Below are 72,089 nucleotides of genomic sequence, written 5' to 3' on the forward strand. Positions count from 1 at the left end.
AGGATTTTGAAGCTCTCCGTGTTCTATCTCAGTCTGTGTTCTTGGTGTTCCTGTTCTTCCCTTCGCCAAGAATTCTTCTCAATGTGTTCTGGGTTTTCTTCTCTGGGTGTGTTCGTGTGTTTTGTTTTTTGAAATTAAAAGACATAAAACGGAAGACGGTTCTCCGTTTAAGTTATATTTTCTTAAATAAATAAAATAAAAAGGTAGACAAACTTCCGTTTTATTATATAATAAAAACGATACATTATATTCCGTTATAAAACGACAATTTGGGCGTTAATTGCCGATAGCGACAATTTGGGCATTATTCACCAACATTTCTAAGGGGGGTGTATTCAATTGGGATTTTGAATGATTTTTAAGGATTTTAGAAATCATGGGGTATTCAATTTGGATTTTAAATAATCCTTTAAAATCTGAAGGTATTCAACAAGGATTGGAAAAAGTCTTTTAAAATCTGAGTATATTCAATTTAGATTTTAAAAAGTCAATCAAAATTTGGTGGTATTCAATTTGGATTTTAAAAAATCCATCAAAATTTGATGGTATTCAAGAGTCCATGATTTTTTTTTTTATTTAAAAGTGTTGTGGATTTTGATGGATTTGCTAGTCTATTTTTAATATCTTGAAATCTCTTCAAAATACATGAGATTTTGATGAATTTCTAAAAAACTCCACAAAATCTGCAAGACTCTACAAGATTTTGGATCTAACTACATCAAAATCGACGAAGAATTGAAATTAACAAAAAAATCAATCGGAGTGATTTGGGTCCATTATTCAGAGAACAGTGCATACCGAAACCGGACTTAAATTTTGAAAACCAAACCCTGGGTTGTTCAGTCGTTTAGAGTTCTCAAAATTCAATCGTACGTGTAAAACTATATAATCTCCTGCTCCTCCACCGACTGCTAAATATTATTTACGATGGATGATAAACACCAGGAGGAAGAATTAGATATAGAGAGTAGTGATTCTTTTATAGACGACGGTGATGATGATGATTATGATGATGACAACGATGACAATGAGAATGATGATTCTAAGGTATGTCACTCCTCACTGTAATCAAATCTGTTTTTATAAAATAGTTTGGGTTAATATTATTATAACAATAATAATACCCAATTCAGGAACCTTTGACCGAAGAAGAAATAGAAGAATTGATAGGCGAGCTTTTGGAAGTTGAGAGCAAGGTATTTATTAATCAAGTCCACTATTCCTTTGTTTTTCTCTTTTCTTGTCTTGTCTCACTTTCTTAGCCTTTAGGCTGCAGAGGCCCAAGAATCATTAGAAGACGAGTCCCTTGCAAAAGTTGAGGCTCAAGTTAGGGACGAACTCGCACTATCATTTCAAGGGGAACAAGTGAGTTTTTCTTAATTCAATACTTTTTCCGCATTGTTCATTGCTAAACAGATGGATTCTCTTTATAGCTGGACAAGGCTGTTAATGATGAGATGGAAGCTCTTAAACAAGAGTGGGAAACTCTTCTTGACCATCTTGAAACCGATTCTGCTCATTTATTGGTATGCTCACTGCCTATTCACTTTCCTTTCTTATATTTGTTTTCATTTTCACACAACACTAGGTGCCCAAAGTTCTTTGAATCTCAAGACAAGCTGTGTTGTCATTTTTAATAGATAATTTTTCCCTTAATGAAAAATACTTTTGCACGCTATTATGCTTATTTCCTGTCGGACTAGTAATAAATCATTTTAGTGTAGGACTTTGGCTGCGTCAGTCCTGATAACTCACATGGAACATATACTGTTTTCTTTATGTTAGGTCATTTCAAAATTTAAACTAGTATCTTCATGTTAGCCTTGATATGACCTCCGAATTAATGTCATGTCTGGATGACCAACACTGTACAAAGGGACATCTCGCAAATGCCAGATTGTTCTTGAATGTATAATTATTCATACGGGATTATGTTTCCTCTCCCAATATATATTTTATATTTTTGAGATTTTTTCTTCTATGTATGTTTTATTTTTATTTTTTTGATTGATAAGCAGATCATGTCCTCCCTACTAATTACGAATTCCCCCCAGCCTCAGTTTTTGTGTGCAATTTACCTCTTTTTTACCCTGTAAGGCCATGGGTCAAATCTGTTCAGCGTGCAAATGAAGGACTACAAGTTTATCTTTTCTGTAAAATTTGGGTCCCATGCATTAATAATTTCTAGACAATCTATCTGATATATATATATATATATATATACACGTCCTTTTGTGGATGGTCAAGGCTTTATTGCTACCTATTATATAAATGTTTCTTTGAACAGGAACAACTTGAGGGTGCTGGGATTGAACTCCCAAGCCTTTACAAATGGATTGAAAGTCAAGCTCCAAACGGTTGCAGTACAGAAACCTGGAAAAAAAGGACTCACTGGGTCGGTTCTCGAGTGACTGATGATGTTACTAAAATAGTAACTGAGGCCGAGAAGTATCTCCAAACCCATAGGCCTGTAAGAAAGTAAGATAATTTGCGTTGGGAATAGAGTTACCTGTGAATATAAAGGATATTTGCGAACCCATATGTTTTTTGTTTTATGTTGGCTATATGCAGAAAGCTAGGCAAAGTTCTGGAGGAGGGTGCCAGCGGTTTCTTAGAAAAGAAAATTTCAAGCCATGATGGAAGAGAAGGTTTGGAAAAACCTTCAGATGTGGATTGGTCCTCTTTTAACAAAATCTTTTCCTCATCAGCAAAAAGTACATTTGGGACAAGCCAATGGGCTTCTGTTTACCTGGCCAGTACTCCACAGCAAGCTTCCGAATTGGGATTAAATTTTCCTGGGGTGGATGAGGTGAAGTAATTTGTTTGCCATCATAAAATTTATGAAACTATAATTCAAGTATTTAATTGATCAATACTCATTTATATGCAGCGAACTTTCTGATTCATACCATGAACATCATTTTTATTTGATAACTGTATGCTGTCATACTCTAGGTCACCCGGTCATGTTTGTAGTAGTAGGAGTCACACTCTTAAGTATCCAGATTCCCCAATTTTATAAAGTAGTTTAAGATATGGATCCAGTATATTTACCCGTGTTTGGACCTTTAGGGAGTCATGGATGTTTGAACCCTATGATCTTTTAAAGCCCAGTTTTTGTACACTCTTTTAAAAAAATATTGGATTCTTAGTTACCCAGATGAACCTACTATTATAGCAACTTGTAATAAATAAATCATGATCAAGAATAATATAGAGAAGTGGCTCAAACTCCTTTCTTAGTACATACTAGTCCTTGAGCGGGCATATATATCAATATGTACTGGATTGGCTGAGGTGAATTTTCCAAGCTCAAGATAAATTGTCAAACTCACCCACACCTGCCTCTATTTAGCGTCGTTTTGTCAGGGGTGTGATGCCAACTTAAATAGTCCCTGGTAAATAGGTCACAATCTTACACATACTAACAAAATATTTTTTGCTTACAGGTGGAGGAAATTGATGATATTGAAGGTAGTTATGATTTTCTCGTATCTGATGCTATAGATAATGAAGATAAAAATTTTACTGCAGAACAGAGGAAAAAATATAGAAAGGTCTGTACTAACCCAATTGTCTGTTTTGTTCTTTACATGATGCCTAGGTATTAAGTGTTTTTTTATTGGAAATTTTAAAAATGATCGGATTTGTACTGCATACAATTGCCACGAGTAATAGAAGACATGTCGTAAATTTTTTTGTGACAGCTCACTGGGAAATTTATCAATCATTTAATGATGATTAATTTTTTTTTTGTGACTGCTCACTGGTCTATCTCAGTCATTTATTGATGATTACTTGGTGGGGCTAAAATAATGCTAATTGAGCATTCCGCTGACTATGTAGCCTGCCTTCTTAATCTTGTCTGATTAGGAGTAGTTTTTTTTTTGGAGGGATGTAGGTTCATTGTACTTTTGCACATCTTGTTGCTTGTTTTTGGAATATTTAGTTTCTGTGCATCACAGAAGTGGAAGTTTTTATTTATTAGAGGTTCCAGAATGACAAATATTGAGATCTTTTAGATGAGTACATTGATTGCTTTGACATACAAAGTTCTTACAATGCTGCATTGTCTAGATTTCGCTCCTTCCTTTTTTTTTTTATACAAGATATGTTTTTTTGAAGTGTTTTTCATAATTTCCTCTTGTCATTTAGAAGGCGGTTTTGTAGCTATATGTGTGTGTGTGTGTTTCTAAAGCCAATGCTTTTTTGTTAAAAAATACCCATCTTTTGCTGTTTTGGTAAGAACCAATTCTGTACCTTTGCCTAGTTACAATGTTAGGTATGTTGTTCTTTAGAGTTTAGCATCAAGGTAAAAGGAAAGTAGTTGAGTTGGCCTAGTGGTTAGGTGCCCAAGTCAAAACTAGAGGTAAGATGTGTTCCTCACACTTCCTCTGAGCCTGCTCTGAGCGGGATAACTGGATATCTCCCTTTCCCTATTTCCTTTTTCATCAAGGTAAAAGGGTCTCAGAGTATCATCTATGAAGGGGAATCAGTTTTTTTTTTAATGTGGACATTCTTCACTAATTTATTATAAAAATATCATTTCAATATTGTCGTTCCTATTACTATTTACAACCCATACGAAGAAACAAAAACACTTCCCCTACTTCCCGAATCCCCATATTTTCTTCCAATAATTCATTCATTTTACAAACATTAAATGCTGTTTTTCTTGTTCCTATTATAATTAGAATATATTTGAATCTTCTAGCCTTCCGTTGCCTATGATGGTCTTGTATAACTACTCATATTTCAGCAACTATTTGGATAAACTGTAGCTGTGTCATTGACATTGACTTTATCAGAACTATTCTGTCATTAAACTAGAAGTCTAGAACTACAGTGAATAACTCCTGGATATGTGGTATGATCTATTTATAATGCTGGGATATATGATAAGGAGATGACTTTAATTATTTAACGAGCAGAGAATTATATTCACAAAAGTTGACAATTTTTTTTAGTTTTAGCTGGTACTTATTTGATTTGTGCGATTTTTTTTTCCGTTTAATTTGTGTGGTATGTATATAATTCCTGGAAGGACGCATTATATACTCTTTGCATTGGCAGGTTAAAGAGGAAGATGATGTTGATGTAGATCGGAAGCTACAGTTGCGTCTAAAACGAAGGAGACAGAAAAACAGATGCAAACAGGTAATGTATTGAGCGCAGAGTTTTGAAATTTTTAATCATTGTTTTTCTGAACTGTCCACTATAAAGCTTACAAGTTTCTTAACTTCTTCAAAAAGATTGTATTCTATTTATTTTCCTAAAGTTTGGATGCAGTTGGTTGGTAGTGGTGTGGTGTTGAATAACTACAGCCTCCCAACTTAAAAGATATAACTGTTCCTGATTCTATAGTAGGTACTGTTGCTGTCAGAAATTTAATTAGCCGGAATTTCAACACAATAGTCTCCAATCTTAAACAAATTCCATCTTAGAACCAATATATTCTAAAATTATAGTACTCTCAAATCTTTCCAGTTTAGTGATCAGATTAAGGGGCTCATTTATTAATCCAAAAGCTTATCACCTTGTGAAAAATGAAAGTACTGATATGGATTGTAAAAAATGAAGTATAGCATCACATGCCATGCTAGCGATTGCCATACTTGTCAAGGTGTAAAGACAAACAAAGACGATAGTGAACCGCCTCGACGCCTAGCGGTAATGCTGAAATAGGCATTCTACTAATAGGCATATATATTAGATATTACTTACATATGTTTTGGTTGGTTTTAGTAATAATTACATTAATGTGAAGATTAGTTTATTTGATTGAAACCAATAGATTCATTAACTTTTGTTTGTTCAATTTTGGGACTTTTGTTATAAGTATGATGGTTCGATGCCCAATTGCAAAACTTTATAAATTTAATCACTTTAAGATGAAAATATGCAACCTATTAAAATCAAGACGGTTGGGCCGCCTTTTCATTTCTTACCGCCTTCCCACCTAGGCGATGACTAGGTGAAGCCTAGGCGACATCTTAACATTGACTACAATGGAAGTGCAATTATATATATATGTGTATATATATATATATATAGAGGGCTGTTCAAATAAAAATGCCCTTAAAATAAAAACTAGAAACAAGCTCGGCCCAATAAAACTTACATACCCACTCATGACTGCCATGCACCTGTTACACACACACCACTAATTCCCTCCATTTTTAAATTAATTTTTTCTCTTATTCAACGAGTTTTTTTTTTAAATTTGACTTCACTGTATTTTTGTACATCCTTTAATGATCAGTATGAATACCATACGTGTTATATTTCGGCGATAAATCACTAATATACTTACGAGAATCACTAAAATTTAGCTAATTTAACTAATAATATAAAAGGAACAAATAGGGATATTGAACTTTGTTGGACCTGGTCCAATTATGTGGGCTATAATTTTATTAAGCCCAAATAAATAAATGAAAAAAAACACAGAGAAGGTCCGAGAGCAGAAAAAGAAATGAAAAAGGGAGAGACAAAATGTTGTGAGTATGATATTCATACTGATATACTCTTCAATCACTAAATCGTATGACGTCAATCACTAAATTGCACATAATAATCACCAAATTATACATAGTAATCAATATATTGTACATAGAAATCACTATTTACATGGTCTGGTTTCTAGGGCCCTAAACCCTAGACTAAGTTAGGGTTTAGGCTCTAGGGTTTAGGGACCCTACACCCTAAACCCTAAATAAATGGAATGTTTATCAACTAATTTCCTATTATTAGAAATAGCTAAATATTTTTAAAACCTATTTAAGGAATTGGTGAACCCTAAAAACTCAACAATTACTAAATTAAGTTCCAATTTAAATTTTAGATAGTAATACATAGATCTTGAATCACTAATTATGCTTTCGAAAATCACTAAATTTAAGAAAGTTCTAAAATTATAGTAATTTCGGTTTAGTGATTCTGTTAAATATAAATAGTGATTATCGTCGGAATATAGCAAATATGGTATGCAAATTGATCGTTGAGAGATGGAGAAAAATATAGTGAAGTCAGAATTTAAAAAAGGTTTGTCGATTAATGAAAAAATTAAATTAAAAACAGGAATAAAATTATTTACGCCATGGTACTGGATACACAGGGAGTCACGGAAAATTGGAGGAGAGAGAATGAGTGTATAAAATTTGTGTGGTGGAGATTCAATTCAAGTTATAAAATTTGTGGTTGTCATTGGTTTCTAGTTTTTAGAATAAGGCTGGTTTCTATTTGACCATCTCCATATATATATATAATGAATTTTGTTTCGATTGTAATTGTTTTGCAAAGTAATTACTTATGAATTGTTTATTATATTATTTCTCTATAGTTTTTACCCCTCTTTCATTTTCATAACCCCAATTATATGAGTTATCTATCCTGCTGCTTGTCAATGACTTTGGACTTTCTGCTTTAGCAGATATTCCTTGTTATTTAGTTACATATTGATTACAACCGGATAGATTTACGACCAAAAGTGGTGGACTTTTTTGAAAAGAAACAGAGGCCTTACATTACATTATCTCAAAATTATTGAGAGCCCTTGTTTACGAATTTTCCAAAATGGACAAATTGTTATTGGATGCATACATGGTTGCACTTCGATATGTCGAGTCGAGTCGGTGGAGGTCCAGCTTGTCGAATAGTTGTAGACTAGTCGACAAATTAATAACAATTAATTAAATAATATATATCTTATATACGTGTTTTTGCACAACGAAATTAGAACGTTCTCATACTAATATGTATATCAATCACAAAATAGATATGTTAAAGACAAATATATATTTTTTCCCTTTTACATACTCCCATAGATAAGTTGACTGTACATATATATAAACAGATTATACTACATGTAGTCATATATATTCAATTTTAATCAATTTATACATACATGAACACACCCACGTAAAGATATATAATCTGAAATTAACATGTTGATTGTTGTTGATGTTAAGAAGGTATTTAGAATTTCTTAAAGTTTTGTTCATATTAAATTTTGATTGGATTTTGCACTAGTCGACCAAGTCGACTGACTAGTCGATAAGTCCCCTGACTAGTCGACCAAGTCAACCGTCTAGTCAACAATTCGCAAGTCGAGCTCTCCAGTCAAATTCTCAAACCGACTAGTCGAAAACTTCATATTTTATCAACCGATATATATTTAAGCAAGTGACAAAAGGGGAGAGGGAGTAAAGACGTTGCGTTTTATCTTTTAACATCTCCATTTGACCTGAATGTCCTTTTTGTCATTGTTCTACCTGCGTGAATCCAATCTCTGAAGACTAGACCTGCAGAAGCTTAAGATAAAAAGTATTTTATAAGGAGTGTAACTAGTAGTGCATCAATAGTTCTGTCTTCTAGTGTGAATCTATTTTGTCCCATGGCATGCACAGGAATCCCTTGCGTATGACAAGGATGTTTCGTGTATACTCTCATGCAATAACTGTGGTACTTTAGCTGGCCATCCTAGTTCTCCTTTTCATTGATTTTCTTTATTGATTATTTTAGGATGCTCTTCCAGAAGGAGTTCCCTCTAGTAATGGACTGCTGGAGAGTATTGTTGATGATTTCGAGACCCTTAAGCCTACTACGTTGGAAAATTTTATCAAGGTTGATGTTACTACGGAAAATTTAGAAAGTTCTTGTAGAACAGCTTTGCTTAATGTGAATGCAGCCAGAGCCTCTAAGCGTTCAGGAGAAAGTGACGAACTGTGCTCTAATTTACTCAAGCTTGATGGTGTAAGTAATATGTTCAATGAACAAAAGCTGCAGGGAGATGAATGTAGTAGTGGTCATGGCATGCAGAGTTCAAAAGGGGACTTTCAGTGCACTGCTTGCCATAAAGGAGCTACTGAAGTGCACCCACATCCTCTTTTTGACGTAATCATTTGTAGGGATTGCAGATTACTACTTGAAGCAAAGAATTGTGTGAAGGTATGAATCTAATATTTTATTGAGTATTTTGATTTTGGAAAAAAAATTAAAATAGTGTATTGAATAAGTTTCAGAAATAGAGGTATAACAAAGTTCAATTGAAAAAATGCCATAAAGTTGCTATGTATTATATGATTTAGTATTCTTGCTTATCTACACACATCTCGGTCATGTCCAGATTTATGGATGCATGTAATTTTATGAAATGATCGGTTTCTTGTGCCAAAACCCCTGTGAACGCCGACTCTTTTTCTTCCTCTTAGAAGGTATAATTGTTAATTAAAGTTGGTTCAATTTGTTCACAATGAGACTACTGAGTTTGAACTTCGGGCAAGTCTCACAAGCCATTTCACGGGCACTATTCTACGTGAATATAATATTTAAGTATTAATGTGAAAGACATTATGAAAGTAGCATGACAAACCTACCTATTATGTAGATTTAAGAATATTATGCTGTTACATACCAATTATCTGCTATTTAAAAAAGTTGTCTGAGTATTCATCCAATAAATCAAAAATAAATTGCTCATCTTGTTCTGAAGCTGTTGTTTATCTAAAAATAATCTTTTGTTTTAATTTATAGTCTTAAACCATTATGCATTCAAGTATTAGTGCTAAATTAAATAAATGAGAAGATTTAATTTAATTTTCCATTTCGCTGAGGTTTTAGGGTTTCCTTTTATTCCTTGCAATAAGTTTGTTGTCTATGATAGGATCCCGAGTGCTCAGAGTGCTATTGTGAATGGTGTGGACAAAAGAATAACCTAATAGGTTGCAACTCATGCAAATCATTAATCTGTTCCACATGTATCAAGAGAAACCTTGGGGAGAAGTGCTTGTTTGAAGCCAAGGAATTTGGATGGACTTGTTGTTGTTGCTCACCAAGTATCTTGCAGGATCTGACTTCACAATTTGAAAAAGCGATTATATCTAGTGATCTGATGGTTTCTAGCTCGGATAGTGATGAAGATGGAAATGCTGTAATCAGGTGCAGTAGTTTATTCTGCCAATTTTGAAACTAACATATCAACTTTTACATACGATAAACTGATTATCAAGGTAGTCTACTACAGTACCTTAAATTTTCATGATTTCATCTCTGGCTAAATAATTATGTCGTGATGTGACAAATAAAACTTCTTAATTTTCATAAGAGGTTACATCCTTTCATTCGGGAAGCTGTTAAAGTACGTTTTTCTCTTACCTTTTTCTAAGTAGAAAGTATTAATCTTAAAATAATTTAATTTAATGAGAAAGCAACTGTTTTTATTGAATGGGGATTATACAATTCAAATTTTAAGAGTTTTCCTATATTCAAAGCATGCTTTGTTTCCAATATCAATATAACCAAAATTGACTCTGCTTTGTCTTTTGAGTAAGCGTGCAATCACGCGCTTTTTGCTATAGTGATGTCAAGAGCTCCTTGTGATCTCACATTGGGGTAGCAGTTGTCAAACCTTAACCTTTACCCTTCTTCTTTTGTTGGGACACATGGAAGTAAGGGTTTGGATACTTAACCTTTTTCCCGTCTTCGTCTTCTGTAGTTGGGACACATAAAATAGAGGGATGGGACACATGGAATATCCAGTGAACTCTAATGAAACTATTACTCTACTACTACTCTGTAGTACTCTGCAGCCATCCCCTACAAAGTGTTTTCTGATTTGTTTCATATAAGGCTACTCCAACTTTTTTGGTGACATGACAATTAGACCGACACATTCCGTCTCGGACCTTTGATGATGGGACCAAAGTCTTAAAAGGAGCAACATTTTAATGAGGTGCGAGGCACAAAATTGATTTTATGAGTTTATAATTCCTTTAAAGAAATATTTTAAAACTATTAGAGTTTCTAGTGAAATAACAAAATTATTTTTGCTTAAGAAACACTGAAATTTTGCCTTCACAGAAACAGAAAGAATTGGGTAAATAGAACCTAGTTTTGAAGGTACCAAGGTATAGTCATGCTTTTAGTAAAGCTAAAAACCAGTCATGATTTGATTAAGAAATGACAACATTAGCACCATGTTTAAAAAAAATTAGAATAAAAAATTAGAATATGATTGAATTTTTGCTTTTGCCTGTAAATATCACGAGGAGAATCATAAGCAATCACAAGCATGTGTAAAACCCATTGAAAAATTAAAATATATTGTTTAAAAAATTTATTAAAAAATTTAGTATCAAATATTATTGCTGAGTACTTCATATATGCAGCTAAATGGGTGTAAATAGTGGTTGTATATAGTTATGTGTATGCATGAGTATGTGGCTTATATATAATTTAAATATTAATATTTTCCTGTCTAAAGTTTATGTTTTATTTGGCCCAAATTACATATTACACAGATCTTGGTAGGGAAACAATTATATTTTATATCATAAATTTATTAATAAAATATCAGATTTTATGATATCCAACTTGCACTTGAATTTAAAGATGAGCGTGCTTCGCTTCTAGGTTCTTCATTGCTACACCTCCGCCTTCACCTTCACCTTAAGTACACCAGATTTGTTACTTTAATTAACCAAAAAGACCTTTGATGAGGTAAACTTGGAATGAAAAAGAGGAAGAGGAAGAAGGGAGAAAAGATCTCAATGGTGTTTATACTACACCCCCTTTTATGTATTATGTTGAAGTTTTGTTAAGATGTGTTGTGTGGTAAACTTGTTTATTAACAATTGGACGTGCAAATAAGCATAGTGTTATTAATTTTTGTAATAGAATCGAGTCCATTGTGTCGTGTCTTACACTCCGTATTTGAGAGATATTATTATATGTGTAAATCTCCAATGTTATGTGAACTATTTTCTAACTTGTACTCCATCTGTATACTACTCGATTGGGTACTTCTCATAATTGGAATTTGGAGTCGAGGTGTCTAACTGTTCACGCAAAGTAATACCTAGAAGTAGACTGCATTCTTGTAATTTCAGTGACTAGAAAACAATTGGTGGACCAAAATCTAGCCCTTTTGTGTCCTACGTGCACAACTATTTGTTCGGGTATTGATTTCTTGGAAATCTTTGAATGCGCTTTAGTAAATTTCCATTAGTGAGTAACTTTATAATTTTATTTCTCGATTTTTTGTCAAAATCATCTAGAAAAGGATTATTTCTTATCTTAATTTTCTGGTGCCAAAGAATAATTTTCAATTTTTTGGGTAATCTTACTTAGGTTCCCCATTAAATAGTCGGTAAATGTTTTACACGGTTGACAAACTCTCAGTGTGGCCTATGTATAGCTACTATATTTTAAGTATGCTTAGCTAGGTGAATATTGTTAGCTTGGAGTATTAGGCTTAGCTAGGTGAATATTGTTGGCTTGGAGTATTAGTAAGGGGGGATGGTACGAGATTTATTCTATTCTTATGATTCCGTTTATACTACGAGACTAGCTCCAAGCAAATGCTGATTTTTTTTGAAATTGCAACACCATATTAGGTTATAAGCTTACAAGTTCTTATGGGGTTTGTGATCCATCACATAATAGGGGTTTAAGCTTGCTTAAGGAATGGAAATCAATAGGATTGTTAGCTTTTTGTTAACTGTTAAGTAACCAGTCACTCTAAAACCTTAAGCTGGTCGGCGAAGCGAAATTAACGGGATCATATATTCTTTGACACTCCCCCTCATTCGTACAATACGTTTCGTAACGATTGACTAGACAACATACGTAACGAAACAAATACCAATTCCAACAAGATATTTAAATTAAAGAAATAGGGGTTGGAGGTCTCGAATCTGAGACCCTCTTTAAACCGAGCTCTGATTCCATGTTAAGTAACCGGTCACTCTAAAACCTTAAGATGTTAGGTGAAGGCCCCAGGCCCTAACATGATCTTATACCTCTCAACAACGCTTATAACCCCTGTGATGCATGTCTATGCAAGAAATATATATTAATATTTTATATTAATTTGTGTTATATTATTTTAAATTTGAAAATATATATGTAAAAGTATAATTTTTTTTGGTTACGTATCTCACATGTTTTCTTTTTCATGGTACTGAAACTTTGCGCACCATTATATGTTACCTTAGTTTCTTTGATATCAATTTTGCACCATTAGACCACATGAAATCTTACAAACTGATCATCAAATTACTGTGACGCTAATTTATAATGCTGTGTTATTATTTCTTTCCTTGTCAATTTTGCACATCAAACTATAGTAGTACAAACGATATACCCAATTTCTTTGAAAGTATCCTTTCTTACTCTTTTTTATTCGGTCTTTATCTTCTATATGAATTTCCTGTAAAATTTATGTGTTTGAAGTATAAAATTGTCGTATATTTATTACAATATAAAGCTCATTGAGTAATTAATCTATGTAGTTGACTCAGTCATTTTAAGGATTACAATTTTTAACAATTCCTAAAATATGTATTATTGTTATTGTTATTGTTATTATTATTATTATTATTATTATTTATATTAATATTATTAATATTATTATTAGTATTATTATTATGTTGCATATTTACTTTTTTTTTTGTCTTGAATTTTCTATCAAAATCTGAATGATTTGATATTTCATAAAGCAATTAAGAAACATAGGATTTTTAAATATAAATCTAGCTAAAACATTAAAAGTTTGGTAGTCGGTCGGTTGGTTGCTACGGTATTTCTTTTTTGGTACTAGGGGCTTTATTTTATAAAAAAATAAGATCCACCCTACATCGTACACACCCGTCGGTGACGAGCCGTCACAGCCAAACCCTACATCTGATCTGACGTACTTGATAGGCCTGGTGGTTTGTTTAACTGTGAAGGCCTACCTTTACTTCGATAGGATTAGCAGCAGTAGGACAATTTTCCAGACCCTGGCTTGCATCCGCTTAATATTTCGTTACATTCCTTTTTTTTTTTGAAAAGATAGAAGTAAATAGTTTTGAGATAATAAAGGTGCAGTTTTTGTTGTTTATTTGTTGTAATCAACCCGAGTCGAGTTTTATTTAATCACATCATGCAACTTAATCACATTGCAGACCCAGTTTCACTATTACTAATAACTAACTTAAATCCCGTGCGATGCACGGGTTCCCTTAATATTTTAAATTTTTATTTATCTTGTCATATTATAGTTTTAAAATATTTCTATAAATATATAATAATTATAAATTTATAATTAAAATTATAGGATAACCTGTGATTTTAGTAGTTTAGTATGATAAGTAGAATATGTCTAGTAGTTTAACAATTTAGTAGTTTAGCGGATCTATAACACTATTTATTTATTTTTTAATAATAGGATAAATCGTGGTCGTAGTTTAGTAGGATAAGTAGACTATGTTCCCGTTTGGGAAATCTTAAAATAAGTAATTTATGACTTAAAATTAATAAGTGGTTTAAAAGTGATAAGTAGATAATACTTATAAGTTAGTTAAATGTTTGGTTAATTTTTACTTATAAGTCAGAAGTTTTTTTTAAATTTAAATGAACTAAAATAAATAATTTTTAAATATAATTATCTTAATTTATGATTTTTAAATTAACTTAATCTTTAAAAACATAAATTTAGAAACTAAAATTAATAAAAAAAATAAGTTGAGAAAAAGTACGTCGTTACTAACATTCAACTTATCAGCTTATAAGTTATAAATTCAATTTATAAGTTGGGTCGACAAACACTTATCAATAAGTACTTACCCGCTTATAAGCCAATAAGCCACTAATTTAGTAGTTTAACAATTTAGTAGTTTAACAATTTAGTAGTTTAACGGATATGTAACACTATTTATCTATTATTTTAATAACCAAAATTAGAGGATAACCGTTGAACCAAATTATACCCCATTCCGGTTATTATAGTATAGATAGTATAGATATAGATTTTTATTTAGCACGGAGGAAAGGGAGATTTTGAAGAGAAAGATATAATATAAGAGCAAGTGTGACAAATATACATAGATGTATTTGGCACCCTTTAACTGAAATAAGAAATTTGGCAGTGCACGTTCTTATCCCATTTTCACACATCACCACGCAAAACATAAAACAAACAAAGCAATATTAGACTTCAAAATATACGGAAGATGAAGTATTTGAAAATATATAAACTGCGTGCAATTTGTCAGTGTCATGCATTCAGGTCTGCCATCAGAAGATTTTTGCTCGACTCCGTTTTGTTGTATTTCTGATTATATTCCTTGTTTTATTGGCCCCAGGAAAAGACGAAAGAAGAGAATACGCAGGATCATCGATGACACTGAATTAGGAGAAGAGACCAAAAGGAAAATAGCAATTGAAAAGGTATATTTTGTTAATTAATATCAATCATTTTTTCATGTGACAGTTTTTTTTACAGTTTTGTTGAAAGTGCAGGAACGTCAAGATCGTCTTAATTCTTTAAAAGCTCAGTTCTCTTCAAAATCCAAAATAGCAAGTTCTGTGGGTTTAAGTGTAGATGTATCCGAAAGTTGTGCTGCCGATGTTCTTGGAGATGCTTTATCAGGTTATGTAGTGAATGTTGCAAGGGAGGAAGGGGAAGAGGCAGTGCGGATTCCCCCAAGTATTTCAAGCAAGCTAAAAGTGCATCAGGTTATGTGTGCGTGCGTGTGATAGTGCACTGTAGCTGAATCAGATCACAGGGCTTAATCTTAATAAATTTAGACTAAATGAGTTGGTCCCTGTAGCTCTTATTTGTGTGTTTGGAGTTATTAAGCATTTTGTAGCCCTAAAGGTGAGAGCTACTGAGTTCTAGTTATCTTATTGTTTTTAAAAAAAATGTAAGTAAAATATGTCTGTCCTGATCGCTTTTGGTTAGGCTTGGTGGGAATTTGTGCACCCAAAGTCCCAGAGGATCTCCTAGATTATAGTGATACTTAAATGTTTTTTTTCTACCAAGCATACTAGAATAGACCAGAATCAAATTGGAAACTTTTATATATTAATTGCGGTAGAAGAGAATCATAGAATATTGTGAGGAGAAACATACCCTTCCTTTTCAAATTACTAGTGAAAAAACTATGAAAATGCCAAAAAGGGTGCATATCAATTTAATGCCTTGGTTTGCAATATTTTAAACACACGATATGCAAATAGTATAACACGAATAGAAGTGAACACACAAACTTTCCGTAGTTAGACCTGGCAGTCTTAGTTCACAATTAGATGCAACTTTTATGGCTGTATTTTTTCACAGGCAATGAACAAACTTTGATGAAGGTAGAGTGCAAATATTATAATATCTTCCGTCATTCTTAATCCCTCAGAATTCGCATACCCTTTGACACATGTAATACACTCTCACCACCTATAATTTTTCAAGGAGAACCTGAAGCCCGTAGAAATAGCGCATCATATAATTAACGATCCTTTGTGCTCATAGAAAAACATCAATAGTGGATGCAAGTAAGATGCTAACAAATAAAATTCCTATATTGTGAATTGTATTTAAGTTGACACCAGAAAGATTTATACTCACTTTTTCAGGATGTTGAATAGGAATTGAATTTCTTCCGTGTCAAATACAACAGCTAAAATAATTTCTTTCTCTGTTTGCAAGAAAGTAGCTTCGCTTTGCAAACCCAATAATTAAAGATTCGTGTGAATTGTCAGAGGTAATTCTAATTGTCCTTTTGGTTGGACGGGGTGGAAGGGAGAAAGAGGAATGATTACCGTGATAGAAATTTAAGGTAAAACACAAAGAATGGAGGGGATGTGAAGAAAATGATTGAGTGCGAGTTTGTATAGATAATAAGTAGGTTTAGGTTTTTTAGGTATCAATATATATTTAATAACTCTAAACTGATTGTTAATATACACTTGTTGAATGGAGTGGAGGAATATTTATATCACAAACCTTTTTAAAAAAACTACACATGTTTTGCGTTCTTTTATCCATCCATTTTCACGCCCATTTTTTCTTCTCACTTTCAATTTTACTCTTACTTTCCCCATACCATTCTCGCCAACCAAATGATTCCAAAAGTTTAAAATTTTGAAGTCACTAGATAAGTGCAAGTTATCAGATGTCAAACGTGTTATAGTTGCACCTTCTAGCACTTTTTTTTTTTTTTACTACCTGTCAAATTATAGGGCTTACTGTCCTTTTTATTCTTTTACATTTTTCATTGAAATCTATTACTGCAGGTATCTGGAATAAGGTTTATGTGGGAAAATATCATTCAGTCAATTAGGAAAGCAAGGTCCGGGGATACAGGTCTTGGCTGCATACTTGCACATACCATGGGCCTTGGTAAAACTTTTCAGGTAGTCAAATAAATAAGTATCCTAATGTCTACAAAGTTTAGTAATTGTGTTTTATACTTTCTTCTATGCCCATTTGTCTTGTCTGCTTACTTGCGGTGATTACATAGATCGTGAGTAAGCATTTAGCGGTACAAATTATAGTCGAGTCTTATTTCAAGAAAAAATGAAGCAGCAAACAACAGATGTTGCAGAGCAGTACATAATTATCCAGCTTTTTTCGATGTCCCCCCATCTTGCAAGAAGATGTGCAGCTTAATAGAAAGTGTATTATACTTTTTAGGTTTGTACAGTGTAGATATTACTATTTCTGTTTTTCTAAAAACCTTATAATCTTAGTTTAAATGTTCTGAAATTCTTTTAATATTTAAGTGCTTATAAAATTTAATAATATAAATGATTTAACTAATTTAGAGCAAACACGGGGTTTTGCACAAAAGAGTAGTTGTTCCATATTTCATTTCACTTCATGTTGTTATAATCAAAATGAGTTACTCTAAAAGATGATTAATCAGTGTACGTATCAGGCTTAGTATCCTAGTAAATTGATGCGGTAAAAGATCAGTTGGATCATTGTCATCTCTACCTGAAGTTTTTTTTTGTGAGGTAAAAGATCAGTTGGATCATTGTCATCTTTACCTAAAGTTTTTTTTTTGTCATTTTCAGTTGAAGATAGCTATTATAAAAAAAAAGGGTTTGGAAATTATCACCTGGACATTTAAGTAAAAAATTTTGAAATGAGTCTTATATAGAAACAGGCAAGATATCTGTGAATTAGTTGTATAGATGCCCTCTCAGTTTGAATTTTGCTGTCAATGCAATTTTTTATACATCTTACATACACTGAATTGGCTGCAAGTACTGGATTGGTCATACAGACCACGGGTGATAGTTTGTCTGCAGAATGTATGCATAAAACTTGTGTGCTAACAATATTTTAGCATTAAATAAAAAAGTAGTTATAATGTCCGAAACCACTGCAATCTATTTTCCAAGCTCAGTTTCTTTGACAGTCGGGTACATCTTTCTGCTTGAATGTAAAGGTGCCATTTCTTTAATTCAACTTTCTAGCTTGCATCTTTTGGTCTTTCCTGTAGTCATTTATTGACCCCATTCATTTTTATATCACCATGCCTTTCCTGGCTTGATGCATATGTATCATATTATTCACGTGTCAACAATTTGAGTACCTAAATATTTACACATCATTGTTTAACAATTTAGGAATAATTTGTGCCATCTGTGTGACCTGATATGCCACTTGGCCATTAATAATTAATGAGTACTTCTCAGGTCATAACATTTCTATACTCTGCTATGAGAAGTGTGGATTTAGGATTAAAAACAGCACTTATTGTCACACCTGTGAATGTTCTACATAACTGGAGGCATGAGTTTGTGAAATGGAGACCTTCAGAATTAAAGCCATTACGTGTATTTATGTTGGAAGATGTCACAAGGTTTCATATCTCTATCTTTCTGTTTTTTATTTTTTTTAATTAGAAATGATCCATATGCATGTCATTAATATCTATACTCTATTATATTTTTGATGCATCTAATTGCTCTCTCTTCTTCTGATATGCCCGCATAGAATATGCTAAATCTATAAATACCTAGTATGTTGGAATATATTGAATATAGTGAGTTATACGAAGCTTATAATACATTGATAGATATAACTGTTTTGTATGCGTAAAGAAGTCGAGGCACGCAAGCTCAAGAAACTTTTCATGTTTAAAAATTATATAAGAAACAGCGGACCGAAATATGATTCCAATGGCTAAGCACTGCAAAGTCATTTGGGATAATAAATGATTTATATTAGTATTCTTAATGGTAGGTCATTATTATTACCATTTTGGATGATCAGTTATGTTATATCTTATATATTGATCTTTAAACAATTTTGGATAAGTTAACAAAGGATTGATATAAGTTTGACCGCATAAAATCTACTAGCCCTATTGCGAGTCAACCACAGAAAGACCAATATCGATAGAATTTCTCAACCGGAGAAGAGAGGTATCTGTATGGAAGACAACCCATAACAAGAAAGAACCTTCACTTACCTAATTAATAAAGTTTTAACTCCTTTCTCCGCAACAACCATAATTTCTTTAACTCACGAGTCATGACAATAGAGCTGTAATTTGGGTCGGGCAACTCGCGAGCTCGCCCAGATCGAACTCGTTTAAATGGGTTTGATTCGGTTCGACTAAACGAGCCGAGTTCGGGTAGAGGTTTCACCTCGTTTAATTAAACGAGTCAACTCTGTTAGAATAATATAAGATCCTAGAAAATGCCATTCTCTAACACCTTAAGGTTTTAGATGAGTTGGTTACTTAACATGGTATTAGAGCTCAGGCTGGCAGAGGACTCAGGTTCAATCCCTGCCACCCCCAACATTTCTCACAAATATTTATGAGGGACACGAAAGGCAAATTTATGCCCCAAAGATGGGCGCCCGTGATCCACTCTTTGACCCATAAATGGGTTTTCGAGTGAGGGGGAGTGTTAGAATAATATAAGATCCTGGAAAGGGCCATTCTCTAACACCTTAAGGTTTTAGATGAGTTGGTTACTTAACAAACTCGACTTTGACTCGTGAAATTAAACATGCCGAGTTCGGGTAAAGGTTTAGGCTCGATTAAGTATAAAATTAAACGAGTCGGCTCGCCCGAATCATTATAACCGGCTCATTTAGCTAAACGAGCCGGCTCGACTCGACTCGAATTACTGCCCTACATGACAGTAAAAGTACTCAGGACTGTGCAGTCTATTTAGGTATTATACATAATTTGTTATTTCTTCAAATTTATGACCTGTCCTAAAATTTGAGATATATGGTGTTGTCATCTTTAGTCTATTCTTTTGTGCTGGTGTTCTGTAGAAGATGATTTTGATAGGAATTTGAAATTATCTTTACATGGTCCTTGTGATTTAGGGAGAAGAGGGCAAAATTGCTTGTGAAATGGAAACGTAAAGGTGGTGTCTTTTTAATTGGCTATACTTCTTTTCGCAATTTATCTCTTGGCAAGCATATCAAGGATCGTGACATGGCTAGGGACATTTTACATGCTTTGCAGGTGATAAGAATATGTTATGTAATTGTTTTGTTGCATATTTCACCTTTATTACTAAATTTACTAGTCTCTATATGCTTTTAAACATTTAGTTATTGGTTAGTAAAAAATATCAGAACTTAGATCTATTTACCTTATGTACTTGTTGTAATGCACATGTTATTTCTATGGAAGAAACTATTCTAATTCTTGGTTGTTGGTGACCATTTAGTGCCTTTAAATGGCTTTATAGATTTTTTTTTTAAAATTTTCTTCCATAAAAATGTTGGAATAATCTTGTTTGCACAAATTTATCCCATCTCGACTCATAGCACGTGCATCGTTAGATGGTTTTGGTGAATAATTATGCGCTTCGACCGACTGATAAAGACATATAAATAATAAATATAAAGAATGGAAACTGTTCTAGTTACAGTACAGTATATTATTCTAATTACTTTTAAATACATTATGTTTAATCTTGGTTTAATATAAGATATCATTAAAAGTTCTAAAGTTTAAAGTTACTTCCTTCTTCCCACTCAAATCCGCATACTTGACTATTCTAAGATAATTTGACCAGCATTTTTACAAATTCAAAAGCTAAATCTAATGATTAACTAAATTATAATTTCTTATGATTTATATTTTAACCTATTATTATTTTTAAATAATTTATATCTGTGCTTAACTCAAGTTCTGTTCATATTGACCATTAATAGTTAGCTACTTTAGTTTTTGTGGGATAGGATGAGTAGTTTTGTCTTGAATACAAAACTAATCGGCTAGTACTGTGGTACATATATTGAAGAATTAGGAGAGACCATCAGTTATACGTAGTTTGTCACAAATTGACCATCTGATAATTTCTTTCAACGGACTTGTTCAACAAAGTATTGAACATTTCCCGTGGATCACCAATATAGAAAGATCGAGTCTGACGTTTAGATCCATGTTGTGACACTTAGTACCACCTGTGTAGGCACTACCTGTGTTGGACCAACGTGCTGGATCCCTTGGTTATAATGTAAACACTCTTAGCAACTCAAATCCTACTTATAGGATAACCTGCTATCTGAAAAGAAATTTTTGAGAAGAAAGATAGTGCCTAGTTCACTACAAAATCATGATTAGTTTCAATTTATTATTAGATTATTCTATTAGAGTTTGTCTAATATACTTTTCTGACAAGAACTTATGATTTTTCCTCATCGGAATAGTTAAAAGCGCGAAAGCACACTGCGGAGCAGAGGATCCCCCGTGCTTAAACGCAGTGCGAAGCTCAAATTAGTGCTTTAGACAAACAAAATTAGTATATATTGACTCATTAATAGGCCTTGGCATTAATTTTTGTGTTTTTCAATGTAAATAGTTAGAATTCATATAAAAACACACATCCTGTTTAGATGGTTGTTCTCAAATCCTTTATCCTGTCCTCATTCTTCCTATTTTACGTCATTCGTTCGGGGTTATGTACACACCCATTTTCCACTTCATATTGTTTTAAGATGGAAGGCAATAGGTACCGCCACATTAAACAATACCATATCTAAATTTAACTGTGTCGTGCTTTCATTTTGTAAAGAAAAGGTTTTTATATCTCTTTGCTAAACCCTGTTATGTTTATCTCCAAAATTAAGGTTTTTTTCACTCTTTTTAGTCTTTTTCTTTGTGGACTGTTTGTGCGAAAGCATCGCTTCTTTATATGTGCGGGGCCTATTAGAAAGAGATTAGTTTAGCTTTGTGCTTCAGCAATAGCTTAAGCATATTTTTCACAACTATGGTCCATGTACATGTATTCAACAACAGGATGGGGTCTGCTGACCCCCAATTTTAAGAATTCAAAGTCTTGTGTCACACTCTCTGTATTAGAGTCAGATTAATGTATATGTAGGTATTATGTCCTGATGTAAATGAGTCTGGGCAACACTATTATTTACTATTTACAGATAAGAAGTCCACTAGACCGGTGGCTACTAATGTATTCAAGGCATGTATTTCAGAGAAATGTATTAACTTTTAAAATCAAGATTGTTTATGGATGTTTATCCGCTTTTGCGGGCTGTGCACTAGGTACCCTATGTATTTTCGTGTGCGTTTGATTGTGCTTTATCTATGGTGGCTACTTGTCATGCTTATTTGTTTAACTTGTGGACTTTGAGATTATGATTATGTGGCCCAGGATGGACCTGATATACTTGTTTGTGATGAGGCCCATATGATAAAGAATACTAGGGCTGATGTAACCCAGACCCTTAAGCAAGTGAAATGTCAGAGAAGGATAGCATTAACTGGATCTCCTCTTCAGAATAACCTCATGGAGTATTACTGTGTAAGATTTTGTCCAAGTTCTGATGTGTTGTATTTTACAAATCATCGAAGTTTTGAACTTGTGTTTTTTTGTAACGGAAGTTCCTGAACATTCTTATGTTTATTAAATTTTACAATGGACAGATGGTTGATTTTGTGCGGGAAGGATTTCTTGGAAGTAGCCATGAGTTTAGGAATCGGTATGGCATTTCATACATTGATGATGACTATTCTGTGCATGACATTCCATAATTCCATTAATAAGTAACACAGTCCAAGGCCTTAACAGAATAGGACAGCCCCTAGTGGCTTAATTTTGAATATTAATGTCCCAGATGACAGAATCCGGGAAATGGCCCTTATTGTCACCACAAAATGCTACTTTAACGTTTCCTACAAACGTCAGGGCATCTGGCGTTTCTGTATACAACTTCCAGGACAACATTTTTTTTGCAAAATAAATAAATAATAAAAACCAAAAAAGCTACATGAAGTTTCATTCAGGAGAAGAAAACGCCAAATTAGGTTTCTTTCCAATGTAAACACACGATCGCCTAGCGTTTACCTTATCTTTTCCAAAATATAATATTAAAAGGTTAAAATGCTACTACAAGCCTCGTTTTGTGTAATTCCAAACGCAGGATTATGTTATGCTTAACTCCAAACCGAACATTTGTAAGACATCAGAGAAGTAGAAAATATGTATGTTGTTAGATTTGACGCTTGAGCAATTTGAGCAAAGTGTTGATGTAGTTGACATAAAACGAAGCTGTGGTTGTGAGGAAATAAGAAAGGTATGTTGAAAGGTATTCCTGGATAGAAATATTGAATAGAAAAAATGCTGTAGCTTTAGAATGTGCATTCAGATTACCCATTTTTCCCTTTCCACTGGTGAGGTGGCTGATGATATATAAAATCAATGGTAGAAGGGAAACAATAATTTGGAAAACAATAGGAAGATGACCAATACGATAGTATGAGCTTCCTCACTTAATTCTGTAAAGATAAATTCTTTTCCTTGCCCACTCCAACCAGAAAATAGTCTTCCATTTAGAACTAATTTCCACCTTGGTTTGCATCATATTGGTATCAAAGCTTAGTATTCTACATTATTTTGTGTTTCTTGGGAGATTTTGTAATTCTAGGTAAAATTGTTACTTTAAGGTTAAGGAAAGTGATTATGCTTCTACTGCTGATTTTAATGGCATATCCCGGCTTGTTCATAGAAAAATAGTAAATAGGAGTAGTCAGGAAAGCAAATCCATGGAGTCGTGAATTCTCCAAGCCTATATTCGTACTATTTACCTTATTTTTTGCTAAATTTCTGAATTAGGCATGAATCCAAATGTCAACTGGTTCAACTCTGACATGTCTTAAAGGATGGTTCAAGTGGCCTAGTTATTTCTACATTATAATTATTTATGTATGTTATGTTGTAAAAGGGGTCATGTGATTCTGAACATGCATATGTAGAACTGCATACTGTAAAAACCTCAAGTATATGCCCACTCCTGATGGCTAACTGTGCTAAATCAATTAGTCTATCTACTACGCAGCTACCAAAATCCTATAGTAAATGGTCAGCATACTAATTCTACGGCTGAAGATGTAAAAATAATGAATCAAAGATCCCATGTCCTGTATGAGCAGCTGAAAGGGTTTGTGCAGAGAATGGACATGAATGTGGTGAAGAAGGACTTGCCTCCAAAAACTGTTTTAGTGATAGCTGTAAAGCTTTCTCCATTGCAGCGCAAGTTATACAAAAGATTTCTCGATGTACATGGATTCACAAAGGGCAAGGTTTCTGCCGAGAAGACAAGAAAGAGTTTCTTTGCTGGATACCAGGCTTTAGCGCAGGTATATTTTCGGTCTTTGTGTTTATTAGCGTGCATCATGTTTTTTATGCACATCTTACAGTAATTATATTGGTGCTGTTTATACAGTTTTTTGTAAGTTCTCCAGGGATATGTGGATCATATAGTCAGAAACTCTACGTTTTTTAAGTTTTTTATTTGAATATAAGTTTTTTATTTGAATATTTTTGTGATTTTATGTGTTATGTGACCACAGATACAAAAACAGAATCCGAGAGAGATATCAGAGATTTCTGGGGAGAGGGAGAGGTAGAGAGATTTCTAGGGAGAGAGAGAGGGGTAGAAAAAATATCTATTTCCATACTATAAAACATAATTTTCCAAAATACAATCATTTCCACTATATATAAACTCGGAGAACTAAGCAATCCTGAAAAGACTTATTAACCCGTCTACTAAGGTGCTATCTCATTCTTATTCTTACTTCTACTCAGCTTATTACTGCCATTGTGACACATGTGAGTAATGAACCTGATTGACATATTCTCTACTTCAGGACTGTAGTGTTACCAGATGTCATTAGCTGTCCATATCAGTCAATAGCTGTCCATATCACTATTGTATATATGGTATATCTAAGTATATCCTAAGGCTGATCTTGTGGCTGTAATTAGGGAGTTTATTTTGGCTGTAATCATGGGATACACGTAGCTGTTAGAATCTGTATATGACTGTGTTGTACCTATAAATACAGCAGCTCGGCTGGATCAAATACACAAGAGATTTCTGCATTCTTCATCTCTTTAGTCTGATATTTTCATGGTATCAGAGCCTGGTCCATATACTGTATAAGCTTTTAGGCAGTTCTGTCTGCATCGTCCATTCCTTAGGCCTTGCGAGGTATTTTCAGTCTTAATTTTTTTTTTCGTAGCACCTCTAAAATGGAGCCACAACACCATAGATTGGCTATAAAGTTGGATGGGAAAAACTACTTCCTGTGGGCCTCCTATTTCAAAAACTTTTTGGAGGGTCAAGATCTGTGGTCATATGTTGATGGCACCACAACCAAACCCACTGAAAAGGAACCTAGTGCCAAATGGGTGATTAAAAATGCCAAGATTAAAACTTGGTTCATGGAATCTGTGGACAATTCCATCGCTGTTAATCTCAGCACTTTCAGTACTGCAAATGCGATGTGGGAGTATCTTAAGCGCATCTACAAACAAAGCAACGAGGCAAGGATGTATCAGCTTGAACAAGAGATAAGTAATTTAACCCAAGATTCTTCCGGTATTCAAGAATTTTATTCTGCCATGATGTTACTTTGGAATGAAATGGATATGATTGATGATACCATTCCAGAGGCTGCTCTAGACGCTGTTTTAAAGCTCAAACAAAAATATCGTGCTCGGCAATTTCTGATGAAACTGCGACCAGAATTTGAACCTGTTCGTGCTGCAATTCTCAATCGTGGAGGAAAGTCAGATCTTGATACAATTCTTCCAGATCTCCTGGCCGAGGAAACACGATTGATGTCTCTTTCATCACACAAATTGGTCCAAGATACGGCTTTGGTTGCTGCTGTCCAGAAGTCAAAATATCGCAATATGAGCACAACAGAATGTTTTATTTGCCATGAAAAAGGCCATATTGCTAGTCATTGTTCGAAAAGAAAAGGATCAATGACAAATGCTGCATCATCTCTATTTTGTCGATATTGCAAGACAGAAGGGCATCTGATCGAGAATTGTAAGATAAGACCTCCCAAGAATAGAAATCACAAGGCGTATATGGCTTCTTCAACCTCAACGGTTGAACCTGCTGAAACGAATTCACAAATTTCTGGTCAAGCCCCTCATTCTACCTCTCCTTCTCCTGAACTCATTCAACAAGTCATTCAAGCTCTTCAAGCTTCTGATTTTGGTAAGACAAATACACATAACTCTTGGATTATAGACTCCGGTGCTTCCCATCACATGACGGGAAATTCAGATGTTTTTCATTCTAGTGTACCTTATGATAAACAGAAAAATATCATTTTTGCTAATGGGGACAGTCTTCCTGTTAACCGAGTCGGATCTTTAAAACTTGATCTTCCAAACTCTGGTTCTCTAACACTATCGAATGTTTTATATGTACCAAAATTATCTGCCAATCTTATTTCAGTAAGTCAGTTGGTACAACAAAATTGCATCGTCTCATTTTCTGCTTCTGGTTGTTTAATACAGGACTTGCGAACCGGGAATGTGATTGGGAACGGCCATAGGAACGGGGATCTCTTTGTTTTGGACTTTGGTGACACATCTTCCACTCAATCTACTTGCTTTCTTGCACCCTCCTCTTCTGAAATAAGTACCTCAAATAAATTGTGGCGACTTTGGCATAACCGTCTTGGCCATCCTCATGCTTTAAATTTGAATACTTTGTTTTCTTCTGGTGCCTTAGTAGACAAACTTGATATGTCATCAGAAATTGATAAAACTTGTGAGGAATGTGCTCTTTCCAAAGCACATACTTTACCGTTTGTTAAGAGTAATAATCATGCTGTTAGTTCATTTGATATTATCCATTCTGATGTTTGGGGACCTTCCCGTGTTGGTTCGTTAAGTGGAAAATATTATTATGTTGTGTTCATTGATGACTGGTCACGATATTCTTGGGTGTATTTTCTACGTCAGAAATCTGAAGTATTACAAGTGTTTAAGTATTTTCAAGCAATGGTGCAAACTCAATTTAATAAGAAAATTAAGATTCTACGCACAGATTCAGGGGGAGAATATATATCCAAAGAATTTAACCATTTTCTAGCTGAAGAGGGAATCATTCATCAAACAAGTTGTCCTCATCAACCCCAACAAAATGGTGTTGCTGAGCGAAAACACAGACATTTAATGGAGACAGCACGTGCTATTCGTATTCATGCAGGTTTATCAAAGGTATTTTGGGCAGAAAGTGTGGCAACATCAGGATATTTGATTAATAGGTTACCTACTCCAGTGATAGGTAACATATCTCCACTAGAGAAGTTGTTTAAATATGCCCCCGACTATAGAAAGCTTCGTATTTTTGGTAGTACTTGTTATGTGCTTCTTCCTAGATCCGAGTACTCAAAAATAGATGCAAAATCTGCAAAATGTATCTTTCTTGGTTATTCGGAATCACAAAAAGGATATCGTTGTTATGATTGGGAAAACAAACGAATGAGAATATCTCGGAATGTGATATTTTTTGAAAGTAAACCATATTTTAAGTCTTCATTTTCTTCGTCTGAAGCTGTTGATAATTCCATTCCTCTGTCTATTTTTCCAAAAGATGCGCCAGAAATTATTACTTATCAACGAAGAGCAAAGCTTCCCCCTCCTATGGCTCAACCATCACAAACTCGGGATCCAGGTAATATCGATTCTCTTAGACAACAAAATGTCCCTCCATCCCCACCATCACAAAACTTTGTTCCACGCCGATCATCGCGTATTTCTAAACAACCTGACCGGTTTTCATTTTTATCTACATTAGATCAATTTTCCATTCCCAGATCATATAAGCAGGCAGCAGAAAGTACAGAATGGAGCCATGCTATGCAGGAAGAGCTGGATGCCTTGATACAGAATAATACATGGGAGCTTGTTCCTAAACCTGAAAATCAGCCGGTTGTTGGATGCAAATGGGTTTATACAGTAAAGTTGCGGCCTGATGGTTCATTAGATCGATACAAGGCACGGTTGGTAGCACAAGGTTACAAGCAAAAATATGGCATTGATTATAGCGAAACTTTCGCTCCTGTTGCTAAAATGACTACCGTTCGTACCTTGATAGCTGTTGCTGCAGTTCGAAATTGGGACATATATCAGATGGACGTTAAGAACGCTTTTCTTAACGGTGATCTCTCGGAAACAGTTTACATGCATCCTCCTGTTGGATATTCAACTTTTCCAAACATGGTTTGCAAATTACGGAAAGCGTTGTATGGATTGAAACAAGCTCCTCGGGCTTGGTTTTCTAAACTAAAAGCAGTGTTACAAAAGGCCGGATATTCTCAAAGTCACAATGACTACTCTCTTTTTATTTCAAACACATCACAAGGAACTGTTTTCGCACTCATATATGTTGATGATATTCTAATCACAGGTGACAATCAACAAGGTATACAACATCTTAAGCATATTCTTCAACAATCCTTTCAAATGAAGGATCTTGGCCTTGTATCATACTTTCTTGGATTAGAAATCTCACGACATTCTGATGGTTACTTTGTAAGTCAGCGTAAATACACTCAAGATCTTATCGAAATGGCATGCCTCACTGATGACAAGGTTGTCGATACTCCTCTTGAGCTGAATGTTAAGTACAGCAAAAACGATGGCTCTCCTATTTCAGATCCAAGTCTTTACCGAAGCATCGTTGGAAGTTTGGTCTATCTAACTGTGACCCGTCCTGATATTGCTCATGCAGTCCAACTTGTCAGTCAGTTTGTTTCTGATCCTCGACGATTGCATTTAACCGCTGTTCATCGCATTATTCGGTATCTTCGATCCACTCCAATGCATGGCTTATCATACTTGCATAAGAGTCCTTTACAGTTGCGAGCTTTCTCTGATGCTAACTATGCAGGTTGTCCAGACACGGCTCGATCGACTACTGGTTATTGTATATTTTTGGGTAGTTCCTTGATTTCTTGGAAATCAAAGAAGCAACCAACTGTATCAAAGTCATCAACCGAAGCTGAATATCGAGCCATGTCCTCTACGAGTAGTGAGATTATTTGGCTTCAACGACTACTAAAGGACTTTGGTATCCACCTGAAATTTCCCACACCTCTGTATTGTGATAATGAAAGCGCGGTTAAAATTGCAAGCAATCCTGTTTTTCATGAGAGAACCAAACATATTGAAGTCGATTGCCATTTTGTTCGAGAAAAATATGAACAAGGCTTGATTAGTCTTCCACATGTTTCATCTAAGGACCAACTTGCTGATTTCTTTACGAAGTCACAAACAAAAAGCCGACATAATCATTTTGTCAGCAAACTAATGGTCAGTCCACCATTAGTTTGAGGGGGAGTGTTACCAGATGTCATTAGCTGTCCATATCAGTCAATAGCTGTCCATATCACTATTGTATATATGGTATATCTAAGTATATCCTAAGGCTGATCTTGTGGCTGTAATTAGGGAGTTTATTTTGGCTGTAATCATGGGATACACGTAGCTGTTAGAATCTGTATATGACTGTGTTGTACCTATAAATACAGCAGCTCGGCTGGATCAAATACACAAGAGATTTCTGCATTCTTCATCTCTTTAGTCTGATATTTTCATGTAGTATCTGACTGATGTATATATTATAAGTTAAATCATGTGCACTTATGTTTCTGTTATGAATCCAAATAGGTTAAGACTAATTGGTAACATATGACAAATAGTTTATCAGTCTAGTTGTTCCTAAACATTTTTAATTATCTAATTAGAATCTCTTTTAGAAGTTAGTTGATCAATTAGACTGATAACCTCTACATATTTGCCTTATGTTAATCAATACATAACTCTTTTACCTGGAAACTTTTTTGGTCAATTATAATGCAATCTGTTCAATTGTGAGAAACTTCTACATATCTGTCTTCATCATTATTTTGTACTCAATGTCCAATTGTTATGTAAATATCATGTCTTGCTGGTTATGGATGTGGGATGTAATCATTGTAAAATTTACCCATTTCACCCCTTCCACAGTTTTCTTTTCTTTTATAAATTTTGATGATCTTTTCCTTTATACTTATTCATAGATCTGGAACCATCCCGGGATTCTGCAGTTGATGCAAGAAAACAAAGAGTATGAAAAGCATGAAGTGATCGAGAATTTTCTGGCAGGTGACAGTTCTAGTGATGACGATCTGGATCATAACATAAATGGAGGTAAATTACATATCAAAATAATGCTTAACAGAGAGTAATCCTGCGCCCCCCCCTAAGATACAGTCGTACAGAAGCTCAACTTGATGAATCTGAATGCTTAAAATTACTAAGAGCCCTGTAAAAGTTGGTAAGGACATATTGCTCTGTTATAGTGTGCCTTAAATCCTTGCGAAAATGTCACATGGCGTTCCCCAGTTATAGCTTCTTAATGAAGGTGTGCAGATCATCTATAAAGCTTGTACGAGAACAGGAGGTAAAAGTACTAGGAACCAAAAGACAGAGGAACTGAATATGGACTGAGAATCAGGGGTTTATAAGTAACTTGCAAAGTCGAGTTGCTTACAAACCAATTAGGGATAGATGATTATATGATTGAACTACCAATGCCAATTGCCCGGAAATATATTCTATCCTTTCCAATATTTGGAAGTTTTATGTTGTCAAAACTCCCTATTTTGCAACACCTTCAACAAGCTCGAATGTAAAGTTGTTATGCTCTAAGCCTAGTGAACAATTATATATCTCTATCTGTATACTGGCAACACTATCTGGATTTCTACAAAAATATTGGTTTAGATCTTTAGGTTTCGTTTTTTCTGTTTCATGGATCTTGACATGAACCGAAGCATTTATTTGAATAGCCACTTTACAGATGAAAAAATATGTTCTACACTGTATTAGGAGGACCGGTATTAAAAATAAATAAATTCGGTAATAGCACCACTGTATTAATGGTAATCACACTCAACCAGGAAGATTGTGTCAGATACTTGTTGGCGAAGACCAAGAGTTTTTTGAAATCAAATATGCGAGTGTTGAGTATGTAGGACAAATGCTCCTACATGAGTTCCTTTTTCATGCGTTTTAACCTGCTTTCGACCTTCCCCCTTTATTTTTTGGATTCCTACTTGTGAAATTTGTTCAGTTAAGTCTGTCCTAAGGATAAGTTATGTAGTGTAATTACATTCATAATCACAATGACTAATTTTTTTTCTTTTTCAGTTATTTAATTACTTTATTTTTTCTGGTGCAGAGAAAATGAAAATTAAAAAGGATCATCTACATAAAAAGAGCGCGAATGGTTTTTTTTCCGAGGTCAGGATTATATATAAATATGGGTTGCAATGGATAACCCATTTTTCCCCTTAAAATTATATAGATCATGACATGTTTTAAAAGTTTACAGTATTCATTTGTTTTCTGTGTCATCCTGTTTTACTGTACTGTTTTTTTGTATGTAAATATAATGTTGCCATCTTCTTCCAGAATTGGTGGGCTGATCTCCTTCCGAAAAACAACCATAAAGAGGCTGAATACAGTGGTAAAATGGTGCTGCTGCTTGATGTCCTCTTGATGAGTTCAGAGATAGGTGACAAGGTTTTGATATTTAGCCAAAGCTTAGCAACACTGGACTTGATTGAACTATATTTATCAAAATTACTCCGTGCTAAAAAGGAAGGAAAATGTTGGAAGAAAGGAAAGGACTGGTACAGGTGCATGTCATTGTATGCATTGGGAAATACTACATGTAGCTTTAAAATTGAATAGGGTTTCTTTTCTAAATTTTTTTCCTAAATTGAATAGAGCGTCTTTAATTGCATTAGAATATCCATTCACTAGATTACCGAAGTGGATTAATGTCATTCCGTGCCTTGAGAAAAGACTACATGTAGCTTTATAATTGAATAGGGTGTCTTCTTTTTTTTTTTGCTAAATTGAATAGCATCTTTAATTGCAATAAAATATCCATTCACTAAGTTACTGAAGTGGATTGCTAATTGGTTTTAGTTTTCTGCCGCATGCAAATTGGATTAGTAACAATTCTCCCTTCCCTCTGCGATATGAAGTTGCCCTAGGAGTTATCGACCGCTGTCCCTCTATAGTATTTTTTCCTTTTACTGAGAATAGCACTTTATATGATGCTGTCCTGGTTTAACTTAAAAGCATTTGAAGATGGAATAAACTCAGATTGCCTTCAAATCACAATTTTATCTAACTTCATATAAATGTCGAGAAGTAAAATTTTGATAACCATCTTTGTGACAAATATGATTTCTTGTTTCTTTTTGTGACATCTCCTCATTTATCAGACCCCGTCAAGGTTCTGATTTTGTGCAATGTAGCTATATATGTATAGAACAAGGGGGCATTTGGCATTTGGAAATATTACTGACCATTTTTCGTAAATATTCTTTTTTGTTAACTTTTTCTGTACATATTCTACAATATCAGAAACGGAAAAATTAAAGAAACCAGTAGCAACACCTCCCTTTTCTGTTCTAACATCCACATATAGAAGTGGTTATTACCCCTGCACTAGATTCTTATTTTATTTATAGAGAGTGGTGTAGAACTATCAAAAAGTAAGGATATCTTGTGCCTGAATAATGAGTGTCGATGTAAATTAGTAGTTTTTTGCTTTTGTCAAGTAATTTTTGTATATACCTTGTATTGCATGCCTCTCATATCATGTATCTTTTTATATTGCCTTATTATACAAGTAATTTTTTTAACACGAATGTGTTACATCACTTCTTCTGGTCAACAGACTTGATGGGCGAACAGAGGGATCTGAAAGGCAAAAGTTAGTTGACAGGTTCAATGAACCTTCAAATAAGAGGGTTAAATGCACTTTAATATCAACTAGAGCTGGATCTCTGGGGATCAATCTTCAGGCTGCTAACCGTGTAATTATTGTTGATGGTTCTTGGAATCCAACACACGATCTTCAGGCTATTTATCGGGTGTGGAGGTTCGAAACATTAAAATTGTTTTGATGTACATCCATTTCTTTGACTGTTGAATTCAAATCGAAATTGAAAATGCCTCGTAATGTTCCAGGTATGGACAAACAAAACCGGTATATGCATACAGACTGTTGGCACATGGTACTATGGAGGAAAAAATTTATAAACGTCAGGTAACAACACTAATTTAAGAGTACTTGAATATTTACATCTGGGGGATTCTAATAAATTTTCCGTTTAATCAGGTGACTAAGGAAAGCCTTGCGGCGAGGGTAGTTGATAGGCAGCAAGTACACAGGACCATTTCTAAAGAAGAGATGTTACATCTCTTTGATTTTAGTGATGACGAACACTGTGAAACACTCCCTGAGATAAATCACTTAAATGAACATCAAACTAAGCCTTATAGCAGCCGTGATAATGATATTTATCATAAGCAGGCTGCCTCTCTCACTTATGGCAACATCTCTGCTGACAAGTTAATGGAAAGTCTGCTTAGCAACCATGGTCCAAGGTAGATATGACTGGCTTATACACTCACTTTCAGATTCTGAAAATACTAACCATCATTACCTAGGTTTTCTAGAAGGTTATATAGATTTTTCTTTCGTATTCACAGATATTGGTTAATTTGACATTCTATTATAGCTTGATAGTTACCAAGGCAAGCACATCCACCCCATCCCTCCACCCTTGGGATATCTGATGCCAGTTACCCTGACGCATATGATTTCACTTAGGGTAAAATATATCTATGAACAGAAAAGTGCAGAGATCTTTCTAAACAGCGAGAGAAATTATTGGGGGTGATAGATAAAGTGAAAAACTATATACAGGAAGTGAGAAAAAAAATGTAACAGTATAATATCAAAGAGAGTGAAGAGCTAAGGAGGTTTGGGCAGATTCTATGGTGAATTGTTTATTCTGACCATCAATTTTATTTGATTATGATTGTAGGTATTGTTTTTAATTAGTTTTGTTGGTGTAGTGGTCGAGGTCTTGGCCTCTTTAAGAGAGGTCAATGGTTCGGCTCCTGGTGTGTGCATAAGTTTAACTATCAAAAAATATATAAATTAATGTGTTTGTTCTTGAATTGCGATTGTGAGACTTTTTTTAAAATTCTAAAGTGCAAGACTGGAGACATTCTATCTGTGAAGCAGTAATTACCATATATCTTCAGATAGTTGGTGTTTTAGAAAATGTACAAGGTTGCTTGTTTGGTGATTTGATACTTGAAATAATAATTACCTGTATACAATTGTTCAAGCTGATTTCTATGTCTTCAGCCTCTCCATTCCGAAAATCATTATTAACTAAAGTTTGCATTCTAACTGATTTTCATTTACTATTGTTAAATATATGATCCTATTGGGGCCTTCCTCTAATACCTTAAGGTTTTACATGAGCTGGTTACTCAACATGGTATCAGAGCTTAGGCTGGCGGGAGAACTAAGGTTCGATTCCCAGCCACCCCCAATATTCTCACAATTTATTGTGGACACTAAAGGCAATTATGTCCCAAAGATGGGCGCCGGTGTTCCACTCTTCGACCCATAAATGGGCTTTCGAGTGAGGGGGAGTGTTAAATATATGATCCTATTGGGGTTTTCCTCTAATACCTTAAGGTTTTAGATGAGCTGGTTACTCAACATGGTATCAGAGCTTAGGCTGGCGAGAGAACTAAGGTTCGATTCCCAGTCACCCCCAATATTCTCACAATTTATTGTGGACACTAAAGACAATTAATACCCCAAAGATGGGTGCCGGTGTTCCACTCTTCGACCCATAAATGGGTTTTCGAGTGATGGGGAGTGTTAAATATATGATCCTATTGGGGTCTTCCTCTAACACCTTAAGGTTTTAGATGAGCTGGTTACTCAACAACTATCTACAATGTGAATCACCCTATGCACACATACATATCACAATCATCACTTATTATTTACTAGAATCCTTAAACAATGATTTTAGGTACACATATATAATCCCTAAATAATTATTTACTAGAATCCTAAACAATGATTTTAGGTACAAATATATAGTTCCAAATTGCAAGTCAGATTCATATTCTTTAGGTAAGATGGAGCAATATATGTCATGGCCATGTTGAGATCATATATTGCTACATAAAAGTGTCATCCATAAAATATTTTGGACTTGACAGTAATATATATGGTCGTTTTAGTGTTTAAGTGATAAAGTTAGTGATATTTCAGTATGACTCTAGTGATAACATTTATATATAATACTTCGAAATTGGCATGAGACCTACATATAAAATTTTTAAATACTGCATTTCTATGAATTTTGAAAAGTTTAATAATAATACCTTCACATCTCATTTGTTTCTTCTAAATTATTTACCAAATTTAAGAAATTAATTACCGAATTTCTAATGTTTTATGTTGGGTCCAGATGGATTGCGAATTACCATGAACATGAAAGCCTCCTACAGGAGAATGAAGATGAAAGGCTGACAAAAGAGGAGCAAGACCTGGCTTGGGAAATGTACACGAAAAGCATTGAGTGGGAAGAAGTGCACCGAGTTCCTTTTAATGGGTTTATGGTAGAGCGGAAGGCAGGCTCGCATGTTCCTTGCGATGAACTCATGTTGCAGAAAAATTCAGCTGTCTCAGGTATACCAATATTTGAACCTCAGAGCATCAAAGTATCTGTTTCGGAGCAGAATGCAGCCATTTTTGACCTACCAATACCCGAGCCTAAGAGCAGCAGAAACTTTCAACCCAAGCGGATTTCAATGTTCCGGTCATTACGGTCTGTTCCGACGAAATGTACTAACCTTTCACATTTGCTTACTCTTAGAAGTCAAGGCACTAAAAAAGGTTGCAGCACTGTGTGTGGTGGGTGTGCCCAGGAGATATGCTATGACAGTCTCACCAGTTAAGTACCTATCAGTAGTCCGGTACAAGTGATTCCTCGTCGATTTGACCAACACAATGCATCTGATTACGAATGTGATCGTTCTATTTTGGCATGTACACATTACATTTACAACTTATCATTATGCTTTAGTCGGCATAGTTAAATATTGGCGCTTGAATTTTGCTAAAATACACATAAAGCTTTAAAGTAATCCATCATATATGCTTACCCTTTCACGAATGAGGCTTGGATATATTATGTGGTATTTGGTGGTGGTAAAAGGACAGTGCTTAGATATTTTTGTCCAATAAAAAATGCGGTAGCTATAATCTTGATGTTAAAAACTTTTGCCGAATACCTTGCTTCTATCTACTTTTTTATTACAGACAGCTAATTATTTACATGCCCTTTGAAGATTGGATTGGTGATGTTAAAAACATATGCTATTATTGATATCCGGATTTGAGAATTCATTAAATGAAGTCAAATTTGTACTTCTATCTCTACGGACCTATTGCAGACCACACGGGGCATTAGATAATTCCATTTGTTGTATGGACTATGCGGGGTCTTGACCGGGTAAATTAGACCACCAAAAGCTCATTCCCGTATATTCATTTGGTAGCATTACTTAACAAGGGTTTAGAGCTTTAATTTGGGTTTGGCGAGCTCGTGCCGTCTGGCTAGATCTCGTTTAACCGGGCTTGACTTAAATGAGCCGATTTTGAATAGAGATTTCAACTTGTTTAAATTAATTGAGCTGACTTCTTTAATTAATTGAGCCGGCTCGATTCAGTTTGTGAAATTAAACAAGTTAAGTTAGACTAGAGTTTTTGTCTCGATCAAGGGTAAAATTAAATAAATCGGCTTACCTGACTCGTTAAAAAAAGCTTGTTTAGCTTACAAGACAGTCGACCTGAGTCATAAAATTACACGAGTCGAGTTTGAGAAAAAAATTACACTCTGATTAGTTATACAAATCATTTCGGCTTAAATCCAGTTTTAAACTAGACTTAAATTATACCCGATTCTAAACTCGACTTGGCGGACCCGATTTACATTGTTACAATGATTGCATTTAGAAATGCCAAATACATTATGTAGTACTTGGATTGGTTTAGATTATTAGTAGTAGATGTTGTCGGTATCTTATATTTGGTGCAGTGTATTTTCGTAATTTGTATACTTTAATGTAACACTCATAAATGGTTTGTATTGGATACTTGGTATTTAATTTACAATGTCTATCTGTTTCAATACTTGTTATGTAGTTTTCGTGTTATATCTGTATCGTGTTTTCTTTTAAATTTTTTTAATAAAAATGTTCTAGTTCAGTTATTATTGCTAAATAATTCGTAAATGCAATTGATTCTATTTCAATAATAGGCCTTATAATGTTGCACAATTAGTTAACAATTTATATGTTATAAAGTAACTCAAATCAAATATTACTTTTGACACTAGCGATTGCAATCGGGTCGGTCGAAACGGGTTTAACAAAAATCAAATTCGAACCTTATTTTTTTTACCAAACCTGAACCCGAACCCGAAAAAATCTGAATCACTAAAACTGAACCCGAACCAGTCGTATTTATTCGTGTTCGGTTCAATTTCGGGTTTATAGAGACCAAATTGCACTTTAATATTAACAAATTCTAGTGAAAAATTACTATGATCTGATTTGAGCAAAGCGCTCATAAGTCTGATGATATTTAAATTTTTGGAGTTAAAATAAGAGAGTTCAGAGAACATAATGGACTATGCTTCTAAGAAAAAAATTGTGGGTGAAATAATGCAACATTATGACCTTTAGTATATTTGTATCGAACATGCTGCTGAAAATATGTTTAACGATAGTAGCCCAATAATATTAGACTTTAATGCAATAGTTTATAAAAAGTACAACTTTTAGTACTAATATTAGTAATATATTATATTAATATTTTAAAATTTTAAAATATTATTTATATATTAACACGGGTTTCAGCTTGGGTTCAGTTTAAAACGGATTGGGTTTCGAGTTTTCGGGTCAGGTTCGAAACAGTGTGCCTTAAATCAAAACCCGACCCGAAAATGGTTCGGATTTAAAAATCAAATTCAAAATATTCGGATTCGGTAAAACCCGATCGGATCGATACGAATCGGGTGTCCATCAGTTCGGTATAAATTGCTATCCCTACTTGACACTGCCGTTCAAGTCATATTAATAAGAAAAAGTGAAACACATATATATGAGTTACATATGGATGAGTACTTGAGTAAATTTATTTTTTAATTATAGGAATGATGTAAACCTTGTCCTATTTACAAAATGACTAAATTTCATTTTACCAGATAATGTGAAAGAGCTAACAAACAATTATAATTAATACTTAGTGATGTATGTGATCCTTTTCATCAAAATGTGGTTTTTACTGTTTATTAATGATTTCAGTATTGGAGATTTGTATATTTTGAAGGTCTTAAGAATTCCAAAATTAATTTTAGATAATTATCTAAAATTAAGTTAGTGTGTAATATAAAATTAAGTGTATTTTTATAAATACCGGGGGATAATTTTATTATTACAAAAATGCCGTTCAACTTTTACGTACAAAATCCCAATAATTTAAGATAATTTTCCTAAATTTAACTTTAGGAACATTTTGTTATAATATAAAGTTGAAATAGAAATGCAAATAGGTGAATGTATCAAGGCTCTATTTTAACATCCCAAATCGATGAAAATTAAGAGTATTTGGGGTTTTTATAGAAACAAGTCAACAACTAATGTTTATCAAATCGCTAGCTTTTTTGGGCTAACTTGTGGTGGGTTGTTGTATCCGGTACCCATTCGGTTGTGGACTTGGATATTTTAAATGGTATCAGAGCTCTGCTCGGTTGGAAGTGCAGAGGCATTGTCCGAGTTTCGTAAGTGTGTCTATGAGATCAACGAGGACTTCGATACTATATTAGGGGGCGTTAATATCTCACATTGATAAGAATAAGGATATTTGATGCCTTTATAGATACAAGTCAACAACTAGTTTCTACTGAATCGCTAACTTTTTCAGGCTGACCTGTGGTGGGTGTCGGGTCCGGTACGCATTCAGTTGTGTTCTTAGATTATGTGACAACTCGGGTCAAATCCCGAGCCTTTTTCGGAAACCAGGTAAAATTCCGACTCCGAGTCCAAAATAAGCCGAAGAGTACGGGTACAAATGCAACCAACTTGGATAAACAACAAAGCCACCACCGACCCATAAGAGATCATAATTTATTTGTGCATATAATAGTAGTACTTTGTCTTATAAACTTAACAGAAGTCCCAAATCTTATCGATGTGAGACTGTGAACTAGGGTGTTACAAACTTCGCCACTTAAACTTATGACGTCCTCGTCAGGCCAATACAGACAGCCCGTAGGATCAAGATCGTACATTCCTAGCCATTATGGGATAATACCGGCTGATTTTGTGTCCCCACCTCTGGATCTCTGTCTAATGTGAGATAATACCACCATTTCTTCGTGTCCCTACCTCCGGCAACTTGACGCATAAAACTTTCGATAGTCGGCTCTGATACTATATGTGATAACCTGGACCAGATCCCGATTTTTTGTGAAAAACTGGGGTCAAATCGCAATTTTGTGTTCGAAATAAGCCGAAGCCTACTAGCCTAAATGAATCCAACTTGGGTAAATAATAACACCACCATAGCCCCCAAAAGATCATGATTTATTGTAGTAGTACCTTGTCTTATAAACTAAACAGAAGTCCAAAATCTTATCGATGTGGGACTCGGGACTAGGGTGTTTACATCTACGATCTGATAGTGGGGAGACTTTAACCTTGAATTCAAAAGTTTCTTGAAGGAGTGGGGTGGTGATTTTTCTTCGATTGGATCATATCAGGCGTGGGTTTTCTGCGGTTAATCCACAATTGTTTATCATTTTAATTATTTTTAACCCTTGTCCTACATAAATTGGTATTAGGGCCACCGTTCCTTCATCCAAACACTGTTTTAGGCTATTCCATAACCAAAATTAACCTCCACACACACCAACCACTTAGCAGCTGCCATCAGCCACCTTCACGCTGCCAATAGCCGCTAACAAGCTATCAACAGCCACCAGCAGCCCCTTAATGTTAGGTCACACACACTGTAGAAGGGGGTTGAATACAGTGTTTACTACAATCAAATCGAATATAAGAACTCAAGTAACATAACACACATTTTGTTCAACACAATAAACTCTGTTACAAAGAACTGTCCTCTCTCAGTGACGAGCAAATTATCACGAGAGCTGCTAGGGTTACAATGAATAATAAACTCGATTAAGATAACACATATAGTGTAAACCCTATGTCTGTGTTTATATACTACATAGTTACAAGATAATCTTCTAATTGATATCCAATATAATTCTGCTTCCTAATATATATCAATCAGTTATCTTTTCTTTCAAGTATTCTATTCTCCATAGAATTCTTCTCCATGCATATCTCTTCTTATGTTTGTCTCGATCTTCTTTCCTTCAATCAGCCGCCTTCCTTATCTGAAAGTCTCCTTAAGTCCTGATATTATCTCCTAATAAATATCTCCTGATAACTTAAGTTCTGACAACTTAAGTTCTGATATCTTAAGTCCTGACTTCAGTATAAGTATTGATTTCCAGTTAAGTACTGATTTATCCTGTTAAGTAAGGTCTGAAAACTAAACATAAATCATATTAGACATGACATCACAAATATATCTAACACTTAATATTTCAGATGCTGTAGAACATCCCACGAATCTTTATTTTGAAAAAATGGTTACTGTTAGTAAAGTAATCAACTGTGTTGGCTCATATATTGAAGAAAAAAATATGGGATTACGTAATTTGGAGAATAATTTTGAAGATAAGAGTTTACAAATTGAATATAGTATGGGTCAACTTGGTGTACAACATAATCCTGCGCCTCCACCTAAAAAACTCCATCCCCGGTTGTTGAAAAAACCAATTTTCTTGAAACTTCTAAAGTTTAGTGCATCAACATTGAAAAACAAGAGGTTGAGAAGACGTCTATTCATTGAGACCCTGAAAAATGGATTGCAAACCACGAGAACAACATCGACGTGGAATATATATATTTTTTGGGCATTAACAACATAATAGGGACGACTAGTCGTTAAAATTTGAATGTACACATGTTATTTCTAAAAAATCTTGAATATGAATTTGAAAATTGATGTCTTCAAGTGCCAAGGCATATCTATATATTTGTTGGTTCTCAAATTTTATGAAACTCGTGGAGGAAGTTTTTTCTAAGCCGAGGAAAATGATGCACAACAATGCATTAAAAAATTAATTTGTATTTATTTATATTATTAATTAAGAACAAATTATTAGGAACATTCTAGATTATGACTATTGTAGAAGAATAAAATAAAGATTTTTTTTCTTTAGTTAGTTATGGTAGTTATATATATAAGTTTCAGTTTTCAGGAAATTACTTGGATTCCAATTAATGTTGATATTTCATTATGAAATAGAATTGATTGGTTAGGAACATTCTAGATTATGATTATTGTAGAAGAATAAAATAAATAATTTGTTTTTCTTTTGTTATGGTAGTGATATATATAAGTATCCAGTTTTCAGGAAATTACTTGGCTTCCATGTAATATTAATCTATATAATCTCATGTAATCTTTATTATAAACTAGAATTGATTGATTATCGAATGAGAATTATTTCTCTCTTGTTATACGTTACGATCATAAAAAACCTCCCTTATGCGGTTGAGAAATCCTAGAGGTAATGATTTTTTTTCGGTTGGATCACCTTAGGCATGGGTTTTCAGCGGTTTATCTATAACAACTTACTCCTCTTGAAACACCTAAATCCAACAGAGTTTCTGAGTGGGAAAATCGTACCGTGCTGGACATGATGCGATCAATGTTGAGTCTAGCTGATCTTTAATTTATGGGGTTGAAACTCTAGAGACAACTGCATATACACTTATCCGTGTTTATATTAAATCATTTCCAAAGACTCAATATGAGATATAAACTGAAAAATGTTATAGCATGTAATTAATGAAAATTTGGGGTTGTGAAGCGTTTTTGAAATGTTTATCCTCTGACAAGTTAGGACCAACATCATTTAGATGTTATTTTGTAGGATATCCAAGTGAGACTAATGGGTATTACTTCTAATATTCTTTTGAGAACAAAATATTTGTTGCTCGAGATGCTATGTTCAGAGAGAACTTATTTCTAAGACAAACCTTGGTAGAAAAGTAGATCTTGATGCGATTCGAGACCAAAATGATAACATTGAATTAAAGTTGGAAAATGAGCAGGATGTGCATCAATTTTTTGATGATAATACAGCTCTGAAAACAGATTATTCATAGATCTAGAAGGATTCTCCATGAGCCTGACATATATTTTCCATTTCTCCTGACTCAAGATGGTGATGTGATGCTTGTTGATGATGGTAAACCTCTCACCTACCAAGTTGCTATTGGTAGTCCAAACTCTAAGAGATGGCCGAAGATCATGAAATCTAAGATGGATTCCATATATGAAAACTAAGTATGGACTTTGGTTGACCTACCTAAAGGGGTAAAACCTACAGGGTGCACGTGGGTTTTCAAGTAGAAAACCGATATGGATGGTTATGTTCAGTCCTATATAGCACGACTAGTTTTGAAACATTTCAATCAAATTCATGCTATTGACTATGATGAATTTTTTTCTAGGGATAGAAATCGGGACATCTCAGGTTGGTTATGGCATAATCATTATCCAAACCTGAACCCGATTCAACAAATTTTGGATCAGATTCGAGTATACTCGGAACCCAATTTTTTTGGGATTGAATATGAACATACCCGAAATATGAAAATATGCAAAACTATTAATATTGTAAATTATTAGAAAATAAGGATCTCAAATAACTAGGTGGGGGGGTGAATGACTAGTTCAAAAATATTTGACTTAAGAGCTGTATACCAAAAATATTAGATGCAAGAAAAATACCGGTGTTTTTCTTGAGTTCTACTTAAGTACAGTTTCTTAAGTTTTAGCGTACAAAGAGAAAACAAGTTGTAGTTGAAATCTTCTATCTGTTACACACTACTAAAGATGGGGTGTGCACTCTATAAACTAAAACAATGTACTACACAATGTGCACACACATTTACTATAAGATGTCCTATTCTGAAAGGGGACACATTGTAGTTGTTTTAGGACCACTTGATTTCGTTATACACTCATGATCTTTAGTCGTGTATTTCATTTCTTCCTCTCCAAGATTAGCTGCAGGCTTGACACATGTCCATGGACCATCTCCAAGTACAATATGATGTAGTGATTTGTGATACCCTTATAGTTTTGATGATCCCACTGTTAGCTATCTAATAGCTAGGTATAATATCTTATTAGCAAGCTAATTACATCATATTCATATGTTACTAACATTGTTCTTGAAGAAGTCGAATCTTATGACAAACTTAGTTTGTCAGCAAGCTCATATTATTTTTGACAGGCTTATCAACATGCTATTAGTTACCGCTTTTATCTAATTCAAGATAACCAGGACTGGCATTTTTCAAGAAAAATAAATAGGATTGAGTTTTCTAAGGACTTTATCATATATTTTACGTGTTTAAGTACATTATAGCTCAATTTATATTCAAACTCTTTTAAAAAAATCATTTCCTATTTTATTAGTAAGTTGTTTAACCATGTTTTATATCCAAGCAACTTCTTTAAGATCGATATGTTTAAACTAAATATAGACATTTTTAATTTTCTTTCAAATCTATCTTATCTTTAGTTTAAACGTATTTAAATATCATTTTAATGTTCAAATATGAACAAACTAGCTATGAGACTTGGTCAAGATCGGGAGTGTTGTTGATTGAATTTGAAAGTTAGCTTAGCGTATAAATACTTTTTGGTATACTTGTTTTAAAGGTTGATCCAAGAAGTATACATCACACCATCTGAGAAAATACCACTTTGCACTCATCGATTTTTTTTTATTTTGAGCTCTAACATATACACGTATATCTACATTCATAGAGTTCATAGTTTTGATTGTAATTTTCATTAAACTTATATTGTTCAAGGTGTAAACATTTGTTGTTGAGTAGTAGAGCTTGGATAACAAGGGTTCAACTTTTGGGTTTCGAACACATAAACGTAACGGAAATGGTAATAAAAAACGTGAATAATCAGAATTTTCGAAACCCACCGCAGGATCCATGCGAAAAACAGATATTTAATTCGTAGATCAGATTGTGTACCTTAAGAAGCTTTACAAATTGGTTGACTAATGGAGATCCAAAGCTTGTTCAATCACCACGCATCCCGCTCTCGCGATCTACGCTCTATCGATATCCACACGAATGCTTGGACGCAAGGATTGAATGTGTACTAGCACAATATCATTTCTTCTTGCTCTCTCCATCTTCTCTCTTGGTGGCTAGGGTTTTATTAAAAGTCTTGCACGCAAAATCAGCCACACAAGAGATATTATATAGAGAGTAAAAAGAGAATTATAATTCTTAACTAATTAGGAGTTATTATTAACTCGAAATTCCTATTTGTATAATAATTAAGTCATACTTAATTATATAACAACTAAATTTCATAATTGATATTAGTAAATTCAAATATCATTATTCATATAATTAATTAAGTCATACTTAATTAATATTATAAATAATTTGAACTAATTTAAATCCAAATTAAATTAAATAATCCTTCAAGCATTCTTTGTGTGTGACCCTATAGGTTATTATTACACTGGAAACAAATTTTAAATCTAATTTAAATCGTAAACAATGAGCGACATCTAGTAATACATCATTGCTACCCAAGTAATAATAATTGAATCGGTGATCGATTAAACCTTTCGTGAATAACGTGTTAGATATATTTGATAATGTCATGGCTAATATGGTTTATGTTTAGTTTTCAGGTCTTACTTAAACAGGATAAATCAGTACTTACTGGAAGTCAGGACTTAAGGATATCCGTACTTATATTATCAGGAGATAATCATCAGAAGATGGATATCAGAACTTAAGTACTGAAGGATGTTCAGATAAGGACAACAGCTGATTAAAGGAAAGAAGATCGAGATAAACATAAGAAGAGATATGCATGAAGAAGGAATTCTATGAAGAATAGAATACTTGGAAGAAAAGATATCAGTTTGATATATTTTAGGAAGCAGAATTATATTCCATATCAATTAGCGATTATCTTGTAACTGTGTAGTATATAAACACAGACATAGGGTTTACACTATAAGTGTTATCATATTAGAGAAGATTATTAATTGTAACCCTAGCAGCTCTCGTGATATTTGTTCAACACTGAGAGGTAACAGTTCCATACTGTAACAGAGTTTATTATTTCAATAAAGTTTGTTTTCTGTTACTTAAGTTATTAAAGTTCGATTTGATTGTACTTTACACTGTATTCACCCCCTCTACAGTGTGTGTGTGACCTAACAAGTGGTATCAGAGCCTATCTGTTAACGCACATACAGTTTAAGATCCAAACACAATCATGTCTGACACAGAAACTCCAACTAAGCCTTACAAAACTGAAGAACCTCCAAAGACACAAATTCAAAGTCGGTATGAGACCATCAGAGTTCCCATACTGAGACCATCTGAATATGCCATATGGAAGGTGAGGATGACCATGTTTCTGGAAGCTACAGATCCAGAATATCTTGATAGAATTAAGGAAGGACCTCACAAACCAACCAAGCTCGCTGTTGTAGTTGCAGGTGAAGCAGCAAAGACTGTACCAAAGGAGAAGATTGATTATACTGCTGAAGACATCGCATCAATTGCTAAGGATGCTAAGGTATGACACTTACTGCATAGTGCCATTGATAATGTAATGTCAAACAGGGTAATTAACTGCAAGACTGCAAAGGAGATATGGGATGCTCTGGAAACAAGGTGTCAGGGAACTGATACAATTAAGAAGAACAGGAAGACAATACTCACTCAAGAGTATGAACACTTTGACTCAAAGGCTAATGAGTCATTGACTGATTTATATGATAGATTTGTCAAACTCTTGAATGATTTGTCACTGGTTAATAAGGAGTATGATCTTGAAGATTCAAACCTTAAATTCCTGTTAGCTCTTCCTGAATGCTAGGATTTGAAGGCAACAACAATAAGAGACAACTACAATCTTGATGAAATTTATGGAATGCTCAAGACTCATGAACTTGAGATGGAACAAAGAAGCAAGAGAAAAGAGGAAAGTCAAGGACAGTTGCTCTTAAGGCTGAAGAAGAATCCCCCAAGGCAGCTACCTCAAGGAAAGACAAGGGTAAAACTCTTTTCACAAAGTCTGATACTGAGTCATCAAGTTCTGAAAGTGATGATGACTCAGATTCTGAAAGCTTGCCTGAGACTGATGCTGATGAGGAGATGATGAAGCTGTGTGCTCTTATGGTTAAAGGGATCACAAAGATTGCATACAGGAAGTTCAAGAAGGGAAAGAAGTTTTCAAGGAAAGGCACAAGTTCTGATAAGAAGAATTTCAGAAGATCTGAGGGCAGAGGAGGAAAGTCTGATAGAGGAGATTATACCAATGTCAAATGCTATAACTGTGGTGAGAAAGGCCACATATCTCCTGATTGCAAGAAAGTGAAGGGTGACAAAGGCAAGGCTCTTGTCACAAAGAAGAAAAGCTGGACAGACACCCCAGACTCTGAAAGTGAGGAGAATTATGCTTTGATGGCAAATGCTGATAAAGCAAGTGCTGAAAGCAGTTCTGAAGCTGCTGAATGAAAGGTACCTCAGACTACTTATGCTTTTCATACTGATGATATTAATGAGTTGAGAATATATCTTAAAACCATGTTTGTTAGTTATAGTGATCAAACTTTAACATGTGAAAGATTAACTTCTGAAAATCTTGCTTTTAAGAAAAGAAATGATTTCTTATAAAAAGAGTTAGTTATGTTCCATCAAACTCAGAAGGATAGAGATGATGTTTTTTATGTTAGGGATAAAGTGCTAAAAATGAATGAATCTCTAAAAACTGAGTTAGAAAAGGAAAGAAAGATTATCAGGACTTGGACTAACTCTGGCAGAACAACTCAAAATTTGCTAAGTAGTGAAAATTGGAAAGAGGGCTTAGGTTATGGAGAGGATAAGAATGATAAAGGAACTGTAGAAATTAAGCCTGTTGTTAAGCAAAAGCCAAAGTTAAAACCTGTTAAGTTTGTAACTGTAAAGTCTGATAATGAGAAATCAGAAGTTAAAGAGGGATTAACTTCTGACAAACTTAAACATGAAAAGACAGCTGAAGTAAACATAGGTTTAATGACTAAGAAGCAGCTTAAGCATAAGCTGAAAGATGTTAAGAACGCAAACAAGGTAAAATCTCCTAGGAAAAATAGGAATGGAAAGGAAGGTGTGAATAAAAGCAATGATTATAAGCCTGTTCCTAAAGCTCCTAGGAAAATGTGTCATAACTGTGGAAGTTCTAATCATCTGGCCTCTTTTTGCAGGAAGAATAAGAACATAAACTCCTTACCTTCAAAGTCAGGAGTTAAGAGTCAGTCTGTTAGATATAAGCCACAAAATCCTTGTTTTCATTGTGGTAGTTTATGGCATTCCATTTATACTTGTAAGGAATATCATAGTTTGTACTATGATTATTATCAAATAAAACCTTCTTTAAAGAAAGTTTCCATTGTTCCTTCTAGTGTAAATTCTGATTCAAAGTCTGATAGTGTAAGTTCTGATAAAAAAAATGTTAACATAAACTCTGATGATAAATGCGCTGCAAATGTTAACAAACTTGATAAGGCCAAAGGATCCAAGCAAGTCTGGGTCCTTAAAACTAATCATTAGTGGTCTTTGTGATTGCAAAGCAACAAGAAAAATATCCTAGTTCTGGACAGTGGATGTTCAGGACATATGACTGGAAATAAAGCCCTGCTATCAGACTTTATGGAGAAAACTGACCCAAGTGTTTCTTATGGAGATGGCAACATTAGAAAAACTTTGGGATATGGCAATATCAATCTTGGGAATGTCATCATTAAAGAAGTAGCTCTGGTCTCAGGACTTAAACACAATCTGTTGAGTATAAGTCAAATATGTGACAGAGGTTATCATGTTGATTTCTTTGAAGAACACTGTGAAGTTGTGAGTAAATCTAAAGGCAAAGTTGTTCTGAAAGGATACAGGCGTGGTAACATTTATGAAGCTAAGCTTTCAACAAGTACTGATGGTTCTGCAATCTGTCTGATGAGTAGAGCATCAATTGAAGAAAGCTGGAATTGGCACAAGAAACTCTCTCATTTAAATTTCAACAATATAAATGAGTTGGTCAAGAAAGATCTTGTGAGAGGACTGCCAAAGTCAATATTTGCTTCTGATGGCCTTTGTGATTCTTGTCAGAAGGCCAAACAAAGAAAATCTTCATTTAAGAGCAAGACTGAATCATCAATTCTTGAGCCTTATCACCTTCTACATGTTGATCTATTTGGTCCAGTAAATGTCATGTCTATTGCAAAGAAGAAATATGCTATGGTCATAGTGGATGAGTTCACCATATACACATGAGTGTATTTCTTGCACGCAAAAAGTGAAACTGCATCTATCTTGATTGATCATGTCAAACAACTGGATAAATTAGACAAAGATTCTGTGAAGACAATAAGAAGTGATAATGGCACTTAGTTCAAGAATTTGATAATGGAAGAGTTCTGCAAAGCCATGGAATTAAGCAGGAATTCTCTGCTCCTGGAACTCCACAGCAAAATGGAGTTGTTGAAAGGAAGAATAGAACTCTCATTGAAGCTGCACGTGCAATGCTTGAAGAAGCAAAGCTTCCAACCTATTTCTGGGCTGAAGCTGTGCAGACTGCTTGTTTTACTCAAAATGCAACACTCATTAACAAGCAAGGAAAGACACCATATGAGATGGTGAAGAAAAAGAAGCCAAATCTGAAGTATTTTCATGTATTTGGATGCAAGTGTTTTGTTCTCAAGACTCATCCTGAACAGCTATCCAAATTTGATCTAAAAGCTGATGAATGAATCTTTGTTGGATATCCACTTTCCATAAAAGCCTTCAGAGTCTATAATTTGAGAACAAGAGTTGTCATGGAATCTATCAATGTCTCTTTTGATGACAAGAAAATTACTGGACTTGAAGATTTTATTGATCATGATCAGCTGAGATTTGAAAATGAAGACTCAAATTCTGATACTGAAAATCCTGACAATCTAAGTCCTGATACTGCAAACTCTGATGGATTAAACTCTGATGTTATTGAAACTGTGGTGACTACGCCAAAGGAAGATGCACCTATGCAGGGGGAGCATACTCAAGATCTTACCACATCACAAGAAGCATCAGAACATACATCTGGCTCTTCAAGTTCTGATTCATCAAGTTCTGATAAGCCAAGTTCTGATAGTACTGAATATCTAAATTCTGAAGAATCCAACTCAGAGAGCATAGTTTCAGGGGGAGCATCAGAAAATGAAAATGAAGACAGCATGGATCATGGGGGAGCATCCAGTTCTAGGGAAAACCTTCCATCTGCAAGGAAGTGGACTAAATCACATACACCTGATTTGATAATTGGAAATCCTGATGCAGGTGTCAGAACTAGAACAGGTACTTCAAATGAATGTCTTTATAATTCTTTTCTTTCTTAGACTGAGCCAAAGAAAGTGGAAGAAGCTCTTCAAGATGGTGATTGGGTGCAAGCAATGCAGGAAGAGTTAAATGAATTTGAAAGAAACAAAGTCTAAACCCTAGTACCAAGACCAAAGAATAGACCTGTTGTTGGTACAAAGTGGGTATTCAGAAACAAAACTGACAGTGATGGCATAATTACAAGGAATAAGGCAAGGTTGGTTACAAAAGGATATTCTCAACATGAGGGAATTGATTATGATGAAACATTTGCACCAGTTGCTAGGTTAGAAGCCATAAGGATATTTTTGGCTTATGCTGCTCACAAAAAGTTTACTGTCTTTCAAATGGATGTGAAATGTGCTTTTCTTAATGGAAAATTGGAGGAGGAAGTATATGTTGAACAACCTCCAGGATTTGTTGATTTCAAATATCCAGATTATGTCTACAGGCTAGATAAAGCACTTTATGGACTTAAGCAAGCTCCTAGAGCATGGTATGAGACTTTAGCTCAGTTTCTTCTGGAAAGTGGATTTAACAGAGGAACAATAGACAAAACACTGTTCTACCTCAACCATGGAAAGGACTTACTTCTGGTTCAGATTTATGTTGATGATATCATTTTTGGATCTACAAATGACAGACTTTGCAAAAAGTTTGCCAAACTGATGCAGTCAAGGTATCAGATGAGTATGATGGGGGAACTTAGCTATTTTCTGGGCCTTCAAGTCAAGCAGAATGAAGAAGGCACCTTTATTTGTCAAACTAAGTACACCAGAAACTTGCTGAAGAAATTTGGAATGCAAGATTGTTTAAGTGCATCCACTCCCATGGCCACTGCAACAAAACTGGACAAGGATACTGGTAAATCAGTAGATATTACTGATTACAGAGGTATGATTGGCTCTCTACTCTATCTAACTGCTAGTAGACCTGATATCATGTATGCTACCTGTCTTTGTGCAAGATTTCAAGCAGATCCAAGAGAACCTCACTTAACAGCTGTGAAAAGAATTTCCAAGTATCTTAAAGGAACAGCTGATCTGGGATTGTGGTATCCCAGAGAATCAGATTTTAAACTAATAGGTTACTCAGATGCAGATTTTGCAGGTTGCAAAATTGACAGGAAAAACACAAGTGGAAGCTGCCAATTTCTTGGAGGCAGATTGGTTTCTTGGTTTAGCAAGAAACAAAAGTCAATTTCCACATCAACTGCAGAAGCAGAGTATATTGCTGTAGGAAGCTGTTGTGCACAGATTCTTTGGATGAAGAATCAGTTACTGGATTATGGGTTAACATATTTCAAAATCCCTATTTACTGTGATAATCAAAGTGCTATTGCTATGACAGGTAATCCAGTTCAACACTCTATGACAAAGCACATCAGCATCAGGTACCACTTCATCAGGGAACATGTGGATGAAGGTACAGTGGAATTGCACTTTGTTCCAACAGATCAACAACTAGCAGAAATCTTCACAAAACCATTGTGTGAAGCTACTTTTACAAGATTGGTAAATGAACTTGGAATGGTTTCAGGTTCTTTCTCTAAATCTGCTTAGTTTTTATTCTGATGCATCAGACTTTATGATCTGTATTTACAGAATTTACCCTGTTTGCGTAATCTGTGCTTAATTGAAAATTTGCTCAAGTACTGACTGTTGTCTGATGTAACTTTCTAAACTCTGAAAATGATATGTCTGTTTATGTAACTATTCGATCCTATGAGGATACCTGTGCTAGATGCTGTCCTAGTAGTCTTCAATAAACAAGGGATCCCATGTTAGAAGTAATTATTTATGTGGAAATCCATTGACACAAGCAAATTCTGATATTGAGCTTAGTTGAGTTTACTTTGTCTATCTTATTTATAAGTCACAAACTAGAATATTGCTTCTCATCTGTTGAGTTCTGATGCTAGTAAATCTGTTTGGATGTACTAAGTGCTGATAAACCTCACTTATCAAAAGAAAAAGAAAAAGAATCAAGGATTAAAATTCAGGTACTCCTTTGAGATCTAGAGTACAAATGTGGCAGGAACGACCCAAGTGCATTGCTGGTATTAAGTAAATATGCATCAGAAAAGCAAAATATTTTCTTGGTGACTTTTCACACTCTATGATTACTGGAGAAATATTCTGATAATAGCATAAATTCTGATAAGCAGTCGTGACTCACTTACACTGAGAAGCCACTGTAAAATGGAATTTAAAAAGATGCACAAAATTAGCACAAAATAGTTGAGGTGGACTCAAGCATGAACTCATTCAATAGTAGGTTTCAGAATAATGACAGGTTTTTAGTAAAGTTTTAGTTATGCCTTATTTCTAAGATGTACTGAAGTGAATCGGACTTTACTCTTTGTCTGATATTTAGCTTAATACACACACTAAACACTCCATATGAATGATGAAAATTACTGTGGTGATCTATGTTGTTTTAGATGAACAGTTATTGTGTCACATTGCACAAATTCTGAGGACAAGTTCTGATTGCACGTTCTGATGATTAAGTTCTGAAGAATCTATATCAGAATTTGTGTGAGGAATTACTAAGATAGGCATTCATTTTTTGAGTTAAGAAATCATGTTCTGATGACCGTTAAGTTCTGATATAAGTCTAAGTTCTGATATTAAATTCTGATTTTTTACTTGACTTATTTGTGGATAACATTTAAAAACAGTCCCAGTTTAGACCAGAATATGTTGAAGTGGAAGATTAACAGTCACTATATTTAGGGTAGTGGTACTCGTACATGCACAGTCATTTTTTACTTGCTACTTGTGCGCATTAAACCATGTTTTACCTTTCCAATGACTGTTTTTCTTTTTCCAAGTCTGGGGAGACGAGGTAGAATTAATTCTACCTGTCAGCATTAAATTTCTTTGCGTCTCCTGGCATTCTCTTGCCTATATAAACAACCACTTCACATCAAATCTTTTATCATAAACTCACCTTCATAATCTTTATATCAAAAACACCATGGTCAATTACAATATGTTTTTGAACTATGAAACATTTAACATGGAGCTGAGCTGTGAAGCATGGCAGCAGGAATGGCACGTCACTGCCATTCCTGATGAGATATGGGACTCATTTCCCCAGGAGGTACTCACCCACCTCCTGTTCTTCTACATGGACTACCATCGCCATCTGGAGCGATTGGAGAAGGAAAGGCTGAAAGCTCTCCGCCAGCAAGAGCGAATCATACGACTCGCTATTCTGTTTATCGAGAGTAGGAAGAAGAAATGATTTATTTTCTTCCTCCTGTTTTTCTTCATCGTCAGCCTTGCCCTGCTTCTTGAGCTAGGACTAAGGCTGTTGATGTTAGGTTTAGCAGCTTAGGACAATCTTGTAAAAGTTCTGATGTAATTTAAATTTCATGAATGTATTCTCTTAATATATTAATGAAATTTCTTTTTTTGCAAGTTCTTGTCTCTGAGATGTTCTGAACTGCATTGATAAATCCTGATAAATATTCATGTTCTGATGACCTAACAAATGTAAATTAAGTTCTGATTTTACGTTATCAGTACTTGAACCCTTGATTTATTTTGGTCATTCTCACTTGATTTTTTTTCTTCAGAATATTGGTGTTGCAGTGAAAAATAATTGAATAAGTGGGAACGGTTTCAATTTTGAATTAAAATTGATTTACCTTGATTAATGAAATTACTGGGTAAGTGGAACGGTTTTTCCTTGAAAAACTGCAAGTGGGTAAGTAATGATTACTATTTTCCCGTGCCCATTAACTATTCGTTATTACTGCATGTCTGACAGGTGTCCAACGGTAACATTTTTTTTCAAAGTATAAGTAAGACGGAGAGAGGATTTTTTAATCTTTTATTCACTTTTATACTTTATCTCTCTATTTGCTTTTACTCTCTTTCTACACCTGACGTTGTTTTTTTTTACAGACATTTTATCAAACACCTAACATGCACTCCTAAATCTCGAGTATTTTCATGGCACCTAAGGATTTGATCATTGATGGGGCTAAATTTGTTCCAAATAACTATGCTGCAATTCTTGATAATGCTGAAGCTCCGTCTGAGTTGCATTTTGTGCAAGATCTTCTTGCACACAGTGAAATCGGGTATGCATTGACCCAACCTTCAACCTTTTCAAGCCAACAAGTTCTGACATTTTGGAGGACATGAAACTTTGATAATGGTGGTCAAAATGGTAGTCCTAGTATTATTTTCGGAGTGGGTGATTCTACATATGGGGTAACTCCTGGTACAATTCGCAAGGCCCTACATCTACCAGAAGGATGTACTTATTCAATCCCGGAGGAATCAGCTCTTAAAGAGTTTATGGCTAGTTTGGGGTATGAGCAGAGTTTGGCAAAGCTTGGGCAGTTAAAACGGGCTCATCTTAGAAAGGAGTGGAGCTTCTTCTTTGACTGTATCACTAAAGCTTTTGGGAATAAGTGTTCAAACTTTGATGCTGTCCCTATCATGAGTCAGCACATCGGGTATGCTATCATTAACCAAACTCATTTTGATTTTGCAAATGCTGTGATAGGTTTTATTGGGGATAGGATGACAGAAGATAGGAATGTTGTCTACTTTGTTAGATTTTGTCAGCTTATTTATAACCATTGTTGTGCTGATGACCCCCAACCTACCACTGACTTCACCCCATCTTTCAAAATTGCACAACGAGCCTTTACTGATTTAGTAAATGCTGATGTTAAGAATAAGGTGGTTAGACCTTTAGAGATTCCTCAGTCTGTAAAACAGATCTTGGTAAATGCTGATCCTGATACCTATAGATCTGTTTATCCTGATGTCCAGCCAACCACCTCCCAAACACCACAACACTCATCAGAACATACTACTCATACTACTCAACCTACACTCAGGACATATCTCAAGTCATATCTCTCAACTTCACAGACAACCCAACCTTCATCATCAGGACCTACTGTGAGGCCCTCATCCTCCAAGCCAAAGAGGACAAAGAATGTTTCTCAAACATCTCAGAAGAGAAGGAGGATTGCTTTGAGAGATGAGTCTGATAGTGAGGAACAGGTTCCTACATCAGAACCTGTTGTAAAAGAAGCTGAGAAAGTGACTTCTCAGAAGGATTCTGGAATTGGGGGATCTAAGCTTCTCAAAAGGCTTAGAAGAATGACTGCTGATGAAACTCCCAAGGAATCCATATCTTCAAAGAGATATAAGAAACAGAGGGCAAAAAGGCTAGTTTCAGATGATGAGGAAGCAGCAGCTAAGGAAGGAGATCAGGAATCTCTGATCTCACAAGAACCAGAATCTGCTAAGGCCACTACTTCTTCATCAACTCCAACTCAGGAAGCTGTTACTGAAAAGGCCAACACACCATCTGTGTCTCCTATTCAAAAGTCTGTATCTCCTGTTGACCCATGCACAAGTGCTGATATTGATATTCAAAACCTGGTTGTGCCTGACACTCTTTACTTAGAAGCTCTAACAGCAACTAATCCATCAACAACACCTATTACTGATGCTGATCAAACTCTAGAATTATCTACTACACCTTCTCTGCATCTAGATGCTGATGATCAGAATATAGGTGAGCATCAGGATATGGCTATTGATCAGAACTTGGAACCAGATCAGCAATTAGAGGATGCTGCTGAAGCCTCCATTGTTACTCATACTGTTGTTTTATCAGAAGATACTGATTCTGTAAGTTCTGAAGCAGCAAATGCTGGGGATACTGGTGTGATGCTGCTCCAAATGCAGATGCTGATGAAACAGGTCCTTCAGGACATGCCCCTTAACAAACTGTTCTTAAATCTGAACTTGTTAAGAAGTTTGTTACAAGAGAAGCACCAGTGCCTTGGGGTGAAACTCCTACTGGTCAGGAGTGGACTAAGGAATGGAACTCAATTACTTGTGTTCCATCTGCAAAGAATCTGGCTGAGCACTTGACAAAAGCTGATGAGATGTTAAATATTGATGATTTCAAAACATAACTTAGAGTCACTGCATTGAGTACTAAACATCTACAATTTCTCCATTCAACTACTCATGCAGAGCTACACAAGATTCAGGAAGAATTCATCAAACATGAACAAATTCAGAAAATTGATAAGAAAAAATTCTTCTAACCTACCTTTGACCGAGTTGCTTATATTGAGAAGACTCAAGAGAAACAACAAGCTCAGATTGATGATATTCTGAAAAATCAAGCTTCTCAGCAATCTCAACTTAATGAAATCCAAGCCTCCGTGGAATTGCTTGTCTCTCTTCTATTACCTGCTGATGCCAAAAAGAGGGAGAAAGTCATTAAGTCCAAATGCAAGACTGATAAGACACTGAAGGGGAAGGATGAAGAAAATGATGACCAAGGAAACTCTGGAATGGGTAGAGGTCATAGTCAAGGTAGAGGTTTCTCATCAAGAAAAGCTAAAATCACAAGTCACATGACAAGTTCTGATACTAGGAAAAGAATTAGTTCTGCTACTGGTAAAAGGATAAGTTCTGATGAACTTTTAGATCTTGATGAAGAAATGTCAAGACAGTTATTTCTTCAGGAAAATCCAGGAATGGACTTGGAGAGTTTAATGGAAGAAGAAGCCAGACTTAAAAAAGAAAAAGTCAAGTCTAAATCTGAAGCTTCTGGTAAAAAGATACTTCCAAAACTCAAAGGCATTGTGATAAAAGAAAGGACAAATACTGAAGCAACATTGGCTAAATCACAACCGCAGGTAGATCCAAGATCCAAGGGTAAAGAAAAGGTTGGTGAACCTATCAAGGTTTATGTTCCTCCTGAGAATGAAGAAATTACTGATGAAGATGTTGATCTTGCTCTGACTTCAAGAAAAGTTCTTAAGACAACCTCTGACATGGCTCAAGTTGTTCAGAATCAAGAGACAATAAGTTCTGATATTTCGAAGAAGCAAGTAACCTCTGACTTAGCTCAAGTTAACTTGATATCAGAAGATAAATTAAAGAAACTCCTACCAGGATTCACTAAGGCAAAACAGACTCAACCTTTGAAGACTGCTGCAAGTGGTTTTGAAGCAAGAGTAGTCACTGGGAAGGAAGCAAGAGATAAAACTGGATTGGGAAGTGCTGATGAAAGAAAAATACAGAACACTACCAATGATCCAACTTTCTTGAGTGAACCGGGTATTGGAGCAACTCCTGAGAGATTGAATCAACTGGAATCTGTACAAATGGTTTACCATACCTACTTAAAAGAACACATCTTGTTTTACTTCATGACAGATGGTAGGGTTTATCATATAAGGCAAAATGCCATTCCATTAAAGTATTTTGAAGAATTGGAGCATGTACTATTCTTACTTCAAGTGAATTACAGATTGACAGGAAGTGCTGCAAACTATTTGAAGGATCAGATTCAGAGACAGAAAAGGCTTTATTCTGTTAAGTCTGACAGCACATATATTCCAAAGTACAGAGATCACAAGGGTGATATAGTTGAAATGAAGCCCAACACTGCTAAGATTATAACTACCTTTCTGGGTTACAGGGCTGTTGAATTCAATCTTGAGTCTGATAAAGCTTATTTGATCAGACTGGATCAGGATATAAGAAAAGCTAAGATTAATGATCTCAGGGCTGCAATCTTTCAAATTGGTGAAGATACTGCAGAGCTTAAAGATGCTAAAAGGAGGATGATTAATGAACTTAGATATGTTGAGAGATGTTTGTTGAAGAACTATCTCAGAACAACTCCTGACATCAGAGAGATCAGAAGATGAAGCCAAGTCAAGATCTACAACTGATTAAATTCTGATATTTGTACAGACTGAAGCTGTTATCAGAAGTTAAATATTGGTAAAGCTTTAAGGATTGTAAGTTGTAGTTATCTAGGCTAATTCTCATGCATTTGTACTTAATGTTTTTGACATCATTAAATATCTGTTAAACTTGTATATTATGCTAATTTACAAGTTGGGGGAGATTGTTAGATATATTTGATAATGTCATGGCTAATATGGTTTATGTTTAGTTTTCAAATCTTACTTAAACATGATAAATCAGTACTTACTGGAAGTCAGGACTTAAGGATATCAGTACTTATATTATCAGGAGATAATCATCAGAAGATGGATATCAGAACTTAAGTACTGAAGGATGTTCAGATAAGGACAACAGCTGATTAAAGGAAAGAAGATCGAGATAAACATAAGAAGAGATATGCATGAAGAAGGAATTCTATGAAGAATAGAATACTTGGAAGAAAAGACATCTGATTGATATATTTTAGGAAGCAGAATTATATTCCATATCAATTAGCGATTATCTTGTAACTGTGTAGTATATAAACACAGACATAGGGTTTACACTATAAGTGTTATCATATTCGAGAAGATTATTAATTGTAACCCTAGCAGCTCTCGTGATATTTGTTCATCACTGAGAGGTAACAGTTCCATACTGTAACAGAGTTTATTGTTTCAATAAAGTTTGTTTTCTGTTACTTAAGTTATTAAAGTTCGATTTGATTGTACTTTACACTGTATTCAGCCCCTCTACAGTGTGTGTGTGATCTAACATAATGTACAATGTAATACACATATTATAGATTAAACTAGAGGCATGTAATGTGTCATCCTCATCAATGTTTAATCCAGATTTCCTTGATCAATGAGTAGACTATCATATCAAATCAACATTTGAGCATGGTCATGCATTTTATAGTCTAGCTCACACAAGAGGCCAATAATATCACTCCTAAAATTAGGATGGTTAAATCCTTTATAGATCATTCATATTTCTCATACGATTCATAATATACCCGAAATACACTTTTATCATTACCCGGTCAAAGGTAACTTTTAATGTAATCAAAGTACATTAATTCTTGTATAAAAATATAATGATTTCAAATCTAAGGACCATTACATCATTATCACAGTGAGAATTACTTATGACACAACATACATGTAGAATATCACATTGGGTTTGTCCAGCACCATGTACATTTACATCTGCCTGTGTTTTTTACTTTAGTATCAATATACCGTTGATCAATGAGATGTGATCATCAGTCAACAAACACACAAGTCTTAATAATTATTGTTGCCCCTTAATAATAATACTCGACTAGGGACCTTTAGGAATATTGACACTATTCTCATAATCTCATTTCTAAGTCACGTACTTAGAGATATGCAATTGCATATCATATTCCAAGGACATTTATTAATCTAATATTTATATTGCAGTAAATTAAGAATTAATAAATTATAAAGGAAATAATCGATAAAACATAAACATTAATAATCCAAATGTATTAAACTAAAACATCATAGTGTTGTCTCTAGGGAACAAACACTAACAATCTCCCACTTGCACTAGAGCCAATCACCCATGTATCTAATACTCATGGAACTAGTATGACCATCGTGCTTCTGCTTCGACAAAGCCTTAGTCAGTGGGTCAACAACACTATCATTACTATGCACTTTACATTTATATCTCCTTGATCATTAATCTCATTAATAAGGTGATATCGCTTAAGGACATGACTAAACAGTCTTCTTGGTTGTTTCGAAAGCATCAATATATCCGGCTTCCATAAAATTATCAATGTTCTTGTTGTGAACTATTCAAGCTAACATCAATTATATTTAGACAAAATACAAACCAGACATAAACACATAATCATCCTTGTCTATCCACTAATTAGGTTCAGAAACTAGTATCAGTGTAACCCTTTACTACCAGTTCCCTAGCTTCTTCGTACACCAAAAATAAAACTTTAGTCCTCTTTAAGTACTTAAGAATATTCTTGAAAACTATCCAGTGACCCTCACCTGGATTAGACTGGTATCTGATCGTTATGCTCAAAGCATACAAAACATCAGGATAAATACATATCATTGTACACATTATAGATCCAATTGTTGGCGCATATGAAACTTTCTCAAACGGCCTTTATCATCTATTGATTTAGGGGGAAATTATCTTTTGAGATCACTATCCCATGAGATATCGAAATATATCCTTTCTTTGTCTCTTGCATCATAATATGTGTAATACTTTATCAATGTATGTACTCCGACTAGGCCGATTAATCTCTTCAATCTATCTCTATAAATCTTGATCCCTAATATATAGGTAGCATCGCCTAAGTCTTTCATCAAGAAACTATTTCTTAACCAAGTCTTAACAGCCTATAGAGAAGGTATGTCATTCCATATCTGTTATATGTCATCTACATATGATACTAGGAATGTCATATGGCTCCCACTAATCTTCTTACGAACACATGGTTCATCTTCGTTTTGAATAAAGCCAAACTCTTTGACCGTTTTATCAAAATAAATATTCATTCTCCTTGAGGCTTGCTTAAATCTATAAATAGATGGAAGCAACTTAGAAACTATCTTAGCAAACTTTGGATCGACAAAACCCTCAGGTTATATCATATATACATCCTCTTCAAGCCTCCCATATAAGAAAGTGGTTTTGACATCCATTTGCCAAATCTCATAGTCAAGTAAGCAGCTATTGCTAGCAAAATCCTGATGAACTTGACCATAACAACTGATGAAAAAGTCTCATCATAGTCTATACCATGAATTTGTTTGAAACCTTTTTCCACTAGTCGCACCTTATAGGTATGTACTTTACCATCCATGTCAGTTTTTCTTCTTGAAAACCCACTTGCACCTTATAGGTTTTACCCCTTCAAGTGGATCAATTAAGCCTCCCATATAAGAAAGCGGTTTTGACATCCATTTGCCAAATCTCATAGTCAATTATGCAGCTATTGCTAGCAAAATCCTGATGGACTTGACCATAACAACTGATGAAAAAGTCTCATCATAGTCTATACCATGAATTTGTTTAAAACCTTTTTCCACTAGTCGCACCTTATAGGTATGTACTTTACCATCCATGTCAGTTTTTCTTCTTGAAAACCCACTTGCACCCTATAGGTTTTACCCCTTCAAGTGGATCAACTAAAGTCAATACTTTATTTTGATACATGGATTCCATCTTGGATTTCATGGCCTTTCAACCATCTCTCGGACTCTGGATGATTCATAGCATCTTGGTAGGAGAGAGGCTTTATATCCGGAAGCATCACATCAAAATTTTGAGTCAAAAGAAATCCATAATTTCTCCTAGACTCATGGTGAATCCTACTAGATCTACGAATAACCTGTGTTTCTTGGACAAGATTACTTTTAATGTTTTGATGTACATCCTGATCTTATTCCAATTTTGGTTCAATATTATCATGTGGTTCTCGATCTTCATCGAGATGTATTATCCTCCCACCGATTTCCTTAGAAAGTAGTTCTCCCTCAACAAATACAGCAACCCGAACAAAACACTTTGTTCTTGGGAGGATTATAAAAACTATACCCTAGTCTCACTTGGGTATCCCATGAAATAACATCTATCTAATTTTGGTCCAAGCTTGTCAGAGGCTAAACGTTTTACAAACGCTTCACGTCCCCAAATTTTCATAAATGACATGCTTTGACATTTATTGTGACAGACCCACAATACTAACTAGCAGAAATATGCATAATAATCAATAGACAGTAAAGTACTACGAAAAGCTAGAATATTAAAGCTACAAGCCTTAACCACAATCCCCGTATACACAGGAATGAGTTTGAACAACATCTAACATCTTTTAATATTACAAACCAAAATATCTAAAGTCTAATTACTACCAAGTTTTTAAACCCAAAGTTTAAAACTATTGATAAGTGGCATTTTATACCACTTAAAACGTCTTATAATGACTTGAATTGATGTCTTGAAGCCAAGTATTTTGTGTATTTGATGTATTTTTCTAGTGTTTTTGTATTTCAGGGTATAACTTGCGTATGTAGGAAGAATTCATCGAAATAAGCCTAGGGAAGTGCTTGGCTTTGGTTGTGGGAAGTTAGGAGAAGAATTCAGCAAAATCAGGAGCAGAATTCAGGATTTTTCTAGAAGGTGCTGGGGCGCCCGCCCAGGAAGCTGGGGCGGCCGCCTGGGATCTGGGGCGCCCACCCAGGAAGTTGGGGCGGCCACCGGGGGACGTAAAATTTAATACTGATTTAACAATTCTTATTCTGATGGACTTCTGAGACGGCTGGTTCTTGTGGGCTTCTATATAAGTAGTTTTTAGAGATGTTTCACAGTGTGTGGTATTAAGCAAGGAGTAAGGAGAGAAGGAAGAAGACCGTTTTAGCACATCGCAACGAAGAAGAGGAAGCATACGTTTCTTGTGATTCTTTTATTCGTTATAACAGTGAATGCTAGTTTTCTTTACTTTGAACCTTATTACTCTTGTGACGTACTCTGGTTTTTAATAAGTATTTTTATTAGTTTATATTGTGTGTTATTATCATGTTTTCATATGAACCGATTGTGATGATGAGTTCTTTCATGGACTAATCGTGATCATGGGATTGTAGTTATGGATTTCTTTAGTTAGTTGTTCAATACCTTGGTGTGTGATGATTGTATGATTTCTAGTATAGGTGGTGCTTATTCGTCTTATGTGCGTCGCGAACATATAAGATAGGCTGTTAATCCCTTGTGAAGCGACGGTGGATCTTGGGGTTTAGAACTTGCCATGCTAGCATAGGTTCATGTATGTGTATGCATGATTAGTGGGTAACTCTAACCGTTTTACTTGCCCTGTGTAATCATAAAGAATAACTTGCGCTTAAATCGTTATGTTGTCAAATTCTGTAGACATATAGGATCTCAACATAACTGATGCCTGTTCAACTTCTATCTTAATTGTGGATGTTTGGTAGAATGGTATTTGTACAACGACATTTGGCTTTTATCAGTTTCGTGTTGTTCGATTAATATCATCATCGTTACATGCTAAGGGTAATAATAATAACTATTGAAGGAAGTAGTAATGAATTTATGATCTCATGTGTGTTTGATATTGTTAATTCAATTGTTAATTAAGTGTTTTATTCTCGTAGTCAATTGTAGTTAATAATTAGTTAATCAACCTAAAGAGTTACTGTCTTGACATTGAGAAGTAATCATAAATTGGTGAGTGAGTGTTAATTAAATATAATTAGTCTGAGTCTCTATGGGAATGGACTAGAAATTATTCTATATTAATTACGAACACGTATACTTGCGTGAATTATTAGCGCGTGTTTTGTGCCTAACAAATATTAGGGAACCACTAGTTCCCTACCTGCTCTAACATACGACGGTAGGCATACCCCGAGTTCCCACATGTCTTATGCGCGGTTTGCTTGCAACGAACCATCTTCGGGTTTCACTGAAAGGTTATCATTAACAACAATATTAATGAGCAAAACGCTCAACAAGTGAATAACATGGTATAACAGTTCATCATATGTTCAATAAAACAATAACAGAAGGTAAATCAACTATATGAAATCTCAAATAAAAGTTCAAGTTTATAACAAGTGAATGGAATTGGAAATCTGCACGGTGCTATGAGCAATGAGGGGTGATCAGCCCACATCAAAGCTCCGAACCACATGCAAGTGATTCACAACTATTGAGGATCCTCAGCACATATTGGCCATATAAACCATCAGGCTCCCCGCTACTGAGATTTTAAAACAATTATTAAAGTGACCGGCGCCTCAGTCTTATATGAAAAATACCAATTAATTCCTTTTTAATCAATTCATTTTAATCTAAAGGAGTTCTTGATCAAGGACAAGATAACAAGTGTATGAATTGTTAAGATTCAAGTGACAAGTTGTCTAGAATGAGGAAATGTTATTAGGATCAGGGTTTCCAAAAGAAATAATTCGATTTATGAGGGTTTCAGGGTTCACATGATATATTAAGGGACTATTGTAGGGTATTCATATGGGTATGAGAAAATATGTGAAGAAAAGAGATCAGTTCAAGTATAAAAGTAATTATCTAAATTCAAGGTTCAATTGCTGGGTGATGTTAGGGACTATTCAATTCTATTGAAACTATAGACATGCATTCACAGGGTATTCAATCACAGGAAACAAAATTATAGAAGTAAGTTGAGATTTCACATGCCTGAACTACGCTTACTGAGTACTTTAATGAAATCGTCTATGGGCTCTTTTCCCGGCCTCCTACTTGAACTTATAATAAATAGTATCCTCATCACAGCACTTGCTAACTACCCTTTCATATATAATTATATATATATATATATATATTTATATTCACTTAAACTCAACTAATTATAAGTAATATATGCATCACATAATCGACATAACACATAGCAAGAAATGGCTTGACAATTTATCATTTAATTGCTAATACATACCTAGATTCCATTTACTACCTTATTCACTTAAGCAATTAACCATATAAAAAACAGATAACATGATCAATACTCCAAATTCTCCTTTACAGACCTCAACTCATCCTAGATTTAGTAAGGCACACTTGTGCCTCACCTCACTTGACTCACAGTTGCATTGCACCTTACTTAACTTACCCGAATGTACACCTTGGCACCAATTATGTGCCTTGGCAAAAATATGAATTTCTACCTTGGGACTTTGCTATATTCTGATTCCTATGACTTCTTATGACTTTAAGCTAACTTTTGCAATTTGTTTTACATTAAGGACTCACTTAAAAGACACACAAATATAATGCACTTCTCTAATGTTCCCAAAGGCAACTCTAATGGTGACTCTTGGGTGCTTTGGTGGAAATAAGGTATCTCCACCTTGGGCCTTCACTCCAAACCAATTCCTAAAGGTTATTAAGACTCTAAACTGACTCTAAAAGTTGGAATGACTCAAAGGCCTCACTCAGGCCTCCCTAGGCCTTAAGTGGAAGTTGACACAAAACTGCCTTCCATGATTTCCAAACTGTCCTATTTTTACCAACTTAAAACTCATTTATCTAGTTCAATTACTGGCTTTAATGACTTGTTAAGCTTCCTAAGACTTCATTATATCTATTTAGACCAAGGCCCCATGAAGGCCTAGCCTATGACATGATGATAATCAACCAAAAGTCAAGTTTACTCAAATCTGCCCTGGTCTGAGTTGCTCTCGGGTTTGTGTGTGTGCCTAACCAAATGCAAGTTTTTATTGATTCTAAAGCTACTAGACACATGCATGAACCAATTTCCAACTCCCTTGCGCTCAGGCCTACCAAGGCCTTACTAAAAATCACCTAAAATGACCTAAACTTGTAGTACAAAATTCTGCCCTTCTAAGACCAATGCGACTCCTTCCACCTTAACTCCCTTACACCAAAACCAATCAACAACCAAACAAGGCAAGTCCTAATATACACTAATATCTACTGACTATCAACATATAATGATCATTTTCAATTCCTTAATCATGCAAATCAAATAAAAAGACAAGTAAAGTAACACATCACAAGACAAGCCACCACTTAGCATTTTTAAGCAAAAATTTGAAGTAAACATGCATGATAACATCATGACACTTACTGACCTTAAGCTCATTTTATCATATATAATCTAAACTAACATTTTATCAAAGGAATCATGGCATGCAACTCACAAAAATCAATTATCAAGAGGTTAAAAGAACAACTATATTGGCAATATCATATCTTCGAGTTTTAAGCACAAATTCGGACCATATATCCAAAATAATCACTTGATATCTACTGAATATAATCACTTATCATCATAGAATACTTCATCTAGCATTTTTATAACAAAGACCACAACATGTATCTCATAAAAGTCTAGTATCAAAGCACAAAATCAACAAGTATGGTCTTTACTTCGGAAACCACTTGTAAACCAACATGCAAGTGCTAAATCCTACATGCAAGTGCTAAAATTAATGTATGTTGAAGGAAAAATGTCATGCAAGAGTTTAAACTTGATAAAAAAATATTTTTAAAGAACAAGGCTTTCAAGAACAACATGCCTGGTCATTTTTATAAAAACTACCCAAGATCAATACTCTAAACATTCGGCTCTTAAGAAATCATTGCCAAATGTTTATGAACAAGATTATGACTTGAAAAAATAGAAGTGTAACAACTCTCCAAGATCACATCTTGCTCATTTTTATAAGCCACCATGGTTGCAACCTTGAGTTCACAAGAACCAAGGCATCAACTTCGGCTTCTTAAACATACATGCACAAAACTCACCTCAAAATGAAGATACTCTACTTGATAATGAAGATCTTGGATTGACTAGATTGAGAAGTGAAAGAAGATGAACAGAACGTGAAGGAAATGGCAAGAATGGGGATGGGGTGGGGGTGAGTACGGCCGAGAAGGAGAGATGAGAGGAGAGGGTGAGGTGTTTGGGTGGGTGTGTGTTGAAAAATGAGAGCACTCACTTGGTTTTACTACTTTAATTTGATTAAAATGGTAGTGGAATGGGGAATGTACACAAATGTCCCTATTGCTAGTAGTGACAAAAATGCATGCAAGGTTAAAGAGATAAACTAGCAAGTTAGTGGGGTTGGAATTGACGGTCTTAGCTTTGGACCCTATTATAAGCTAAAATGCATGCAAGGGTATACTAGTAATTCAATAATTAATAAAAGTATGATTAAAAAGAATGAATTTAGTAAATAAAATATAACTTCATAAATCATAAAATTAATACCATAAATACTATGAGATTTTAGAAGTTTTATAAAATTGTTTTCAAAAATTTTAGACAAGAATATATTTTAAAAGAATTTTCTAAGATCAATATTCTAATATACAAGCCACATAAAATACAATTAAAAATTCCAAGTCACATAAGAAAATGCAAGTAATTTGATTTTAAGCTGCTATTATATTAATTATAATATATTGACAAATCACAACTATTATCTAATCGTGATAAACTCAAATATTATTTAGTCACGTAACGAAACTTTCTTGTGTACAATTAATTATACGCTTATAAATAATCTAACAATACTCGCAATGCCACACAACGAAGATTATATAAATACAAACACGTTGAATTCACATAATTTCTGACATCTAATACACGAAATTTTTTTTATAGAGCACAAAACAGAATATTATATTATATCAAATATTTACAAGCGTTACAACCTTCCACCTTAAAGGATTCCGTCCCCAGAATCTAAGTAAACAGACGAGGATACTTATCTAACATATCACTTTCTAATTCCCACGTTTACTCTTCAACCTTGAGATTTCTCCACAAAACTTTAACTAAAGGAACTGCTCTATTCCTTAACACTTTATCTTTTCTATCTAGAATGCTAACCGGATGCTCGACATAAAACATATTTGGCTCAATCTCCACCTGTTCATTCTCAATGAAACATTTGGTGTCAGGGTTGAACTTTTTAAGCAATAATACGTGAAAAACATTGTGAATGTGCTACATTTGAGGCGGTAAGGCCAACTCGTACGCCACTTTTCCAACTTTACCCAAAATTTCAAAAGGTTCGACAAATCTTGGACTCAATTTTCCTTTCTTGCAAAATCTAGCTATCACTTTCCAGGGCGACACTCTTAACATAATGGTTTCTCCTATTTCATACTCTACGTCCTTTCTGTGTGGATCAGCAAACTTTCGTTATCTATCCTGAGCCGCGATCAATCAATTTTGAATCAAAACTACCGCTTCTTTTGTTTGTTGAATCAGTTCGGGGCCAACAACCTTTCGCTCTCCAACTTTATCCCAATATAGAGGTGATCTACACTTCCTTCCATAAAGAGCTTCGTACAGAGGCATTCCAATACTGGCATGAAAGCTATTGTTTTACGAAAACTCTACCAAAGGCAAATGTTCATCCCAATTTCCTTTGAAATCCAAAGCACAAGATCTCAGCATATCTTTTATGGTCTGAATCATGCGCTCACTTTGTCCATCCTTCTGTGGGTGATAGGCAGTGGTCATATTGATTCGAGTTCCAAATGTTCTTGGAATTGTTTCCAAAGTCTAGAGTTGAAACGAGGGTCTCTATCCGACACAATAGATACTGGAACTCCATGGCGAGTACAAATTTCCTTAAGATACATATGAATCAGCTTGTTCATTGAGATCTCTCATTGATCGGTAGAAAATGAGCCGACTTAGTCAATTGATCAATTATTACCCAAATAGCATCGTGATTAGATTTCGTCCTTGGTAATCCAACTATAAAGTCCATTGCAATGTGCTCCCACTTCCCTTCAGGTATTTCTAAGGGTTGAATTAGTCCACTCGGTTTCTGATGTTCGGCTTTTACCCTTTGACAAGTGTAACATCTACTAATCCATTGTGCAATCTCCTTCTTCATATTTGGCCACCAAAAGTTATGTTTCAAATCTTGGTACAGTTTTGTACTTCCCGGGTGAATAGAAAATTCTGAGTTATGAGCATCCTTCAAAATCTCATTCGTCAATTCTTCCACATTCGATATCCAAATTCTTGATGAAAATCTTAGAATTCCTTGGTTGTTCTTTTAAGTGCAAATCTCTTCTCCGGTAAAGTCATTTATCCTTTGATTCATTACTTCTTCTTGGTACTTCTTAATCTTTTCTAATAATTCTGGTTGAAAAGTCATTGTACAAATCATTTCTGTAGGTGCACTTGGAGCTCGAATCTCAATTACCATCTTCTCAAATTCCCTTGATAACTCTTGGGCCATAGTCAATATATACAATCTCTCTTTGTGACTTAAAGCATCCGCTACCACGTTCGCTTTCCTGGGATGATAATTGATTGTACAATCGTAGTCCTTAATCAACTCCAATCATCTTCGTTGTCTCATGTTTAATTCCTTCTGAGTGAAAATATATTTTAGGCTCTTGTGATCCGTATATATCTGGCATTTCTCTCCATATAGGTAATGTCTCCACAACTTTAGCGCAAACACAATTGCAGCCAATTCCAAGTCATGAGTTGGGTACCTTTGTTCGTGAGGCTTAAGTTGTCTTGATGCGTAGGCTATTACCGTCCCGTGTTGCATTAAAACACATCCCAATCCTTTAAGTGATGCATCACTGAATATTACAAAGTCTCCTTGATCGTCTGGAAGAGCTAATACTGGAGCAGTGACTAACTTTTGCTTCAATTCTTGAAAACTCTTTTAACAATTCTCCGTTCATTCAAACTTCTCATTCTTTCGGGTCAATTGTGTCAATGATACTGCGATCTTCGAGAAATCCTTCACAAATCTTCGATAATATCCGTCCAATCCCATGAAACTTTTAACTTCAGTTGGGGTCTTCGGCCTTTCCCAATTCATTACAGCTTCTATCTTTGCTGGATCAACTCGAATACCTTCACTTCCGACTATATTCCCTAGAAATTAAACTTCTCGCAGCCAAAATTCACACTTCGAAAACTTTGCATATAACTTCTCCTTTCTTAAAGTCTCCAAAGCTATTCTCAGATGTTCAGCATGATCTTCCTCAGTCTTTGAGTATATTAGAATGTCGTCGATAAACACAATGACAAACTTGTCCAAATACTTCTTGAATACTCGATTCATCAAGTCCATAAAGGTGGCTAGCACATTTGTCAATCCGAATGCTATAACTAGAAACTCGTAATGTCCGTATCTGGTCCTGAAAGCAGTCTTTGGTATGTCTTCCGGCTTAATCTTCAACTGATGATATCCAGATCGCAAGTCAATCTTCGAGAAATAAGTCGCTCCCTTAAGTTGATCAAACAAGTCATCGATACAAGGTAAAGGGTACCAATTCTTGATTTTCAATTTGTTCAACTCCCGATAGTCGATGCACAGTCTCATACTTCCATATTTCTATTTCACGAACAGAACTGGAGCACCCCACGGAGATACACTCGGCCTTATAACTCCTTTATCCAATAACTCTTGTAGTTGCTTGGCTAATTCCTTCATTTTTGCTGGTGCCATATGATAAGGTACCTTCGATATGGGTTCCACACCAGGTGCTAAGTCGATAGAAAACTTAATTTGACGGTCAGGTGGCAATCCAGGAAGTTAGTCAGGAAATACATCAGGAAATTCGCTAACTATCGAAATACTTTCTATATTCGGCGTCTCCTTAGATCTATCAATTACATGAGCCAAATATCTTTCACACCCTTGTCTTAACAACCTTTTAGCTTAAATCATCGTCATAAATGTTTTAACTTGTTTCTGCCCTTTAAACTCTACCTTCTTTCCTTGAGGGGACTTAAGAATCACTTTTTTTTTCTTAAAATCTATGTGAGCACCATGTTTTGTTAACCAATACATTCCTAATATAACGTTAAATTCTCCTAGTTGAAAAGGTATAATTACATGGTTGATTAGAGTCACAATGTGGCCCTAATTGACTTATATAAAAGTGGTACCAAGAGGTGGTTAAAGGATGTCAAATTGCATGTATATGATGTTAATAGGCAATTGTACCAATATATGGTGGCAAGTCACTCTTATAGGGTGCAAAGTGACTCTAATATGGTAAAAGTGACTTACATGGTTGATTAGAGCCAAAATGTTTCCCAAAATGAGACCCGTATAAAAGTGGTACCAAGAGGTGGTTAAAGGATGTTAAATTGCATGTAGATGATGTTAACATGTCAATTGTACCAATATATGGTGGCAAGTGACTTTTATAGGGTGCAAAGTGACTTTAATATGGTGAAAAATGACTTACATGGTTGATTAGAGTCAAAATATAGGCCTAAATTGACTTGTATAAAAGTGGTACAAAGAGGAAGTTAAAGGATGTAAAATTGAATGTATATGATGTTAATAGGTCAAATGTACAAATATATGGTGGCAAGTGACTCTTATAGGGTGCAAAGTGACTCTAATATTGTGAAGGGGGACTTACATGGTTGATTAGAGCCAGAATGTGGCCCAAAATTGACTCGTATAAAAGTGGTACAAAGAGGTGGTTAAAGGATGTTAAATTGCATGTAGAAAATGTTAACATGTCAATTATACCATTATATGATGGCAAGTAACTCTTATATGGTGCAAAGTTACTCTAATATGGTGAAGAGTGACTTACATGGTTGATTAGAGTCAAAATGTGGCCCTAATTGACTTTATATAAAAGTGGTACCAAGAGGTGGTTAAAGGATGTCAAATTGCATGTATATGAAGTTAATAGGTTAATTGTACCAATATATGGTGGCAAGTGACTCTTATAGGGTGCAAAGTGACTTAAATATGGTGAAGAGTGACTTACATGGTTGATTAGAGCCAAAATGTTTCCCAAAATTGACTCGTATAAAAGTGGTACCAAGAGGTGGTTAAAGGATGTCAAATTGCATGTAGAAGATGTTAACATGTCAATTGTACCAATATATGGTGGCAAGTGACTCTTATAGGGTGCAAAGTGACTCTAATATGGTGTAGAGTGACTTACATGGTTGATTAGAGTCAAAATGTGGCCCTAATTGACTTATATAAAAGTGCTACCAAGAGGTGGTTAAAAGATGATAAATTGCATGTATATGATGTTAATAGGTCAATTGTACCAATATATGGTGGCAAGTGACTCTTATAAGGTGCAAAGTGACTCTAATATGGTGAAGAGTGACCTACATGGTTGATTAGAGCCAAAATGTTGCCCAAAATTGACTCGTATAAAAGTAGTACCAAGAGGTGGTTAAAGGATGTTAAATTCCATGTAGATAATTTTAATATGTCAATTGTACGAATATTGTATGGCAAGGGACTCTTATAGTGTACAAAGTGACTCTAATATTGTGAAGAGTGACTTACATGGTTGATTAGAGTCAAAATATGGCCTTAAATTGACTTGTATTACAGTGGTATAAAGAAGTAGTTAAAGGATGTAAAATTTAATGTATATGATGTTAACAGGTCAATTGTACAAATATATGGTGGCAAATGAGTCTTATAGGTTGCAGTGACTCTAATATGGTGAAGAGGGACTTACATGGTTGATTAGAGCCAAAATGTGGCCCAAAATTGACTCGTATAAAAGTGGTACAAAGAGGTGGTTAAAAGATGTTAAATTGCATGTAGATGATGTTAACATGTCAATTATACCATTATATGATGGCAAGTAACTCTTATAGGGTGCAAAATTACTCTAATATGGTGAAGAGTGACTTACATAGTTGATTAGAGCCAAAATATGGGCCTAAATTAAATTATATAAAGTGGTACAGAGAGGTGGTTAAAGGATGTCAAATTGCATTTATATGAAGTTAATAGATCAATTGTACCAATATATGGCGGCAAGAGACTCTTATAGGGTGTAAAGTGACTCTAATATGGTGAAGAGTGACTTACATAGTTGATTAGATCCAAAATGTTGCTCAAAATTGACTCGTATGAAACTGGTACAAAGAGGTTGTTAAAGGATGTTAAATTTCATGTAGATGATGTTAACATATCAATTGTACCATTATATGGTGGCAAGTGACTCTTAGGCAAAGAGACTCTAATATGGTGAAGAGTGACTTACATGGTTGATTAGAGTTAAAATGTGGCCCTAATTGACTTATATAAAAGTGGTACCAAGAGGTGGTTAAAGGATGTCAAATTGCATGTATATGATGTTAATAGGCAATTGTACCAGTATATGGTGGCAAGTCACTCTAATAGGGTGCAAAGTGACTCTAATATGGTAAAAGTGACTTACATGGTTGATTAGAGCCAAAATGTTTCCCAAAATTGA

At 34.7% G+C, this 72,089-nt stretch overlaps 1 protein-coding gene across 2 annotated transcripts; it reads left to right on the top strand.

Moving 5' to 3' along the window:
* Nucleotides 1–772: 772 nt before the first annotated feature.
* On the top strand, nt 773–36,136 carry LOC141677630 (protein CHROMATIN REMODELING 20). Of its 2 annotated transcripts, none has more exons than XM_074483635.1 (25): nt 773–1,047; nt 1,134–1,196; nt 1,270–1,365; nt 1,434–1,526; nt 2,288–2,478; nt 2,572–2,809; nt 3,450–3,557; nt 5,074–5,157; nt 8,524–8,949; nt 9,665–9,939; nt 15,126–15,210; nt 15,283–15,498; nt 17,053–17,172; nt 18,463–18,629; nt 20,117–20,258; nt 22,417–22,566; nt 22,689–22,744; nt 24,101–24,401; nt 30,141–30,270; nt 31,304–31,365; nt 31,537–31,775; nt 32,819–33,022; nt 33,112–33,190; nt 33,263–33,531; nt 35,433–36,136. In XM_074483635.1, exons 1-25 carry the CDS (start codon nt 928–930, stop codon nt 35,920–35,922), a joined length of 4,404 nt encoding a protein of 1,467 aa, XP_074339736.1. In that variant the 5' UTR covers nt 773–927; the 3' UTR covers nt 35,923–36,136. The 2 variants fall into 2 exon arrangements, with proteins under 2 accessions (XP_074339736.1, XP_074339737.1); XM_074483636.1 differs by having other exon boundaries at nt 774–1,047; nt 31,537–31,763.
* The last annotated feature ends 35,953 nt before the right edge of the window (nt 36,137–72,089 follow it).

Source organism: Apium graveolens, chromosome 8 (assembly GCF_009905375.1).
Source record: "Apium graveolens cultivar Ventura chromosome 8, ASM990537v1, whole genome shotgun sequence".
Taxonomy (NCBI): domain Eukaryota; kingdom Viridiplantae; phylum Streptophyta; class Magnoliopsida; order Apiales; family Apiaceae; genus Apium; species Apium graveolens.

Bases quoted from the DNA above. Each gene is read 5' to 3' on its own strand.
- LOC141677630 (XM_074483635.1), top strand. From the start codon at position 928: ATGGATGATAAACACCAGGAGGAAGAATTAGATATAGAGAGTAGTGAT. The intron at 22,745-24,100 runs GTATGGCATTTC...TCTACTACGCAG, and splicing joins AGCCATGAGTTTAGGAATCG to CTACCAAAATCCTATAGTAA. The intron at 33,023-33,111 runs GTTCGAAACATT...GTAATGTTCCAG, and splicing joins GCTATTTATCGGGTGTGGAG to GTATGGACAAACAAAACCGG.